This window comes from Nicotiana attenuata, chromosome 9 (genome assembly GCF_001879085.1).
Source record: "Nicotiana attenuata strain UT chromosome 9, NIATTr2, whole genome shotgun sequence".
NCBI classification, from domain to species: Eukaryota; Viridiplantae; Streptophyta; class Magnoliopsida; order Solanales; family Solanaceae; genus Nicotiana; species Nicotiana attenuata.
This window is the reverse complement of record NC_031997.1, coordinates 4,241,730-4,313,818: the sequence shown is the minus strand read 5'-3', so window position 1 is coordinate 4,313,818 and position 72,089 is coordinate 4,241,730. Positions and strand designations below refer to the sequence as shown.

Below are 72,089 nucleotides of genomic sequence, written 5' to 3'. Positions count from 1 at the left end.
CGAAAGTTTTTAGAGTTCTTAGGCTTGAATCCATGGTTAATTCGTGTTTCGATGTTGTTTTAGGTGTTTTGAGGATTGGTACAAGTTTGGAAGGTGGTATATGACTTGTTCGTGCCTTTGGTTGAGGTCCCGGGGGCCTCGGGGTGATTTCGGGTGGTTAACGGGTGATTTTGAGTTGAGTTTGGTAGCTGAAGGAGTTCTGTTGCTGTCATAATCGCACCTGTGGCTAGGGGACCGCAGGTGCGGGACCGCAGAAGCGGAAGGCTAGCCGCAGATGCGGAAGTTGGCGTGAAGGGCTAAAGCGCAGGTGCGGATGATTGGTCGCACCTGCGGAACCGCAAGTGCGGAAGGTGAGGCGCAAGTGCGGAATTTTGGTTTTAAGTGAAAACCGCAGATGCGGTGCTTGGGTCGCAGATGCGGTATCAGAGGTGTGTTGTAGGGACCGCAGGTGCGAAAAGCCTGGGTCAGAAAATACAAAAGGTTTCCTTCGCGAATCTTTGGTTATTTCACCATTTTAAGACGACTTTGGAGCTTTTTGGGAGATTTTGAAGAGAGAATTCAAGGGAACTTCATTGAGGTAAGATTTTTGAACATAAAACTCGATTCCTATGGTGTTATTTCACGGATTAGACTCATAATTGATGGAAAATTAGTGGTTGAAATTGAAGAGCTAGGGCTTGTAATTGGAGACCAAAAATTTGGGGTTTGAGGGGTCATTTGCGGTTGGATTTCGGTAAATTTGATATACATGAACTCGTGGGAGGATAAGGATTCCATTGATGTAAATTTTACCCGATTCCGAGACGTGGGCCCTGGGGGCATTTTGGTCATTTTTTCCTAATTTCGCGTATTAGCTTAGAATTAATTAGTTGAATTAGTTACTTGAAGTGCTATTTAACTTATGCAATTACTTTGAATAGATTTGGGCCATTTGGAGTCGGATACTCGTGGCAAGAACGTCGTATAGAATTGATTGAGCTGGTTCGAGGTAAGTGGCTTGTCTAACCTTGTGTGGGGAACTCCCCTTAGGATTTGGTACTGTGATATCTGAAATGCCTTGTACGTGAGGCGATGAGCGCGTACTTGTGCTAATTGTTGAAAATCCTGTTTTCCATTTAAGTATCTATATTTCGTATATTACTTCACTGTTTATACTACTTGAACTTTGAGCTTACTGTTAGCTTAGGAAAGCATGCCTAAATGACTAAATTGCCTACTTGCTCACACTGCCTTATCTGAACTCTGTACAGCATGCTAGGTTAGAGTTACCTGTCTATTTGATATGAAATTCAATTGAGTTGATTATTCTTGTGTTGTTGCTGCGTGTTTACATTGGGACTACGGGCGGTTCCCGGTAGATCCCCCTTATCTGTTTATTTGGGACTACGGATGTGGTATTTCGGTAGATCCCCCTGCACAGTGATATGGACTACGGGACGGCACCCGGGAGATCCACTGATATTTACTTTTGGGACTACGGATGTGGTATTCCGGTAGATCCCCCTGTACAGTGATATGGACTACGGGACAGCACCCGGGAGATCCACTGATTATTTACTTTTGGGGCTACAGGACGGGATCCTGGTAGACCCCCGGTTGTTATCTCTAAGTTGAGTTGTATACCTTCTGTGATTATTTGCCTTGGTTGTAGTTGTTGTTTCTCTTATTATCTGTATTTCTTTACTAATGCTCATCTTCCTTATATATTATTGTATATGACCGGTAGGGCCCTGACCTTCCTCGTCACTACTCGACCGAGGTTAGGCTTGGCACTTACTGGGTACCGCTGTGGTGTATTCATGCCCTTTCCTGCACATGTTTTTGCGTGTGCAGATCCAGGTACTTCTACTCAGTCTTATCATCCTTGAGGCGAGGCGCTTCTGTAGAGACTTCGAGGTATATCTACCGCTTTCGCTGACCGAGGAGTCCCTTTCTATTCTATGTACTAGTATAGTCCTTCTGTATCTTCCCTTTTGATAGACATTCTGGAGTTAGAACCTTTTATGTACTCTTAGGTTGTGATTCATGGGATTCCGGATTTTGGGAGTGTTCAGTTGGAAATCTTGCATTATTATATGCCGGGCGGCATCTTAAACACTGTTATACTTTGTTATCTCGGTTTTTGTTAGTTTCTTTTCCGCAATTATTTCTTTTCCGTATTTGTTAGGCTTACCTAGTCGTAGAGACTAGGTGCCGTCACGACTGTTCACGGAGGGCGAACTTGGGTCGTGACACAATACAAGGAATATTTTTGAATAACTTTTCAGTAAGGAAACGTGGTTGTGTATCGGAAATTTGAAAGGTATCATTGGAAGGATGTATTGAGTTATAATAGGAAAAGGATCAAGGAAGATATATAGTATTGCCTACACTCAGAAGGAAAGAATATTTTGTGGCATGTGTCAAAGCTCCATAAATCTTGTAAAGTTTGAATCTTATGGAAAGTGATAATATTTCCTTAACTTATGGAAGATCTAAATTTCTCCAGTAGACACAAAGGCGTCTAAGTTCAAAAGTTTATATTAAGAGTTCCAGGGAATCAATAATGTTGATTCATGAAGATTTCAAATCTAGTTTGAAAATATGCAGCCATTAAGGAAGATGATTTTAGAAGATTGAGCCAATAATAGAAGAACCAGTATCATGAATCAAGAGGAAGGAAGTGTCTAAGTTCGAAGACAACCAGATTCAAGGTTCTGCTTCAAGGATCAAGAATTCAAGGAAGAGATTGTCCAGATTTCAAGGAGACGTATATCTCAAAGAAGTAGCATACGAAGCAACGGTCATAAATTCAAGCACTCTATAAAAGGAGGTTTTCGACAATGAAGAAAGTACCAGCTTCGTAGACAACTTTCCTACTCTTTCTACACCTTAGTCAAGCACTGTATTCTTAAGTTTACTAGTGTCATAAAAGATAGAGAGAAAGGGAAAAATACTGAGAGGTTGTGTCATTGTTCGTTTCTTTGGTGAGCGAGTGGAAACCAAAGTGTCGTTGTTGGTGAGCGAGTGAAAACCAACCCTTTATTTGTTGTTGCTGAGCGAGTGAAAACCAACCTTGTCAACGTTGGTGGTGATCGCTGAAAACCACAATAGCTGTACTCAATTCAATTTACAAAGAGATCTAAAGACAACACTCTTGCAACCCAAGAGGACTAGATTATGATACCACATTGGTTCCGAACCAGTAAAAAAAAATCTAGTGTCATTTACTTTATTGCTCTCATATTATATCTGTTCCTTTACTGTTTGTTGTGATTTACACTTGTTTAAATCAAAAGCACTAACAATTCTGTGTAGGCTGTCTCCGCATCAGTCAACTAAGTCTAAGTATAGTCGACCAATTTTTAATTGGTGTACAATTCACCCCTCCCCTCTTGTACTTTCAATTTGTATTAGAGCAGGTCTCACATCTATATTTTTTTTGGCTTAACAACAAGTGAGTAAAGATCCATGGCAGGTCATCAAATTATTGGAACCGTACTTCAAGAGGGATACTCAACAAGAAGGCCTCCGTACTTCAATAGTCAATACTATAGCCATTGGAAAGAAAGAATGAAGGTTTATGTTCAATCAATAGATTATCAAGCTTGGCTAGTTATTCAGAATGGACCAAGACCTATTCCGAACAACAATGATGGAAAGAAACCTGTAAAAGGGGCATCCATATTTGATTATACAAAAGAACTGTTGGATATTATGCAAACAAATGCTAGAGCAATCAACATGCTCTATTGTGCGATTAGTGAATAAGAATATGAGGAAATATCCACCTGTGAGACTGCTAAAGCTATATAGGACAGATTGGAAAATATCCATCGGGACACTAACAAACTTAAGAAAATTGAATCCAAGTCAAATCTTGAAGAATCTGAAAATGGTGAAGATCGAGAAGACTTGTCAGTGATACCCAGGGCGAGAAAAAAGAAGAATAGAAAGAAGCTGAATAGAAAATCTCAATCCATCCAGAATCATCAAAAGAACCACAAGAATGAGTTTCAACAACAAGAGAACATTTGCTGATATAAATGTGGTAAACCTGGACATATGAAATCAAAATGTCCCAGCCTCAAGAAAAAAAATCATAGAATCTCAACTTGGAGCGACGAGGATGATCAAGAAGAAATGACAAACATATCTCTCAAGGAAAGAGGAGAAACTGATGAGGTGTGCCTTAATGCTATTATGGATCGTGATCTAAAAAGCGACGAGGACGAATCTGAAGAAGAACACGATCACGAAAGAATGGAGAACCTATGTTTCATGGCAATGGGAGAAATTGACAAGGTATGTCCTACTCATATTACGTATTGCGATAAATGTGATGAATTGCAGGAAAATATTGAATTGGTTTTCAACGACCTTGAGAAAGTTCTCAATGAATATAATTAGTTGAGGAAAGAGAAGAAGAATTGGGAGATCCATCTTGAAGAATATAACAAGTTGATACATGAGAAGAAAGATTGGGAGATCCAACTTGAAGAATATAACAAGTTGAGAAATAAAAAGAAAGATTGGGATATTCAGCTTGAAGAATATCTGGTGGAGAACAACTTACTTCAAGAAGAAAATTTTGAGCTTCGTAAACAAATAAGCAGCTTGCACAAATCCCCCAGCCACTACTTTGATCGATCAAAGTCGTCTCCTTGGCTTAACAGCTACAAGTCGACTGAAAAGGGATTTACTGGTAAACGTCCTACCTTAAACAAGTTGACTCAAGGAAGTTCCAAGTCAACTAATAAGGCAGCTGCAGGTAAACACTCTTCTTCTTATATTACATGCCATTATTGTGGTAATTTTGGACATAAAGTATTTGCATGCAATTATGAGAAAAGTTATATTAGATCAAAACATATTTGAAGACCTAAACAAATACATGCATCTCCAATTACACTGGCTACTAACCATGAAGGACCCAAAAAGATTTGGGTACCGAAAATAAATTAATTTGTTTTGCAGGAATTCTGAGTCCAGCCATAAAAAGGGATAAATGATATTTACATAACGACTGGTCAAGGCACAAGCTTAAAGATGCTTCAAAGTTTACACATACTCTATAGAGGATGAAGGAACTATTACACGTGCTGGTAAAACTTGAGTGACTGGAATCTTTAAAGTTTATCCAAGTTTCCTTTGATGCTTTATAAGGTGATACATATCTAATAATATTTTTCTTTGGTTAACCATTATATACACAACTACATATTGCTTGAGTCGACTAGCTGCATTATACTTCTATTCTATTTGATGTGTAATCTTATTCTTGACTTAGATTTATATCTTGCATGAACCATGTTATTTGTGTAAGCACCAAGATAAGCAAGCATGCATGCATTCCTTTTCTTAAGACTCAAAAGTTTAGAAGGTACATGTATATGTTTCCATTGATGTTTATCCATATTTTTGCTTAGGTTATATTTCTTATTAAAAAAATGATGCATTTGAAATGATCATGAATATGAGTTATAGCATTTGTTCGACATTTTTTGCGACAAACATGATTTCTCACATATTTAGTTTGGCGCCTGAATTGAATGCAGAATTGAAAAGAAAGCATCATTTTTGCATAAATTGTCATTATTGGTTTATATGTACCTTAATATTTTTTTATTAGATTTTATCTTGAATAAAATTCTGTCTAAGCTATGGGAAAGAAGAAAAATCAATTTTTGATTTATCTTATTTCCTTTGGTTGCAACCGTCTTGGTAAGACTCTTGACATATTCCTTACTCATTACTACTTACGATTTTATGAAATTCAGAATATTAGTTGTAGAGAAATCTCAACATGCACATTGTTCTGTATACTAATATTTTTCTTAGCAAATTGTGAATAAGGATGGAGAATTTACAGTGGATAGCTTGCAATAATTTGCTAATGACACATCACTAGTTGAACTAGACATTCATGAAGACGCATTAAACGATGAATGCTGGATTCTAGCAATGCAAGATTTGTTGATTGAAGCTGAAAGGATCAAAAGTATGGAAATCCAGTTTCAAGCAAAGGAGCTAAAATCATGGATATCTGAAGCTTGATAAGATTGGTAAGGTTGTGTGTAAACTTGTAGCCCAAGGTTTCACAACAAGAAGGTTTGTTTCTTCCTAGAGAGTTTTGTTAGAACATCATTTTTTATGTGCATATTACAAACTTTATAAACTATTTTTGTATGGATTTTGAAATATTTTTAAATGGTTTGAAAATTGCATAACATTATTCTCTAGCCTCTCTCTGGAATTGAAGGTTTTCTAACCCATACTATGTGACTAATATTTGCTATATTTTTAAACATCTCTAGATTATTGTATGACTACTGTTTTCTTTAATCATGATTTTACTAGAGGCAAGTAGAACTACATAATATTTTGAAAGGCATGATCTGGACTCGCAAGTGCATTAACCTATGTTGATGATCATAGCATTATTGATAATTCTAATAAAAAGTGTGCCAAGCATTTCTTAAGCTTATGGAATGTGATTGTTTCTGAGATGAGCACGTAAGGAGAAAATTAATAAGTCCACCGATCGAATAAAGTATCAAGGTATGATCGACTCTCTATTGCGTATTTATAACAGATATTTTGTATACCTGATCCGATGAAATTTCTTTATAGCTCCACAAAATATTTTTGATTGACATTCTAGTTATGGCTTATTGTATGCAAGAACTAATTGCTTTGATCTAGTACGATATTCTCAGATGCAAACTTTGCAGGCAACAAAGTAGACTGAAATGGAAAAATTGATGTCTTGCGGCAAAAGATGATGTAAAATATGCCTTGAGGACGATGAATATCAGCTATCGGATATTTTCTCACATTGAGAAAAGGAATTAGTATGGTAATGAGATAGAATCGTGTATGCTTTCATGGTGAAAATGACATGTTACTCTCTTCACTCTGTTATGTCTATCACATATGTTTCCAATATATGGTAGTATATGTGAGAATCTTGTCAAAATATTTCAAAATGCTTTCAACCTCTAATATTTTTAGTTTGAAATTTTTTCTCAAATATATTGTTGAAATTATCATTTGGCCAACTCAAAGTAACTGAGCATCTGTGTGTACTTTGAATGATTTATTGAGTTAAACTTATCTTCCCCCTTATGTTTTTAAAGGTGATTATTATTACATGAGTCCTTGTATAACTCGTTGAATGATTAGAAGTAAGTAGTCTGGATTGTCTATATGCATCTAAACTTTCTCTGTGAAAACTTGTATACATATCTCCTATATGTTCGTTCACCCTTTTGATGATGACAAAAGGGGGAGAAAATAGATGGTACAAAACTTTTCTTGCAAATGTTAAAGATAAGATGCATGAAGGTAAGGGGAGCATACTTGAGGAACGCTTAAAGTGAGGGGGAGCCTTTACTTGTTCCATCATCTATATATTGAAGAGATAACTTTAAGGAAGTAACTAGTTTATCTTACTTATCTCTTTAATGTGTTTCATTTGATCTTATTTGATTAAAATTTTCATGTTTTGTACTCAATGGTTTGCCATCATAAAAAAGGGGGGAGATTGTTAGCCCCGAGGTTTCATAGACTAATTTTGATGATACCAAACCAACATAAGGTTTAATCAAAGAATATTTACTTGTGGTATACTTATTTTATTGGTACAAGTTTATTATGAAAAACAGATGAAAGAATGATGGTCGATTTACTACAAAGTTGAGGAAGGAAATATCTACAATGCTTACTACTTTTATGAAAAATATTATTGAAATTTATTGGGATGATTTACCTTGCTGGAGGAAAGCTTCAAAATGTATCAAAAAAGATATGGAAAAGAACGAAAATCCAGCAGCAAATCTAGCAAGAATAAATGAAAGCATCAGTCAAAGAAATTAAGGAGTATCAGCCATGATGGAATCGGAAAAGCAAGAAAGGAAAGTGAATTGTGAAAATATTCTCAAAATAGACAGAAGTATCTGACGTAGAATACTAGTACTACTTTCCTATCATAGAGCACTAAAGTTTTGAGATACCATAGAAGGAAAAGTATTTCACAATAAAAGGAATATTTTTGAATAACTTTTCAATAAGGAAACGTGGTTGTGTATTGGAAATTTGGAAGCTTTCATTGGAAGGATGTATTGAGTTATAAAAGGAAAAAGGATCAAGGAAGATATATAGTATTGCCTACACTCAGAAGGAAAGAATATTTTGTGGCATGTGTCAAAGCTCCATAAATCTTGTAAAGTTTGAATCTTATGGAAAGTGATAATATTTCCTTAACTTATGGAAGATATAAATTCCTCCAGTAGACACAAAGGCGTTCAAGTTCAAAAGTTTTATATTTAGAGTTCCTGGGAATCAATAATGCTGATTCATGAAGATTTCAAATCTAGTTTGAAAATATGCAGCCATTAAGGTAGATGATTTCAGAAGATTGAGCCAATAATAGAAGAACCGGTATCATGAATCAAGAGGAAGGAAGTGTCTAAGTTCGAAGACAACCAGATTCAAGGTTCTGCTTCATGGATCAAGAATTCAAGGAAGAGATTGTCCAGACTTCAAGGAGACGTATATCTCAGAGAAGTAGCATACGAAGCAACGGTCATAAATTCAAGCACTCTATAAAAGGAGGTTTTCAACAATGAAGAAAGTACCATCTTCGCAGACAACTTTCCTACTCTTTCTGCACCTTAGTCAAGCACTGTATTCTTAAGTTTACTAGTGTCATAAAAGATAGAGAGAAAGAGAAAAATACTAAGAGGTTGTGTCATTGTTTGTTTCTTTGGTGAGCGAGTGAAAATCAAAGTGTCGTTGTTGGTGAGCAAGTGAAAACCAACCCTTTATTCGTTGTTGGTGAGCGAGTGAAAACTAACCTTGTCAACATTGGTGGTGATCGCTGAAAATAACAAAGGCTATACTCAATTCAATTTATAAAGAGATCTAAAGACAGCACTCTTGCAACCCAAGAGGACAGGATTAGGATACCACATTGGTTCCGAACCAGTATAAAAATTTATGGTATCATTTTGTCTATTGCTCTCATATTATTTCTGTTCCTTTATTGTTGGTTGTGATTTGCACTTGTTTAAATCAAAAGCACTAACAATTCTATGCAGGCTGTCTCCGCATCTGTCGACTAAGTCTAAATATAGTCGACAATTTTTAATAGGCGTACAATTACCCCTCCCCTCTTGTACTTTCATCTTGTTGAACCAGCATCTTGTAACGACCCGGCCGGTCGTTTCATGAGTTTCAGCCCCGTTTGCCCCATTCCTGCTTCTTTATGTGTTGTTCAGCTGTACTTCATCATATCGTGTTGGTTATGTTGTGTTCGAAGTGGTCTTAGGGTGGAATGAGACACTTAGTCTCTAATTTAGGAGTTTAAGTTGGAAAAGTTAATCGGATGTTGACTTATGAGTAGAAGGTCTCGGATGTGAATTTTGATGGTTCAAATAGCTTCGTTAGGTGATTTGGGGCCCCTAGGGCCTCGGGACTAATTCGGAAGGTTGTCGGCAAGATTGGACTTGAATTTGAGCAGCTGAAGCTGCTGTTTTTGTCATAACTGCACCTGCGGATAGGGAAACGTAGGTGCGAGGCTGCTGGTGCGTGAGCAAGGCCGCATATGCGGAGAATTAGGGAGCTGAGGAAAACCGCAGGTGCATACAAGGGCCGCACCTGCGAGGCCGCAGGAGCGAGAGGCTGACTGCAGAAGCGGGATTTCCAGGGTTAAGTGAAAACCGCACCTGCGATGGTTTTTTCGCAAGTGCGGCGTCGCAAAAGCGACTGTGGGACCGCAGATGCGGAAATCACTGGGCAGAAGGTATAAAAAGGTCTTCTTCGCGAATTTTGCTTAATTTCTCCATTTTTGAAGGCGGGTGTTGAGCTTGGGCGGTGATTTCTCAAGAGGGATCAAGGATTATCAGTTGGGTAAGCTACTTAAGCTTTATTACTTGTGTTTATGACCATTTTTCCATTGTTAATTCATGATAATAGTGGAAATTAGGGAAGAAATTCGGGAGACTAGGGCTTGAGATTGGAGAGTTTAAATTGGGGATTTGAGGGGCCATTTGAAGTCCTATTTTGATGATCTTGGTATGTGTAGACTCGTGGGAGGATAAGGATCCTAGTGTTGTTATTTTTATCGGATTTCGATACGTGAGCCCGGAGGTCGGGTTTGGTCAATTTCAGGAATTTTGATCTAATTTGATAATTTTCGCGTGGGCTTTGTTCCTTTGGCATGTATTGATGTTATGATTATGATTTTTGATAGATTCGGGGCGATTTGAGGCCGAGTTGAGAGGCAAGGACATTGCGGAGAAGATTTTTGTCCGGTTCGAGGTAAGTAACTTTTGTAAATCAAGACCTGAAGGTATGAAACCCCGGAATTTCCTACTATTTTGATTAATGAGGTGACGCACATGCTAGGTGACGGGCGTGTGGGCGTGCACCCATAGGGATTGTGACTTGGTCTGTCCCGAGGCAACTTTAGAGTTGCATATTTTGATAAACTCTATATGGTATTTATGTGTTTTAGAAATGATTTTGTTAACTTGGGCTAAATGCCATGTTTGGGGCCTTGTGCCGTACTGTTTGGACTTTTAGGGGTATTTTACTATTATCCTCACACTATGTTGATAGAAAGCTTTATCCTCAGTCATGGTTTATACCTGTTTATTGTTAAATCTTGTTCATCACTCTATTTTTAATATTTATGAACGTGTTTTGGGCTGAGTCCCCTGAGTTTGCACTGAGATGCCCGAGTGACTTGTGAGGCTGATGAGTGAGTGAGGTCAAGGGCCAGATTGTGAGGATAGTTATGGATCGGGCTGCAGCGTTATTTATATATACATATATGGATCGGGCTGCACGCGCAGCAATATGTTGGATCGGGCTGCACGCCGCAGCGATATAGCGCTTGGGCTGTAGGAGCCCCTCTGGAGTCTGTACACCCCTAATGAGCGCAGTCGACTATATTTATGGATCGGGCTGCACGCTGCAGCGGTTATTATGAGATACTTATTGAGCGTGAGTGTTAAGTGTGAGTGTTGGTCAATGGTAATTAAGTCACGAGTGACTGAGAGGCTTGCCCAAGGGGCTAGATACATATATGAGTGATACTTTGCCCGAGGAGCTTGTTTTTATGAAATTACTATTTTCACTCTTCTTTTGTACTGAGCCTCTATTGAAAATGTTGAAGAAAGGATTTTAACAACTTTCATTGAAACTGGAGTTTTTGCTAGATGTTCAAAATTTGATTACTGATTTATGTTATAATTTCCACTGAGGTTCTTAGGTTATGATATGTATATGATTTTAAATGCTCCTCACTGACTCAGACTTTATTTATAATTGTTACTTACTGAGTTGGCATACACACGTTACTCCCTACACCTTGTGTGCAGATCCAGGTGCCAGAGCATCCGAGTGAGAGCCGTCCTTTGCCTTCAGAGCATTTCGGAGATCACAAGGTAGCTGCAAGGCGTCCGTAGCCCTGTCCTTCTCCTTCCTATCTTCTAGTTTTTTTTTTTTTATCAGACTCATTTTGTATTGAGTAGACAGTGTTGGATTGTATTCTAGTGGCTCATGACTAGTGACACCGGGATCGGGCAGTGTTTGATGTTTTTGCTTATTTATTTCCGCTTCTTTTGATATATTAAACGATTGTTTTCTGATCATTTTTGATTAGTAAATGGATTAAGAAAAAGAGCTATATGTTAAAAGTGTTGAATCGGCTGGCTTAGTACTGCGATAGGCGCCATCACGACTGGGGTGGTTTGGGGGTCGTGACACATCTGTAATGCAAGGTAATTTCGTTATTGAAGCCTCTTGTTCTATGTCAAAAACATATTAGAATATTAAATTCACTAACTGCCTTTTCCCTTATATATATATATATACACACACGTATGAGTGCACATGCGAAACAGTTATGCCTATGTGATCCTGTTGGAAAACTAATTCAAAGTTGTAGTAGGATACCTTAATTGTTTAGGATTTGATTTATTTAATTCATGTCTTAATAGGATTTGTAGTTAGAATAATATAGGAATATGCTTTCCTGTTTCTAGGTTAAATAGGTTTCATACTATTATAAATAGAGGTATTGATAGCTTATTTTATGTGTAGAGGAAATAAAGAATTTCACAGGTTTATAAATAAAATTTTTTCTTTCAGATCCTTATGTTTATTAACAATTTTTTCTTGAAGCAGTCACTGAATGTGAAGTTTTTACGCCACGTGATGTGCTTCACAAGGAAAAAATTGTGGTTTATCCCTTTCATGTTTTTGGAAAAAGGTAATCCCGTCGGCCTTGATCGTTGACGTTTCTCCACATCTATGCTCAAATATTTAATTCATAATCGTGTTGCACCAGGTTCTACCTCAAATGACTCAGGTGCTACATCCTTTGACATGATTTTGGCTGACGGTTAGGAACATAACACATCATTTCAACTGTTCGCTATTCCATTATTTTTTCATTCCGTAAGTTTGTTTGGCGTATGCAGGTCATGTAAAGAATAAGAGAAATTTGACTAATATTGGTTATAAAAAAATGAAAAATATGCCTAATATTATCTGATTACGCTATGGCTCTGTTCTGTTAAAAAAAGTGCCAAACTGTGAATTCTGCTTGGCAAAAAAAAAATTTTCAGTATGAATCACCTAAATTTTGTTATGCTAATGGTACAGTTAAGTTGACTTATCATCGAATGCCACCTACACTTAGAAATTAATATCAAGGATCTTCTGCAAATTCCAATCACTTCCAGACATATATTAGAACGTTAATAAAATGTTAGCTTTTACCTCCCTTGTTAGTTTCGACAAAGAATTAGCCAAAAGATATATATATATATATATATATATATATATATATATATATATATATATANTGGTCTCTTTTCAGGTCAACATTGGTCAAAATTAAAAATCACTTTTGTATTTACTATCTAAATAATATAAATGTAATCCGTTAGCACTTTTGTAATACAAAGGATGAATAAACTAAAATATACTCTAACATGCTATATATGTAGTTAAAGTAGTACAACGAATATATATATATATATATATATATATATATATATATATATAACAAGAAAGAATGAAAGCATATAAAAGACTCACAAGGATCTTATACTGATATCACCCTCACCGCGGTACACAGCCCGGTCTCAACATATCAAATCACCTTAAATCACGAGGGTCCCGCCCTCAACACTGAATCACAAGTAGGGCACACATCAACCCATCTAGAGACTCTCGCTAGATCAATTCCGTCTACAAATTACAACACAGGCTGGCTCCCACACCGGTGGAGCATATAAATCACAGCTCGTAACCAAGAATACTCAGAAATCACATCAAACCTACCGAAACAGACAACATGAATTTACTACTAGCCTCATAACTCTCGACAACAACTAGAAACGGATGATAGACACGACTATCACTCATAAAACCTACCAACGGGATAATCACATAAACAGAGTGTAAATCATGAAATGCACCCATAACTGGAATTAACAAATGAGGGAACTCACCCCGATAAGCAGGACTGTGATGAACTACAGATAGTGCCTCCCTATAACAAACCGAATCCGTACCTGAATGACATACAACTGGCGCACTGGCCTCAAGCCTACTATATGAAACACATCAACGAGCCGGGCCTCCCCCTCTTGGGCACCCTCTACCTGCCTGAATACCTCACTGTGACACATCGATCCGAAGTCTGGAACAATCTCTCACCATGTGGCTAGTATCTCCACACTCAAAGCACCCTCTCTGCTGTCTAGGCGGTGGGAACTGTGCGATACGGGTACTCCGAGACCCATGAGCACCTGAGTCACCATGCAAAGTCTGGAGCGCGAACCGAACTGGCTGGCCCGCAAAACCTCTACCATGACGCACCCTGCCTCCAAAATAAGGACCAGTATATCTCCCCGGTCTACGAGGCCTCCTCGCCTTCTCAAACTCTCTCTCCGGATCTCGTCTGCTCTCTCTCTCGTGACCCTGTCTGCCCTCTTTCTCTCTAGCATGCATACCCTCTATCCTCCTAGCAATGTTCACCACCTGCTGATATGGAATATCCATCTCCAACTCACGAGCCATACTGGATCTGATGCTGGGAATAAGCCCCTCAATGAACTGGCGAACCTTCTCGCGAACAGTAGAAACCAAGGCTGGGGCATGTCTAGCCAAACTGGTGTAACGGACAGCATACTCCGAGATGGTCATAACACCCTGGCGCAAATGCTCAAACTCCGCGCGCCATGCATCCCTGAGGCTCTGAGGAACAAACTCTCTCAGGAACATGTCTGAAAACTGGGTCCAAGTCAGTGAAGCTACTTCGTCTGGGCTGTCTAACTCATAGGTGCGCCACCACTCATAGGCGGCTCCTCGAAGCTGGAAAGTAGTGAAAGAAACAACGCTCGATCCAGAGATACCCATAGTACGGAGAATGCGGTAACACTCATCAATAAATCCCAAGGCATCGTCCGATGCTAATCCACTGAATACCGGAGGATCATACTTCTTGAACCTCTCTAGTCTCATCTGCTCCTATTCGGAAGCCGCTGCCATGCCCTCGGGCTGAACTGGCACTGCAGGCGGCGCAGGAATAATCTCAGGGACCTGCTCGACATGCACTCGCTGCTCAGGAGCGCGGGCGGCGGGAGTCTGTGCTCCTCCCCCGGCCTAGGATGTGGCTGCAGCAAGGGGAAACAATCCTGCCTGAGCCAAAGTGGTGTACATACTCACGAACTGTGCCAAAGTCTCCTGAAAGGCTGGAGTGGTAGTAGCAGTAGGCGTGTCAGGTGCCTGGGCTCTGGCTGGATCTGCTGGTGGTACCTCGGCGGCAGCTCGCGCAGGTGCTCTCGCTGCACCACGTGCGCGTCCTCGAACTCTACCCCGGCCCCGACCTCCGACGGCTGCAGCAGGGGGCGCGGGTGCCTGATCACCTCGGGTAGTACGTGTCCTCACCATCTGTGAGAGAGTGGAAGACAGAGGTTCAGGATTGTGAATGTCAAAATCTCGCACGACAGGGGAATCAAATGAAGTGGAATTTTCCTAATGGTTACATAGCCTCTCGCAGATAAGTATAGACGTCTCCGTACCGATCCACGAGACTCTAATAAACCGACTTGTTATTCGTGACTCCTATGAACCTAGAGCTCTGATACCAACTTGTCACGACCCCAGTTCGCCCTCCGTGAAAATGTCGTGACGGCACCTAGTCCCTATGACTAGGTAAGCCTAACAATGCGGAAGATAAACCATAATTGCGGAAGAAAGTAAATAAAACTAAACTAGTAAAATAAAATGGTGTTTAAGGTGCCGCTCGGCACATACCACAACAATTCTCAAAGCTAACAAAATTCCCAAAACCCGAAAACTCACAAATCACAAGCTAAGGGATACATAAGAGGCTCTGACTCAAGAATGTCTATACAAAGGAGAAATACTGAAGGAGCTATACTTATTACAGAAAGCTGGAAAGGGACTCCTCGGTCTGCGGACGTAGCAGATATACCTTGAAGTCTCTACCGATACGCCTCCTTCCAAGGCTGACAGAACTGAGTGAGAGTACCTATATCTGCACAACAAAAATGTGCAGAAGAGTAGCATGAGCACACCACGGCGGTGCCCAGTAAGTATCAAGACTAACCTCGCTGGAGTAGTGTCGAGGAACAGTCAAGGCACCTACCGGTCAAATAAACAGTATAATCATAGGAATAATGGAACCGATATATAAATATGTAAAGACTGCATGAATGACCAAAAATGCTACAACTCACAATAAGGGAAAAGGACAACAAGTAACAACGAGAATATAATAAATGATGATACGAAAATGACGGCAGAATCACAATCCAAATCCTAAGGTCACAACACAGCAAGGGGAAAAAACAAGTCAATAACTCATATCCTACAATGATGTCCGCATAAGGTCTTATTCAACTCTTTCCACAATTTTTACCAAGTCTCAAACAAACCACAACTCATGAAGACCCGGCATCTGAAACCTAACACTTGGCATCCTGTGCCCCATCAATCTTATGGTCATGCTGACAACTAACTGGCTAACTAGGGCCACTCTCACATATATAATGGATAAACGAGGGTGTATCTCCACCCTTAGCAAAATCGGAAGGAATTCACCTCTAATGGGGTGTCCAACTACGTGTATGCTTGTGCAAGTGTTTTTAACAAGAATTCTACCAACTAGAAAACATGAAAAGGAGAACGGACCGCACGTACGAATGTTTCCTCACAACTTCCAAGCGGTAACGCTCATACAGGTAAGCAACCCACAATCACGATATGAAACAAATAGGAATGCCTCCACAGGCCGTCACAATTCTTTACAATCAACCCTGACATAGCCCATCTTATTTCGCCACGCGTGCAAATAATAATATAATAGGCACCGCCTTATTTCGCCACACGTGCATCACAATATTCCCACCTTATTCCGCCACATGCGCAACCCACATAAGCATATAACATGTCCCGCCTTATTACGCCGCATGTGCAAAACATCAATAGCAAGAATAGCACGGAAAATACCTCGTGCAACCCTTCAACAACAACCGCACGGCAGAGAGCTCGTGCATCACAGTACCAACAGCCGCACGGCAGAAACCTCGTGCATCACAGTATCAACAGCCGCACGGCAGAAACCTCATGCATCACAGTATCAACAACCGCACGGCAGAAACCTGGTGCATCATTGTCTCAAGTACCACACGACAAATGACAATATATACAGGAACAAAGCAAGAGAATCACAACTAACTCATAAGGAATAACCGTAACAGAGAAATACTAAGCGCAATAAGAACAACTCAACAAGGAGAAATAATACGAAACAACGATTCCAAAATACTCAGTTCAACAACACGGAAGTTAACATGAATCAAATAATTACAATTAAGGAAATATCAACTAAACATAAGATATCTAACTTCTTTCCAATTAAGACCAATTACTTACACGAGAGATAGAAATATTGCTTTCCAGGTAAAGGCAAGCAGTTAGGAATGATAATGTGACTATAGAAGGGTAAATGTCTACAGTTAAACAAGTAAAAGTCAATTAGGCAACAAGAACAACCAAAAAGGGCAGATAAATTCCAAGTAAGTCATGTAGAGGTGAAACAACTAACAGGGAACTCAATCGTATCAAGAACAACTTCATATTCGGGGATTACAAGGATCTAAGAGCCTAAAAGGGGCAATTTTCCACAGATAAATCCGAGCACGCACTCGTCACCTCGCGTACAAGGAATACAATCAACAAAGAAGACTCAAATCCTAAGGGGAAGTCCCCCAGACAAGGTTAGGCAAGATACTTACCTCGAACCGGCTAAAATCAACTAGCAACCACGTTCTTGCCACGAGTACTCGACTCCAAATGGCCCAAATCTATTCAATTCAATCATACATTGTAAATAACATCTCAGGCAACATCTCGGAATCGGATGAATTTAACATTTTCAGAACCCTCGTACTCTCACGAGTCTAACCATATAAAAATCTCTCAAATCGGAGGTCAAACACCCCCTCAAAACTCAATAATTTGGTCTATGAAGTTTTACCCATTTTTCATTCAAAATCTGAAATTAAAGGATGAAATTAAGAGGAGATTCATGAAAATTGGTCTAAATCGAGTGAGAAGCACTTACCCAAGACACCCAGGTGAAAATCCCTTCAAAAATCGCCAAGAACCGAGCTCTAGAAGTCAAAATATGATAAAAATGGTGAAACCCTCGAATTTGGGATTTAATCTGTCTGCCCAGTGATTTGTTCATCGCGATCGCGGAACAATGGTCGCGATCGCGTAGAGGAAATTTGAGGCTGCCCAAAAATACACATTGCGATCGCGTGAAAAGGGGTGCGAACGCGAAGAATAGTGGGTGGGGGCTTACGCGATCGCGTAGAGGCTTATACGAATGCGATGAAGAAATAAGCAGAGCTTCGCGAACGCGATGGGACAGGTGCGAACGCGAAGAAGGATTTCGAGGTGGTCTTCAACAATGCATCGTGATCGCGGGAGAATCTTCGCGATCGCGTAGAAGGATATCAGAAGCAGCAACAACAGCAGTTCAAAATAGGAGGAAAATGGTCGGTAGCCCATCTGAAACACACCCGAGGCTCCCGGGATCCCGTCTAATCACACACACAAGTCATATAACCTAACACGGACTCGCTCGAAGTTTCAAATCACATAAAACAACATCGAAACGGCGGATCAAACCAAAAATCAAGCTTATGAACTGTCAAATCTTCAAATATCGAATCTCATGCCGAAACCTATCAATTCAACCCAGAATGACGCCAAATTTTGCAGACAAGTCCAAAATAACATAACGGAGCTGCTCCAACTCTCGGAATCGCATTCCGACCCCGATATCACAAAAGTCAACTGTGGGTCAAACTTCTTCATTTTCTAACTTCAATTTTCGCCAAAATGCCTCAAATTCACTCTACGGACCTCCAAATCTGAATCCGGACGCGCGCCTAAGTCCAAAATCACCATATGTAGCTGTTGAGATCATCCACGATCCATTCCGCGGTCGTTTACCCAAAAATCCAATTCTGGTCAACTTTTCACCGTTCTAACTTCCAAAACTAGATTCCTTCTTCCAATTTGACTCTAAACTATCCGAAAACCGAATTCCACCATGCACGCAAGTCGATACTCATATTCCGAAGCTGTTCCAGACCTTATGCTGCTGAACGGAGCTTAATTTCTCAAAACGACCGGTCGGGTCGTTACATTACAATATCCCTTACTATTTTCATATGGCCAAAGTGAGTGGCATTGTGATATTAAAAAGTTTAACGGGACAGAAAATATGCCTAGAAATCATGCTTTATCTGATTTGGAACAATTACGAAATATAACTTTTTTTTACTTATATTGACAGATATCTTGATATAGAGATCAAGTTATGCAAAAGGGAAACGATATAGAGATAGAATTTCAGTTCGTGAATATTACAGTTATAAGCTGCAGATGAGAAATGATAACGAAGATAAACTTCTACATACATGGAGATTATTTTAACAGTATTCCGTTGATGAATATATAAAATTGGAGACTCAAAGATTGGATTTTGTTTTCTTCAATAAAGATTTGTTCAAAACGGATATGTTAAAAGGACTTTTTGACCTTTAAGACTTGGTGAACGAGATGCTTCTAATGTTGGAAAACAAACATTTCTGCTAAATTATTTTATAGGAGGGCCTAGAGATATACATCAGTATTATATGGACGTTATTGCGTTAGTACAATATTTTGAAAATCCTGATCTATTTATAACGATGACATGTAACTCACCTTGGCCAGAAACTGAGAAACATTTAGCACCAAACGATGAGGCACAAAATAGACTTGTTTTGATTAGTTGCATATTTAGAGCCTGAATAGAAGAGCTGAAGAAGGATATAGTGACAAGAAATATCTTTGAAAATATTGCTGCTTTTATGTACACCGTTGAGTTTTAGAAACGAGGTTACTTCATGCTCATTTTCTCATTATATTAGAGAATGATCAGAAACTATTAACAGTTGAAGCGTACGATGAAATAATTAGAGCAGAATTACCATACGCTAAGGCAGACTCAGATCTGCGTAAGCTTGTTCTTAAGCATATGATGCACGATCCTTATGGTAATTTAGACCCAACAAATTCCCGTATGAGAAAAAAAATGGGTTCTTGCAAGTTCAAATGTTCGAAAATGTTTGCCGATCAAACATCAAAAGGAAATGATTCCTATCTAGGTGAAATTGTGTAAGTAAGAGGTCATTATTTAAATAACTCCTGGATCGTTCCAATAACATTTGTGATTAACTACAAAGTTAAAATTCCAAAACTGAACCATAGCGGTAAAAACTTGAATTTCACTACTATTTGCTGTCAAATTAAACACTTTTTATATTTTAGAATCTTATTATATTAATAATATATTTAGAAAGGAGTATATTTTATATAAACTTTCAAGAAATTAAGAGTTATCTAATTATTGAAAGTTTTGATTGATGTTGTTCTTACCCGCTAATTTTTCAATTATCAGTTTATAGTATTTCTTTTCCCTACAAGTAATTAATAATACAATTTAAAAGTCAAATAAGCAATATAAACTTTTTTTGTTTGAATTCTAGACGTTGGCACTACATTTTAGTCAGCCTAATAGTGGCGAAATCTTTATAGGGGTTTTGACACAGTTACCCACAAAAACAAAACTATTTACCCTTGTCTATCCATTTGTTTTCTACCCATAAACTAATTACATTTCCTACCCATAGTAGGTTTTGTGGGGAATTTTTTCTTTATTTTCCAATTCTTTTTTATTTCTATGCTTCTTTTCTTTTCTTTTTTCTTTTTTTTCTTTTCTCTTTTTCTTTTTTTTTCGTTTTCTTCTTATTTTTTTCTTTTTTCCTATTCTAATTTCATTTAACTTCTTTTTTTTTTTTAATATTCTTTTTCTCTTCATAATCTAATTTCAATTACTATTTTCACTATTTTTTATTATTCTTTTTTTATATTATTACTAAAGAAAAATCAAATTGTGTACCAATTAAATGTAGCTAATACAACCAAAAAAATATTAACTAACATATGATACCAATATAGTATATAGCTATACCAACACGGTATACAATTATACGTAAAGAGGTAAAAAAAATTTAATTCAATTATTAAACTGAAACAACATCAGTTGTCAATAAAAATTTCAAAAAATTCTAAAAGGATCTAATTGTAAGAGTATACCGTTACATCATATAGCATACTACAATTTTTTTTTTNAAAGCAAATTAAAAGGGAAAAGGCAAGTGAATTTACGGTTAATAAGTGTACTACTATAGTATATTGTATACTATTACAGCATATTGTTATAGTATATTGCATATTATTACAGTATATGATGATAGGCTATAATTACGTATTTAGTCGCTTATTACACTCTAATTTACTGCACTTTAATTGAGTTTGAGCTTTAATCGCTAGTGTCTTGCGCTAACTGTGTTTTTTTTATGCCTTGTAGGAGTGATTCCGAGCTATGTAGATGTAATGGAATGAGCTCAAGTGATTTAGAGCTTTGAATTCTGAGTAAAAGTTCAAGGAATTAAGCCGGGATCGTGTTTGGGGGTCAACGGATGATAGTTAGAGCGAACGAAGAATCGAGTAGGCATATCGCGTACTGTCTAGTAAAATGGATATAACTTTTCGCTCAGAACTCCATTTGGGCTCCACAATATATGGTTGGAAAGCTAACTCAAGGGCTACAACTTTCATGTTTTATGTTTTTCCAAATTCCAAACGAACAGGGTCAAAAACGCGATTGAAACTGCGACTGCGGACCTGACGCGACAGAACACTGCTGCAGATTCTGAAGGCCACTCTGGCCGCGGTCCTGGCGTAACCGCGGTAGGACCGCGGAAGGACACGTAAACTTCAGGGACCAAACTGCAAAACACGGGATTTTAAGCCCTAAACCCTATATTAAACGAGGGAAGCCGGCCAAGAAAGGGGAGAATGATTTTTGGAAGTGAAAAACATCAGAAGGAAGGGCAAGAGGCAAGGAGGATCATTGGACATCAATCTTTAATCTCTTCTTTGTTCTTTTACCTTTGAATATGAATTCTTTTGTGATTTTTGTTATTTTCATGAGTAGCTAACTTTTCTAATCTAAGGTTTTGGTGAAACCCGTTGGGGATGAATTGGTTGTTATATTAATATAGTTTTGAGTTGGTTGTTAACCTCTATTTGTTCAACTACGTTTTGATTTTGGTTAATTGAAAGGATCCTCAATTAGCCGCTCCTATTTAGTATGTATCTGCTTGAGAGAGAGTGCATATTTAGGTAGTTGTTTGAACAACATCACTCCCGGAGTATAGGCGAGAGTCATAACCGAGGGTTTAGAGGTTGGATTAGAGATAACGATACCTCGGGTGCAATCTAAGTGAACTGTAATGTGAATCTAGCTAGACATTGAAATAAAGATTTTACTGTTTTCGTAAAGTGATGTAAATATTACGGCTTATAGTTCTGTTTTCTTTTTAGGATCATTAGTTTATGAATTCCATTTGAGATGTCTCTCTATACATTGTTGCATGACCGCAATCGATAAGCCAACTGCAAAATTGGCTTATGGGCTTATTGGTATCGATTTATCGGTTTAACGGTGGGTGAACGAATTAAAATTCTATAGTTAGCGGTTTAACAGTGCGGGATGAATTAATCAATTTTCTTATCGAATAAACCATTAACCAGTTAAGAATTACTATAATTTATATTTCTATCCCTATGTATATGAAGTATCCAATTATTAGAATTTAGAAACCCTAAAGGCTAAAGCCTCATTCACTTCTTAGGAAATGACGACCACTCAGTTCAAAGACGCATAGAAGGCAGATTTCCACTAGTGATCCCCAAAATCGTCTTTCTTTTGAGTTAGTCTCTCTTCCTTTCCTTGAATGATTTCTTTTTCCAATTATCAATTAGTATCACTTCGATTGAGATTCACTAACAATTGGAGTAATACAAAAATGTCCTACGAAAAGAACAATAATATGTTAATACTTTTCTTCTCATTTCTTGCAGCCGTCTTATCCAGACCTCCATACTAAGCGATAGCCAAAAGTATCTCAATGTTGTCGTCTTGTATTTGCGAAGTAACTGCATTGTCAGTTCTTTGTTTATTGTTGCTCCCAAACACATACGCAAGTATACGTGGTCGACAAGTAATATAGGATTGTAAGTCCAGGTATCGTATTCACAGAGACTTGTGATTAACTATCAACTAAATTAAATCAAACAATTAACCTCAAGCGAATCCTAACGTATGAATATTTAACTAATATTAATCTAGAGTAACAAATTAAGAGATTAACGAAAACAACGACAACCTTAAAGATGAATTCAATGTGAGTGAATATTCTAGAGCTATGGGTTAGCTAACAATCCCGTTGAGTTTTTCACTTAAATCGTCTAATTAATTTATGTGGTTTATTGAATGACATGGTTAATATTGTGTTGCGGAATATCGTGGGTTAACTAGCACACAATCACATACAAAGCAAATAGAGAAGAAAAATCAACACAAGGATTTAACGAGGTTCGGCTAAGCCTAATCCTCGGGGCAAAAGCAGAGAGAGTTTTGCACTATGAATGAGAAGAAAAGAACAGTACAATCTCTAGGATCCCCAACTACAATCCCTATATATAGATCCCAAAAGGTCCCAAACATATAAGAGAAAGGTTTCCCAATTTGACAAGGACTATAGGTTTTCTTTTCCCAAATCTATTAGGACAATGGGTTTTCCTAAACCTATAAGAATTATGGGGTTCCTAATAATACATGGAAATAATTCAAGCCACAAATAACAAATCTTCCCCTTGGCTTGAATTCTCTTCATCAACAAGAACAACGTCTCTCTACCTTGCCCTCAGCCCTCGCAAGGGCTCTATCCTTTGCCGCACACATCAACCAAGTCTAGGCAACGCCTAAACTTGTTAAGAGACTCAATCTATTTAGCCATAGCACTAATTTGTCGATTTGGTTCTGTACTCTAAATAGGTTCTGAGTAGCTATAACACTCAAATGCATCAACAGTCTCTGCAACTGCCAAAGCAAATCCCACTGGATTCGTATATCCAAGAAGATTACCATCAACAACGTTTGCAAATCTTTGCGGTCAGTTGATCACTCTCTTCTCTCTGCCTGTTGCAATGCTATATGGTTGTTGTTGCGTAGATGCATCAACATTATCATCTTGATCAATATTCTGCACCTCCTCCACTTCCTCTACTTTAGAACTACTGGGCTGAGCTAGTGGAGATTCAATTTCTAGCTCTATGCGGTCACTGACACCACGATCTTTTCTGCTATTTCCTTCTCCCTCTGACTGTCTAGTGAGGTAGATTCATTGAATGTTACATCCTACTGATAATTAGCCCTGGAGTCTTTTGATCTGTGCACCACAACCTATAACCTTTCACTCCAGTTGCATACCCTAGAAATATGCACTTCTTTGCCCTCGGCTCAAGTTTTCCATCCCTCACATGAACATAAGCAGGACAACCAAATATCCTTAAATTTGAATAATCAGCAGGCGAACCGGACCATACCTCAAGAAGTTTTGAACTCAATAGCTGTGGATGGAGATCTGTCGACCAAATAACAAGCTGTATTGATTGCTTCAGCCCAAAAATCTTTGATAAAACACATGAGTGTGAAAGTATGCTTCGTGCCCTATCACAAAGCGTTCTATTCATATGTTCTTCAATACCATTTTGTTTTGGTATTCCGACACAAGTGCGGTGTCTCACTATGCCCTCTCTGGTGCAGAAAATATCAAACTCAGAATTGCAAAATTTTAACCCATTGTCAGTTCGAAGACGCTTAACTTTTCTTTCTGTCTGCCTCTCAACCATCGTCTTTCATTTAACAAATGTCGGAAATGCCTCATCTTTTGTTTTCAGAAAATACACCCACACCATCCTTGAGTAATCATCAATCAAAGTCGTAAAATACGTGGTACCACTCTTGGAGGGAACTCTGTTTGGCCTCACAAGTCAGAGTGTATATAATCTAACTTGTCTCTGGTCTTGTGCTCGGCCTTCTTGCTGAAATTTATCCTTGTCTGTTTACCAAACACATAATGCTCACAAAAATTCAAAACTTGATTTTTGTACCCATTCAGCAAATTCTGCTTACTCAACAAAGACAATCCATTATCACTCACATGGCCAAGCCGCAAGTTCCAGAACTGAGACTGATTCAGATCACTTTTCCCAGAAGCTACAACAACTTCCCCCTCAACTACACTGGCCTGAAGATGATACAATTTTGAATATAGTTTACCCTTCATGAGTATCATGGAGCCTTTACACGCTTTAAGTATTCCATTCTCTGAGTGTAATTTATACCCCTGATCATCCAAAGTCGAAAGAGAAATCAAATTTCTCTTTATCCGAGGAACATGCCAACACTCAATGTTTCTGATAATTCCGTCGAACATTCTCAATTTGATGTTACCAACCCCCTCTACTGGTAATGGATTATCATCTCCCGTATAGACAGTCCCACTCATTTGCTTGTAAGTTGGAAACCAATTCTTGTGTGGACACATGTGGAATGTAGCGCTAGAATCAAGAACCCAAGAACTCTACCCATGACTAGAATTCACAGCACAGGCTTCCCTACATAGTCACTATCATCAGAATTATTGCTAGTGTCAACAATATTTGCCGAATTATCTATTTTCTGCTTCCCTCTTTTCTCCTTCAGCTTAGGACAATCTCTCTTGTAGTGACCTTGCTCCCCGCACTCATAACAGTGTTGCTTCCTTGCTCTAGACTTTGATTTGGCGGTTGACTTTTTCCTGTTAAAGTCCTTTAGTTGTGTTCTTCCTCTAATCACAAGACCCTCGCCCTCAATTCTGCTGTTTGGAAAGCTCTTTTTCAACTCTTTAGATTTTAGTGCATTACTAACATCTTCTAGTGAAATGCTGTCTTTCCCTTATATCTCAAATTTTGATATCCACATTCTTCAGGTCCGTTATAATTAAATTAAACTCATCAATGTGAGTTTTAACAGGTGTACCTTCATTCATACGGAGATTGTATAACCTCTTTTTTAGGTAGAGGCGGTTAGTTAGCGATTTTTTAGAATACAGATCTTCCAGCTTCTTCCATGCCGTTGCTGCAAAAGTTTCTTCAATAATTTCCCAAAGAACGCTATCTGTAGCGCTCATGAAGATCGCACTCAAAGCCCCCTCCTTCAGGTCTGCCTTCTCTGTCTCCTTCATCTCTTCAGGAAAATCCTCATCTTGCCTTCCATAACCCTTCTAACACCAGGAACGATTTCATTGTAATCTTTCATAGACTAAAATTAGAACCCCCGTAAAATTTCTCTATTTCGTACTTTGTTGAAGATGATGAAGACATCTTAACCCTAGATTATATGTAGAAACCCGAACCTTGCTCTGATACCAATTGTTGTGGAATATCGTGGGTTAACTAGCACACAATCACACACAAAGCAAATAGAGAAGAAAAATCAACACAAGGATTTAACGAGGTTCGGCTAAGCCTAATCCTCGGGGCAAAAGCAGAGAGAGTTTTTCACTATGAATGAGAAGAAAAGCACATTACAATCTCTAGGATCCCCAACTACAACCCCTATTTATAGTCCCAAAAGGTCCCAAACATATAAGAGAAAGGTTTCCCAATTTGACAAGGACTATAGGTTTTCCTTTCCCAAATCTATTAGGACAATGGGTTTTCCTAAACCTATAGGGATTATGGGTTTCCTAATAATACATGAAAATAATTCAAGCCACAAATAACATATTGCTCGTAGTCTTCTCCCGAAGTACTACTCACCTGTTCAAGCTAATCTAACGCCTATATTCCTATGGAATTAGAATTGACAAGAACCCATTAATAATTCCTATATAATAACCAAGCAAGGCGATTATGTATATTCCTGTCCTAACCGCAAATCCGCCCCCCTCAGAGTTAAGATCTTGCTCTACTCAACCTTATATGCAATCTAGAATTCCCTTTCCCGAGTTCAATCCTAGATTCATAGATAGTATTCAATTGATGATCAAGCAATCAAATAATTAAGCGCAAGATTGAATAAATAAACCAATATGATAAAATAATAAGAACAATTTAAGCTTCAAACTACAACGTTCATGCAGCACCCCACAACTTTAGAACTAATAAATTATGAAATTAATGGAGGAGAAGAGAAGAAAAACTAGTTGAAAGCCTCATCCCAGCGTGGTATGTGTTACTCCACGTGAATTCTCCTTCAATGTATGTTAGATATCCTTCAAATTAGGTTTAGAACCCCTTTTATACGAGTTGGGACCATGTAGGGTCGAAATAACCTTGTCCCGATCGAACTAGGATAAGTCCCCGCCCCGAGTGTCCAGACCAGCGCCTAGCGCTGGCGCTGGCGCTGGAGGCAAAATGTTTCAGGCCAATTCCTTCAAATTTTGCTTTGCTTTGCATATCTTCTTTTCTCTTGTCTTCCATTTGGGGGGACAAAACCCAAAGGGTGTTCCCTTCTTTTTTTGTTATTTTAATTTTCTTTTTTCTTTCTTTCGCGTTTTATTCAAATTTTGCTCCAAAAATCTCTTCATCTTCACACCACTTAATTCTACACCGTTAAAATATAATATTAAGCACAAAGTAATGTAATTAATACTCAAAAGATAATTAAAAGTGCTATAATGTGAGGCAATAATGGTTAAATATATGCATTTTTGGCCAAACATCAACACCCCACACTTAGGCTCTTGCTCGCCCTCAAGTAAGCATTAAATCCACTCTCAATAAATCAAGCCTAGAAACACCACCACTTCGGTTGATACTAACAATTAGGCCCTATAGTAACTCAAACCATCAGATATACACTTCCTAATCATCGTACAAGATATACAAGCCACAAACAAATAACAAACTTCTAACCTCCTAACCTCAGGGGGTAACTCTAACTCACCAAACTCGCTCACCAACTCTGTCAAATAAAGCTAATAACATCACTTATCTATCATGAAACATGTGCCCTCACAAGAAAAAATAGTCCACACTCTCAAATCAAAGAATGAATATAATTTAAGGACTTAGCATCAAAGAACAACTCTCGCACTCACAAACGAATTCACATGTATGCATAAAGAACCATAGGCTTGCCCATTATGTACATCTCTATTAATTAAGCATGCTCGAATAGAATCAAATAGGACTTTAACGGGTTGTAATGTTGGCTAGGGGACGGGTAGGAGAACTATATAATAGTGACTTACACTTCCCTAGGCACTTTGTATTTTTAGATTTCATCAACTATTATTTTCTATTCCTCACTTTATTTTTCAGTCCTCTCTTCACCAATTGTTTCACAAGTATTTTCCTCATATCAAGAACATTTCTATTTTTTTTTCCAAAGCAATTTTTTTCAGTCTCTTTTTGTTTTTTTTTTCTTGTAACATTCTTTTCAAGAGGGCTTTTTCATCACTTTTCAGCTATCGTCGGTCACCATTTTTCGCTTAATCATCCATTTCTTCAGTTTTATCACTTAATATCACAGTTTAAACAACAATGCTCAAGGAAGCAGGGTGAAAAAACTAGGGATTCAATAAGAGGATCAAGGCAAAATACAGCTTCCAAACAAAAGGCTACAGGTTCAGAGGGCTAACTAGTGGTACAATATCTGAAAAGGCTAAAATTCACAAGAGATATTAAAGAAAACCTATTATCATCTTCTACGCAGAGCAACACTTTTATTTCGCTTCAATAACATGCAGGGCAAGTTCTAGACTAAGATCCAAAACATGGAATATATGTACGAAATCCTCACCACACATGGCACAAGTATCAATCAAGATGGATGAATTCTACTCTAAGACAGACATGATCATTGCGAACAACAAAATAAGAATAAACTATATACAGAGTCACAACTCTGAGCCTAGGGGTCAGAAAGTCTGCTATTTTATTCATTACCCAAGCATTAGAGAAAGTATTACTCAAGCTCAGGCCTAAATATGCTAGTATTAATCAAGTCACAACAATTTTTCTTCTCCCTCTTTCACTACTTCTAACACAAAGAAAAAATAATCTAATCCTAAAAATAAAAAAGTTTACCCGGTTCAAGTTACATCCCCTGGAAAAGAACCGATGCACAAAGAAAAACCAAGGGAAATTATTACCTAACTAAAACTAACTAGAAAAGAAAAAAAAAGAAAATCTTTTTGTTTTTTTATTGGATCTTAATCCCTCAAGAAAGCTGTCCACAAAATCCATCGTCGAGAAAAGTCCAAAAATTCTGATTCTTTTTTTTTCTTATTTTTAACAAAAACTACTACACTAAGAACGAGTACTACAACTGAGCTAAGATAGCACAGGAAATCACCCAGACAATCTCCTCACCCCACACTTAACATTGTGCTTTGTCCTCAATGCACACTGAAAATAACAATAGGGTAAAAGAGACTCCGTGGTAGGCCAAAGGCCGAAGCATTAGCAACTCACGTGATACTCAAACTTCTCCCAGGTATGATCCCTTGTGCGGGTACCTCACACTTAGTTTCAACCAACTGCTCGCTTTTGCACACGCCTATTCACTTTGACTCCTTGCTCCTACTCCTACAAAATACAAAATAATACTACAAAAAAAAATAACAAATAAAATAAAAAATTTAAACAAAAAATGAAAAGAAAAATAAAATTGGGTTGCCTCCCAACAAGCGCTTGATTTAACTCGCGGCACGACGCCATCACTTTCACCACTTTTCCTTCCACTTTGAGGATATGAATTGCGCCCCAATTTTGCATAAGTTTTTCTGTCACGTTCATGAGGCGGTGGTGTGAAAATAGAGGAATCAAGCAATAGATATTGCATCTTGCACTTCTTGGCCCTTAAGTGAGGAATGGTGTTTTGTCTCTTTGGTGTGGAAAATTTTAGAATTTAAGGGTCTTGTTCTTTATCGATGCATCTCTCCAAGGGCTCAATCTCCATGTCTCCATCCAAACATAATATAAAAAAAATAATTAGAATAAGGACTAACACGCCCCTAATCAAAAACTGCATTTTTTGACATCCTCAATACTATATACTCCCTCAACCTCGGCATCATCAACAAGAACATGGTCTAATGATTGGTATTCTCGTTTTAGCTCTTCAATTTGGCATAGAAGATCTTTTTCAGCTTCACACAACTCATCACCAAATTGTTGGGCATTACCCGCATCAATCTTCGCACTCAATTGAGCCTCCAAGTCATGAATAGAACGACCAAATTTGTCGATCTCGTGTCCCAGTTTAGCTCTTCCTTCTATCATGTGTTGCATCTCATTTGTAATTTTCTCACAAAAATCTCCATATTCCTCTAATAATTTCCTGTGAATATCAAGAATGCGAACATCAAGAATGCGAACATCGTGCTCCCCATTATCCAATTCATTACTCCTGTTAAACTCACAATAATTATTAGAATCATCATAAGAAAGGATTAGAGTAGGATAACAAAACTTAGGACAACTATTCCAATTACCACCACAAATAGTACATGATTGAGATGGTGTACACAACTCGGTCCTGGGAATATTTTTACAATATTGCCACAAGTGGGGTCCTTCACAATTGTCACGACCCCAAATACCCCGGTTGTGATAGCGCCTATCACAGTACTAGGCCAGCCGAAACAACATGAACCACGTGGAAGATCTTTTGTAAACTTTATTCTTTTTCCAAACAGATTAAGTCTCAATTCTTTCATTTTAAAATATCAAGAGAAATACGCGGAAACAAGTACAAACATACAATCAACACAACCCGAATCTGGTGTCACTAGTCATGAGCCACTAAGTACAACTCAACATTGTCTGCTTAATACAAATTAAGTCTGAAATATAAAGTATTAGGATAGGAAAGAGAAGGGCAGGGCTGCGAACGCCGTGCAGCTACCTTGCTAACTCCGGAAAATACACAGAAGCTGCTGAAAGCTCAGAAACACCTGAATCTGCACACAAGGTGTAGGGAGTAATGTGAGTACGCCAGTAAGTAATAAAAGTAAATAAAGACTGAGCAGTAAGAAATCACGTAATCCATATCATAGCACCACAGCGGGTACAGTATGTTTCCAAAACTGGATACAAATCAAATAATCTCGTTAAACTCCAATTTCAGAAAAAAATCCCTTAAAAAATAACTTTCTAACAGTTTCAATAGAGGTTCGATGTAGTTTACAGTGAGGGTGATGAAAATCGTATTCGGCCCCTCGGGCAAAAAAATAAAACAAATCATAACAACCTCTTCTGGCAAACAGCTCGGTCATTCATATACATCATATAACATGAAAAATCTCAGTGGGAATAACAAAAAAACCAAATCAGTGATTTAATTCCAAATATCTCGTAAAAATTCCAATTTCAATGAAAGTTATTCAAAGCATTTGTTTAACATTCTCAGTAGAGGCTCAGTATAAAGATGAGTGAAAACAGTAGTTTCATAAAACAAGCCCCTCAGGCAAAGCATCACTCCTATACATGTATATATATAGCCCCTCGGGCAAGCCTCTCAGTCACTCATGACTCAACTCTCGTCAGTCAGCGCTCATACTCAGCACTCACGCTCATTAGGTACCATATAATAACTGCTGCGGCGTGCAGCCCGATCCATATATCGCTGCGGCGTGCAGCCCGATCCATATATATTTATATATAGTCGACTGCGCTCACTGGGGGTGTGCAGACTCTAGAGGGGCTCCTACAGCCCAAGTGCTATATCGCTGCGGTGCGCAGCCCGATTCAATATCTGTATAATATCACTGCGGCGTGCAGCCCGATCCATAAATATATATAATATTGCTGCGGTGTGCAGCCCGATCCATAAATATATATAATATCCTCACAACCAGGCCCTCGGCCTCTCTAAGCTATCAACCTCACAATCAAACCCTCGGTCCCTCTCAGTCATTGGCCTCACAAGCCACTCGGGCTATCACTAAAACAGGGTGCTCAGCCCAAAATATATGTATAAAAAGAGAGTAATAGAGACTGAGTTATCAAATCAGTAAAACATAGCATGACTGAGTGTAGATATTAAACCAACACAGTGAGGAAACAGTAGTAAAAAGCCCCTAAGGGTCCAAACAGTTGGCACAAGGCCCAAATATGGCATTCAGCCCAAAACATAGTAATATTTTCCAAAACACAATGATATCAAACAATTTTCAATCAAATACGCGACTTAACAGTCGCACGGGACGGACCAAGTCACAATCCCCAATAGTGCACGACCCCACGCTCGTCATCTAGCATGTGTGTCACCTCATAGTAGCACAACGATGTGAAATCCGGGGCTTCATACCCTCTCGACTCGGCCTCAAATCACCTTGAATCTATCCAAAATCAGAATCATATCATCAATACATGTCAAAGGGACAAAGCCCACGCGAAAATTGTCAAATTAAAATTCCGAAATTGGCCAAACCCGACCCCCGGGCCCACGTCTCGAAATCTGATAAAAGTCACATCAATAAAATCCTTATCCTCCCACGAGTCCATACATACCAAGAACATCAAAATCGGACCACAAATGGCCCCTCAAATCCCCAGTTTACACTCTCCAATTTCAAGCCCTAATTGCCCAATTTTAGGCTTTAAATCCCACTAATTTCATGTCTAATTAGTTAGAAATCATCATAGAATCGAGTATTGAGTTTAAAAATCTTACCTCCAAGTGTTTCCCTTTGAATCCCTCTTCAATCCCTCTCAAAAAGCTTCAAAACCACTCAACAATGGTGAAAAATGGCCTAAAAATCGCGAAGATGGCCTTATATACATTTTGCCCAGATAATTTTTCCTTAATTGCGATCGCGGAAATTACCTCGCGATCACGAAGCACAAAAAGGACTACCCCTCATATCAAAATCAACCTTACGCGATCGCGGAACAACACATGCGATCGCGAAGCATTGCCTAGCCAAGCCACGCGATCGCGACCATCCCCACGCGATCGCGAAGCATTGCCTAGCCAAGCCACGCGATCGCGACCATCCCCACGCGATCACATATAACAATACATCCCACTTCTCACCAGCTCACTTTCGTCTACGCGAACGCAGCCTTGCCCACGCGTTCGCGAAGCACAACATCACGAGCGTACGCGATCACGATCTCAACTCTGCGATCGCATAGAACAATTTCCACCTCTGCCCAACTAAGCCTACGCGATTGCGGACTCTTCCTTGCGATCGCGAAGAACAAATCTTCTGCAACAGAAAACCAGCAAAATCTGCTAACTCTTCAAGTGAAATATGTCCCGTTGAGCATCTGAAACACACCTGAGGCCCTCGGGGCCTCAACCAAACATGCCAACACATCCCATAACATCATTCAAACTTGTTCCAACCTTCGGAACGCTCAAAAAAACATCGAAACATCAAATCACCCTCGGATTCAAGCCTAAGGATTCCAAAAACTTCCTAATTCGGAATCGATCAAAAAGTCTATCAAACCTCGTCTGAATGACCTGAAATTTTGCACACACGTCACAAATGACACAACGGAGCTACTACAACTTCTGAAATTCCATTCCGACCCCGATATCGAATTCCACTACCAACCGGAAACGCCAAAATTCCAATTTCGCCAATTCAAGCCTATATCTACCACGGACCTCCAAAATACATTCCGAATGCGCTCCTAAGTCCAAATCACCCGATGGAGCTAACCAAATCATAAAAATCCAAATTTCGAGATCGAATACTAAGAAGTCAAAAACTTGGTCAAACCTTTCAAATTTAAAGCTTCAAACTGAGAATTGTTCTTCCAATTCTATTCCGATTATCCTGAAAACCAAAACCAACGATTTACATGAGTCATAACACATCACACGGGGTTAGCCATGCCCGAGAATTGGCGAGCAAAGTGCAAATGCTCAAATCGACCAGTCGGGTCGTTACATCCTCCCCCACTTAAACATACGTTCGTCCTCGAACGTGCCCAGAGTTGTTCCATAAGCCAACAAATCGCTGTATAACCTTACCATGCACATACCCGGGGGTGATCCCAAGTCACCCTATCTCATATTGGTCCGACCACACAACATCACTGAAATTTCACAATCCAACCTAGCCCATATACCTTAGAACAAAATTTCCACTTCCGAAATCATCTATAAGATCAGAATCTCACATCTATACTCTGAATACGTCCGAACAAGCTGCAACAAACCATACCCGCAGCCTCAGATGCAATTACATGATATATCACATAGCTCAAACACTCATAGCGACAACTTCTAATCACAGCAGTAGCTCAAAACAACCGAATATCGATAATAAACCTCTTATCAAGTAAGCCTCATTCCAACACTTTCGTGTACTGTCAATGATGAATGAAACACGCAGAAAGTCTTAACCATTCCTTAGATCAACCATTCGTGAAGCCACTTCTCCTTTCGCAAGGACCATAGCAAATTTTTAAGCCGAACATCGATATTATCCTTCCAACATGCTGAAATCGGATCCGTTAGTATCCATTCTAGGTCCAATGACCTCGTCTAATTCAACACGACTACTCTGGTGACATGACACATCAATACAAGTTGAAGCCATAACCCGTGCAATCCGTGCACCCATAAGCAACAGTCCGAAGGTACTCAAATCATGGGAAGTGAATCAAATGAGAGAGCTATACCGCAAGCTAACCAGTACTACCACAACACGATGCTAAGAACCCATCACACACCCTAGAACCAGAACACATGAATCTAACCCGAAAGATCATACCTCAAGATAACTTCGCTGCAATGCGCGACCTTATCCAAACACGGGTCCACATGAAACACCTCAAGTCACTATACTCAAAATCATCAACCACGCGCAATTTGATGTCTAGCGCCCAAAAGTGAATCACCATAACCACGGAGAAGTAAGTAACACAATGCATACCAGTCCGAAAGAACATATCCAATGCGCAACAAATCATGCAACACCCAAATACCAGTCTCATTCAATCCCCGCTATAAAGCCCAAGTGGAACCGCACCATATGTGCATATAACCAACAAATCACCACTCCTCGTAACACAGGGGAGTAACTCATAGATCACTCTAGAACACGAATAAGCTCAACAACAATCGAATGGCACATCTCTCAACAATAGCAATTCGGAGTCAACATATTCGACTCGGTACAGAACATCTCTATATAGTCCTACCAATGAACCCCAAATCAACTCTGGTCCATAATAGACAAATAACCCTCCGAAAGTTCACAGTGACTGAATCCTGGCACATACTATCATCTGACTAGCTTTGCCCACATCTTCACGGTCCACCACCACAAAATAACCTGTCTATGAGAATTCCCAATCTCCAAATACATCAGGCATACGAGCCACCCCATCCGATCTCAACTATACCGCCCGAGTATCTAACACACCTCTAATACTCGATCATTCCACGAGGGATACTCCTGTAATTCTTCTGTGCCACCAAGCAAACTTGAGTATCAGCAGTCGATCTGACAAGAGTGTGCCGCAATACCAAGGAAGTACCCTTAACTCAATCACATTGCCCTTTCTGAAAATGCGTACCCTCATCAAACCACACTAATTAGTAATATCTTTTACCTATTCATCTAAAAGTGCCCGTGCTGCCTAAGAATTTATGACCTTCCTTTCAGAACTGAACCGTGACCTCACACATGCAGATATCACCCTACGCAACATACCGCATATTCCATACCATCCTATGAAAATATGAGAACTTCGTAATCTATTCCAAGCCACAAGCAACTACATACTTCCCTAGTCCAGAACTTTCCATTTGATCCTATCTAGGAGAAAATCCCTATACATCACATGCTCCTCACGCCAGTAGAAAATATACATCTCTAATCGTGGCAGAACTCGTCAAGAACTCTCCGAATCCCATTTGCACAAAACCAAACCGTCAGGGATGAATTCCTCTAACTCAACCAAGATATGCAGGCCATCAAAACCTAAGAGCATTGCCACGATACACCTGAGGAAACTCATTACCTCTTAAGCATCCAAAGAACTAATCATATCCCTTACCATGCCGATCTGACCTACTACCAAGCTGTCCTAATTCTCTGAGTTCCTTTTGTATTACCCTCAAATTGATACATTTCCTTGCTAGTACATCACTATCCTTAACCAAAACTTACCCCGCGAACTTTAGCATAAGACCACACCGTTCTAAGGCTCATAAACCGTTGTATTATTCTAAAGCACCCCCAAAAGTACCACGACCGAGATACCCTCTCTAAAGAGACCCTCTGCCAATACAAAGCCATCACTGTCGCCTTCCTGATACTGGTATGTAGAATCCATAATGATGCAAAAATGCCACCAGTCTCGTCATCCTCCGATGTAAACCTCAGTTTCTTGGCAAATACACAACTTAAAAATCTCCAATTATTACATGCAAAATCTTGAACCCATTAGAACCATTCTCGAGAGTCATCAACTCTACTCAAACCTCAATTAGACTGACTAAACGGATCGGATGACCTGTGCTCCACTAGCACTCCGACACCGCAGAAAGTAACCCTACCTTAATGCAACCAAATAAATTCCTGCTCCATGTACATTACATCCTTCACCAATAACAACTCAAGTCATTCCATAAATTCTTATACGCCCATAAATCATAACACAACCCCTATCCAGAATTTCCTTTATTCGGGTCACCCTCGATCTCAACCTCTGTAAGCCATAACTGATTCACCAATATGCCCCAAACTGGAACCAACATAGCACATAACCGTGCAATCAGCTGATCAATATCAGACTCTCCCACTTGGCTCAAAGCCATAGATCAAAACACACAATAACTCATAATGTATATACTCTATTACTGCCGTGATACCATAGTGAGATTAAACTCAATCCTTCATAAGCTCGTACAACACAGACCATCTAGTACTTCAAATCTTCTGCAAATTCTCGCATTCACCCTCGTAACAGCCAATCCCACTCGTCTAAGTGACCCAGATTCAAATTGCAACATATATATTTCACTGGTAAAGGAGGACTTCCAACCAACAACATAGGGATCACACACCCTCAGGACACCCTGTAGGAGATAGCCCACCTACTTAGCCTCAAACTAACATCTCTTTATACCCTCCACCGTCATAAACATCACGCGATCACTTAATCTTCCTGAGTCTGAACTCATATCACAACATGAAATTTACTTCACTGCCCAACTAGACAACATGAAAAGACCCTTCAAACGCCCATAACTTGGGGCTACACATCAAATTATGATGGAAATCAAGCACCAAATAGTTCTCTCTACCCTCAAGCAGACCCCTCTCGTCACATTAAAATCATATGAACACACCTCGCAGTCACATCATACTCACCACATAGCTATCCAGTCATCACTTCCACTAATAGGGACATTACCGAGCATATAAATCCAGAAGCACGTGCTCACACAATCAACACCTCAGTGCTCAAGCTATAGGCAAAACCCGGCCTCAAGTTCTCCGGACTGGCCTAACATCAACACACAGAAACCACATCCCGCCCCTCAATCATAGAAATCACAAGCTGTCGATGCACAACTGATACCGAGTGCTCATGGAAGGAATTCAAAGAGTTACATTTTAGGCTGAATCAATGACACACAATAAGAATTCAAGAATGTGGAGTTTCCTAAAGGTTTTGCTGCCTCTCGAGGATAAATACAGACGTCTCTGTACCGATCCGCGAGACTCTACTAAACCTGCTCATGACTCGTGAGACCTATGTAACCTAGGCTCTGATACCAACTTGTCACGACCCCAAATACCCCGGTTGTGATGGCGCCTATCACAGTACTTGGCCAGCCGAAACAACACGAATCACGTGGAAGATCTTTTGTAACATTTATTCTTTTTCCAAACAGATTAAGTCTCAATTCTTTCATTTTAAAATATCAAGAGAAATACGCGGAAATAAGTACAAAAATACAATCAACACAGCCCGAATCTGGTGTCACTAGTCATGAGCCACTAAGTACAACTCAACACTGTCTGCGTAATACAAATTAAGTCTGAAATATAAAGTATTAGGATAGGAAGGAGAAGGGCAGGGCTGCGAACGCCGTGCGACTACCTTGCTAACTCCAGAAATTACACAGAAGCTGCTGAAAGCTAAGAAATACCTGAATCTGCACACAAGGTGCAGGGAGTAATGTGAGTACGCCAACTCAGTAAGTAATAAAAGTAAATAAAGACTGAGCAGTAAGAAATCACGTAATCCACGTCATAGTACCACAACGGGTACAGTATGTTTCCAAGACAGGATACAAATCAAATCATCTCGTTAAACTCCAATTTCAGAAAAAAATCCCTTGAAAAATAACTTTCTAACAGTTTCAATCGAGGTTCGATGTAGTTTACAGTGAGGGTGATGAAAAATCGTAATCGGCCCCTCGGGAAAACAAATAAAATAAATCATAACAGCCCCTTCTGGCAAACCCCTCGGTCATTCATATACATCATATAACATGAAAAATCTCAGTGGGAATAACAAAAAAACCAAATCAGTGATGTAATTCCAAATATCTCATAAAAATTCCAGTTTCAATGAAAGTTATTCAAAGCATTTGTTTAACATTCTCAATAGAGGCTCAATATAAAGATGAGTGAAAACAGTAGTTTCATAAAACAAGCCCCTCAGGCAAAGCATCACTCGTGTACATGTATATATATAGCCCCTCGGGCAAGCCTCTCAGTCACTCATGAATCAACTCTCATCAGTTAGCGCTCACACTCAGCACTCACGCTCAGCACTCACGCTCAATAGGTACCATATAATAACTGCTACGGCGTGCTGCCCGATCTATATATTGCTGCGGCATGCAGCCCGATCCATATATATATAGTCGACTGCGCTCGCTGGGGGTGTGCAGACTCCAGAGGGGCTCCTACGACTTCAAGGTCCAGCACCAGGCTTACCCTGTTTCCTTGGTCTATGGAGCCGAATACTTAATACTAGTCGATGTGAGAGAATCGAGCCTCAGGTTCCAGTATGCGACCGAAGAGCCAAATGGCGAGGCTATGATCACGACCCTGGAACTATTGGATGAAAGACGGGAGGCCACCTGGTCCGATTGGCCACCTAGAAACAGTGATTAGATATGTATTACAACCGAAGAGACAATATCTGACACTCTCAAGTCAGGGACTTGGTATTGAGAAAAGTAAAATTACACCCCTGGAACCCGAATGAAGGGAAGCTGGGAACAAAGTGGGAAGGACCGTATCGAGTTGTCGAAATAACCGGCAAAGGCTCGTATAAACCCGAAGCGAGAAACGACGTACAACTACCGAACACTTGGAACGTGACACACTTAAAGCAGCATAACTGCTAAGGTACGAATGCAATTACTTTTTATCCATGTTATAAATTGGACTAACGTATGCAGGTAATCGACCAAGGACCGAAGTGACTATTAGGTCCGAAAGCACGTGTTCCACTTTTTTTTTCCTTGAAACGATTTTGTGCCGAAGTGGGTTTTTCGGTGAGGTTTTTAACAAGGCAATAGTACAACGTGCTAACTTAGATTTGAAGACCGGTTTCAAACTGGAGTCAATGATCGTTTGCTTCAGGTGATGGGGTAAGCCTACAGTTAGTCTTTGAAATGTTGCAGACTCAACAAGCGGCAATAGCGCAACTATAAAACCAAAGCCACGCCCTCAGTAGGATTCAGCCCGAACAATCCTGGGAAATCCCAGAGCGAGTTCAAAAACCTCGAGGAATACGGTAAACGGTTACAAACACGGATAAAGGGCCGTGATATTCATACCCGACCGGATATCACGGCATGGATCTTGCTCAATGTTGGTTATGGATTAGTAATTAACGAGAAAGGAAGGATTTTACTTTTTTTAGACTTGTACTTGGATTGAAACTCTCATACTATATAAAGGGGAGGTTTTTTTCTTTTGAGAGACACATTGTAACACGCAAATAAAGGCAATACAAATTTATTTTTTTTCTTTCTAGCTATTACAAAAGTTCTTACTTAACTGTTTGTTCTTTATCCAATTTGGGTTCGAACCAAGGGTCCGATCGAGGGCGAAACTACTGTTCAACCTAGGCTCGAGCTAGGCCATAACATTACAACTGGTTTGAGCATTCATTTTATCTTTAACTCGTATATCTAATATTCTTGATTGTTTGTGTTGAGTCAATCCATATATCCTTCAAATCGCGTGAAAATCTAATTGTTATCCAATTTACAGGAAAACATACAAAACCGCCTGATATCTTATGGATTAGCTAGCGGATTAATACATCTAAAGGCGATCACCGATAATCGAAACTGTTAAGTATAAATATCCGTCTGATTCTCCCGATAAGCAGCCTAGCTTCATAGCTGTAGTTCTCAATAGAGTGCAAACCAAAATAGTAGAATTTTTAATGGCAGTATACAACTTAAAATGATCAAGATCGATAGGAACTAAACAAAGCTAGCTAGTAATAAGAGTTAATACTATAAAAACCCCTTGTTGGATTATTTGTGGTGTGTTTGGTAGACACTCTCAATAATAAAAAAATGCCATGTGGCATGACACGAGGTTATTTAACTCAGCCTAATATAAAAACTTATTTAAATATTTTTTCTTTTTCTAAGTATTCTTTTCTTTTTCCCTTTCTTTTTATATCTTCCTTTTTTTCTCTAACCTCACATTTTCCCACAAAAAAACATGAGTTTGCAAATAAATGTTTTTGAAAAACTTTTTTCTCCTTTCTTCCATTTTCTTTTCTTCTTCTCTTGCTCACCTTTCCTATCTGTCATACACACAAATTACTCTTTCAAGAAAAACTGAATCTTTTAAATAATAAATCAAGACCTACAATGAGAAAACAATCTTTTTTTTTTTTTTTTGTGAAATTTCATACGTCTCCAGCAAATTTGATAGCAAGATTGAAAGACAACTTTATTAAGTTTATTTCGAATACAACAATTATCTGGATTGTATCAAACCCAACTAGCGAATCACAAGGAGGTCGATTTAGAATTGCAACTAAAGAAAAAAAAAATTAAACCCAGATCCTCATTAAAGGCCAATATAAAAATAATCACAAAAATCATCTATGGGACATTGTGAAGGAGCATGACCAAAACCATCTAACAACCTAAGAGATTTAATCATAGGGACATGGGTAAGAAATAAAAAGAAGAGTAAAACAAGAAATAGGCTAGATACTTTTAGAAGAAACAAGAGATGGATAAAAAATTTCAAAGGAACCTAGCTGAAAAGGAATAAAGCCTACAATACAAAGAAAATAAATAGAAAATAAAGAATATAAATTTTCAAAAAGGATTAGGGTAATCAGCCGTTACTATGATCAGGAAAAGCCACTTTGATGGCTTTTGTCAGTAGTCATGTGCTCCTTTGCAAGTTTTTTCACGCATTACTCCAGATAATCACGGAGGGGGTTATATTATGAAGAAAAATATAATTTAAGGGGATTTTTGGAATACTGGTGTAACGACCTGGCCAATCGTTCTGAGAGTAATAATCTCGATCCCTTATTTACTGCTTTCCCCATATCTGTTTCTGCTTATATGACTTGCCGGGAGGTTTTGTTTTTGGTTTTGAAGAGTTTTGGGATACTTAGTCCCTAAAATGGAAGCTTAAGTCTTAGGATTTTGACTATAGTCGAAACTGTGTAAAGACGACTTCGAAATGGAGTTTTGTCGGTTCCGTTAGCTCCGTTGGGTGATTTTGGACTTAGGGGCATGTCCGGACTACGAATTTGAGGTCTGTAGTTGATTTAGGCTTGAAATGGCAAAACTCGAATTTTTGGAGACTTTGATCGGAAGTGGACTTTTTGATATCAGAGTCAGATTTTGATTTCGGAAGTGGGAGTAGGTCCGTAATATTGAATATGACTTGTGTGCAAAATTTGAGGTCAATCAGGCGTGGTTTGATAGGTTTCGGCATCGGGTGTAGAAATTTGAAGTTTCAAGTTCATTATGTTTGGATTGGGGGGTGATTCATGTTTTTGTTGTTGTTTGATCTGTTTCGAGGGCTCGACGAAGTTCGTATGGTGTTTGAGGACGGGAAGATATGTTTGGTTAAGGTCCGGGGAGCCTCGGGTGGGCTCTTGGTGGTTAACGGACTAGATTGGGACTTGTTGAAATTGCAGAAATTGCTAGAGTTCAGTTGCTGGTTTTCTCTTATGTGATCGCTGAGAGGAGATGCGATCGTGTAAGCTTATTTGGGGGCGGTGACATTTTAACCTATGCGTTCGCGAGAGAGGGTACGCGATCGCGTAAGTTGGTCAGGTTGTGCATCGTGAACGCTTGGGCTAGGCCGTATTCGTAAAGAGGAAGTGAAGCGGCAATAAAGTTCAAATTTTATTATTTGCGGTCGTGTGGGGATAAACGTGATCGCGTTGGTCTCAGCAGCCAGTGGTTTGCGGTCACGTGTGGGGTGACACATTTGCATAGCATGTTTTTAAACGGTTGGAATTTTTTTCTACGCGATCGCATGAGATGTTCCGCGATCGCGTAGTGTGAGCACCTGGGGAGATTATAAACTTTTCAAAAATGAGGGTTAGCCATTTTTATCAAAACTTGTGTTTGAGAGCTCGGATTTGGACGATATTTTGAGGGATTATCATATACATCGATTGGGTAAGGATTCTACACTTGATTTTGGTTGTATCCTACTAATCTATCATTAATTTCATCCCTTATTTGGGTTGAAAATTTGGGGAAAAATGGGAGAAGGTCTTCAACTAAGATTTGGGTTTTGATTGGGATTTTGACATCGTATTTGGATAATTTTTGTACGAGTGAACTCGTGAGTGAACGGGTGTTCATATTTTGTGACTTTTACCCGATTATGAGACGTGGGCCCGGGTCCACTTTTTGGGGCGTTTTTCTAATTTCCTATTAAAGTCTTGATTTCATTAATTAGATTAGTTTCTTATAGTAATATATATGGTATGTAATTGCTTTTGGCTAGATTTGGTCCAATCTGAGTCAGATATTCGTGGAAAAGGCATTGTTACTGATTGATCGAGCTTGGTTCGAGGTAAGTGGCGAACCTAACCTTGTGTGGGGGAACTCCCCTTAGGATTTGGTACTGTTGTGACATGTGAGCGCTGTGTACGTGAGGTGACGAGTGTGTACACGGGCTATTTGTGGTAAAATCCAATTTTTACTAAGTAGTAACCTATTCCTTCTTTTGAGTTGTACCAGCATATGTAGTTATCCTGTTTAGCCTAAAATAACATGTCTACGTGCCTTAAATGCTTATCTGAATTCTGTGCAGTATGCTTAGCTGATTTCCTGTTTTTCCTTGACTTGTACTTAGCAAACTGTAGGATTTCTTGTTGTAACTGTTACTTCCATTGTTCGAGCTGCGTATTTATTTTGGGACTACGGAACGGTATTCCGGAAGATCCCCCTGCATATTTACTTTGGGACTATGGGACCGTATCCCGGGAGATCTTCCTGCATATTTACTTTGGGACTACGGGACGGTATCCTGGGAGATCCCCCTGCACATTTACTTTTTGGACTACGAGACGGTATCTCGGGAGATCCCCTGTTGTTATTCCTGTGTATTGTATCGTTATTCTTTTGTGATTTTCCTTCTTGTTAAATTTTAGTCATTTATTATACTGCGATATTTCGTTCTGTCTTTTATATATATATATATATATATATATATATATATATATATATATATATATATATATATATATATATATATATATATATATATATACACACACACACACACACACACACACCAGTAGAGCCCTGACCTGACCTCGTCACTACTCAACTGAGGTTAGGCTTGGCACTTACTGGGTACCGTTATGGTGTACTTATGCTACTCTTCTGCACATGTTTTTCGTGTGCAGATCCAGGTACATCCTATCAGCCTCATTTTTAGTTGCATTGTTGCTGCTGGTGCTGCTCCGGAGACTTCAGGGTACATCTGCCAGCGTCCGCAGACCTCGGAGTCCCCCCTCTATCTCTTTTGTGTTGTTCTTAATTACTCCTTTAGATACTGATGTACAGAATAGTTAGACAAAAATCTTAGAAGATTGTGACCGATGGTGTTGCGGGTCTTGGGAGGATTTTGTGTATATCTGAGAGTTGATTACTGTATATGCCGAGCGACATCTCTATCGTTATTTAAAATTATCTGTTAATGTTAGTTGTTGTGGTTTTATTTCATTGTTGGTTATATCCGCAAATGTTAGGCTTACTTAGTCATAGAGACTAGGTGCCGTCACGATATCTTACGAAGGGAGATTAGTGTCATGACAAATTTGTATCAGAGCTCTAGGTTCATAGGTGTCATGAGTCACAATCAGGTTTAGTAGAGTCTCGTGGATCGGTGCGGAGACGTTCGTATTTATCTTCGGGAGGCTATGGAACTGTTAGAAAAAAAATCCCTTCTATTGATTCCTAGTCGTGCGAAATTGTTGACTTCGAAATTCTAAACTTCTGTCTTCTAATTCTCTCACAGATGGTGTGGACACGTACAGTCGGATCAGATGACCAGGCACTCGTGCCCCCTACTAGAGCCGCCAGAGGCCGGGGCTGGGGTAGACGTCGAGGACGTCCATGGGTACATCCAGAGCACCTGCACGAGCTGCCACTGAGGAACCACCAGTAGCACAGTTCATGAGCATGTTCAGTACTCTAGCTCAGGTAGGGTTGATTTCACCTTGCTCCTGCCACATCTCAGGCCGGTGGAGGAGCACAGACTCCCGCTGCCCGCACCCCAGAGCAGCGGGTCCACGTCGATCAGATTCCAGAGATTATACCGGTGCCACCTGTAGCCCCAGTTCCGCCCGAAGGTAGGGCAGCAGTTTCTCAGGAAGAGCAGCATAGGTCGTGTTGTTTGTTATTTAAGGGGATTCTTGGGATACCGGTGTAACGACCTGGCCGGTCAATTTGAGAGTAATAGCCCCGATCCCCTATTTACTTCTTCCCCCGTTTCTGTTTCTACTTATGTGACTTGCTGGGAGATTTTGTTTTTTGTTTCAGAGTATTTTGGGACACTTAGTCCCTAAAATGGAAGCTTAAGTCTTAGGAATTTGACCGTAGTCGGAACTGTGTGAAGACGACTCCAGAACTGAGTTCCGTCTGTTTGGTTAGCTCCGTTGGGTGATTTTTGACTTCGGAGCGTGTCCGCACTGCAAATTTGAGGTATGTAGCTGATTTAGGCTTGAATTGGCGAAAGTCAAATTTTTGGAGATTTTGACCGGAAGTGGACTTTTTGATATCGGGGTCGGATTTTGATTCCGGAAGTGGGAGTAGGTCTGTAATGTTGAATATGACTTGTGTTCAAAATTTGAGGTCATCGGGTGTGGTTTGATAGGTTTCGGCATCTGTTGTAGAAATTTGAAGTTTCAAGTTCATTAAGATTAAATTGGTGGGTGATTCGTGTTTTTGTTGTTGTTTGATGTGTTTTGAGGTCTCGACTAAGTTTGTATGGTGTTTTAGGACAAGTAGGTATGTTTGGTTAAGGTCCCGGGGGCAGCGGGTGGGTTCCCGGTGGTTAACGGACTAGGTTGGGACTTGTTGAAATTGCAAAGATTGCCGGTGTTCAGTTGCTGGTTTTCTCTTATGCGATCGCGTGAGAGGAGACGCGATCGTGTAAGCTTTTTTGGGGGAAGTGGCATTTTACCTTATGTGTTCGCGAGTTAAGGTACGCGATCGCGTAAGTTGTTAGGCTGCGCATCGCGAACGCTTGGTCTAGGCCGCGTTCGCAAAGAGGAAGTGAAGCGGCAGTGGAGTTCAAATTTTATTCTTTGCGATTGCGTGGGGATAAACGCGATCGCGTAGGTCTCGGCAGCCAGTGGTTCGCGGTCGTGTGTGAGGTGACGCATTCGCATAGCATGTTTTTAAACGGTTGGAATTTTGTTCTACGCAATCGCATGAGATGTTCCGCGATCGCGTAATGTGAGCACCTGGGCAGATTATAAACTTTTCAAAAACGAGGATTAGCCATTTATATCAAAACTTAAGTTTGAGAGCTCGGATTTGGACGAGATTTTGAGGGATTTTCAAAGACAACGATTGGGTAATGATTCTACACTTGATTTTGGTTATATCCCAATGATCTATCATTAATTTCATCCTTTAATTTTGGATTTGGGTTGAAAATTTGGGGAAAATGGGAGAAATTTTTCAACTAAGACTTTGGGTTTTTATTGGGATTTTGTCATCGGATTTGGATAATTTTGGTATGAGTGAACTCGTAAGTGAACGGGTGTTCATATATTACATTTACCAGATTTCGAGACAGGGCCCGGGTCGAGTTTTTGGGATGATTTTTTAATTTCTTGTTAAAGTCTTGATTTCATTAATTAGATTAGTTTCTTATAGTTATATTTATGGTATGTAATTGCTTTTAGCTAGATTTGGGCCATTCGGAGTCGGATATTCGTGGAAAAGGCATTATTACCGATTGATTGAGCTTGGTTCGAGGTAAGTGGCTTGCCTAACCTTTTGTGGGGGAACTCCCCTTAGGATTTGGTACTGTTGTGATATGTGAGCGCCGTGTACGTAAGGTGACGAGTGAGTACACGGGCTATTTGTTGTAAAATACAATTTTTACTGAGTAATAACCCGTTTCTTCTTTTGAGTTGTATCAGCATGTGTAGTTATCTTTTTTAGCCTAGAATAGCATGTCTACGTGCCTTAAATGCTTATCTAAATTTTGTGCAGCATGCTTAGTTGATCTCCTGCTTTTCCTTGACTTGTACTTAACCTAAACTAATGGATTTCTTGCTATAACTGTTACTTCCATTGTTCGAGCTGCGTATTTATTTTGGGACTACGGAACGATATTCTGGGAGATCTCCCTGCATATTTATTTTGGGACTACGGAACAGTATTCTGGGAGATCCCCCTGCATATTTACTTTTGGACTACGGGATAGTATCTCGAGAGATCCCCCTGCATATTTACTTTGGGACTACGGGACGGTATCCCGGGAGATCCACCTTCATACTTTGGGACTACGGGACGGTATCCCGGGAGATCCCCCTGCACATTTAATTTTGGGACTACGAGACGGTATCTCGGGAGATCCCCTGTTATTATTCTTGTGTATTGTATTGTTATTCTTCTGTGATTTTCCTTCTTGTTAAATTTTAGTCCTTTATTATACTGCGATATTCTGTTCTGTCTTATATATATATATATACACACCAGTAGGGCCCTGACCCGAACTCATCACTACTCGACCGAGGTTAGGCTTGGCACTTACTAGGGTACCGTTGTGGTGTACTTATGCTACTCTTCTGCACATGTTTTTCGTGTGCAGATCTAGGTACCTCCTACCAGCCTCACTTTTAGTTGTATTGTTTCTGTTGCTCCGGAGACTTCAAGGTACATCTGCCCGCGTCCGCGGACCTCGAAGTCCCCCTCTTTCTCTTTTGTGTTTTTGTTCATTACTTCTTTAGATACTGATGTACAGAATAGTTAGACAAAAATCTTAGAAGCATGTGACTTATGGTGTTCCGGGTCTTGGGAGGATTTTGTGATATCTGAGAGTTGATTATTGTATATGCTGAGCGGCATCTCTATCGTTATTTCAAATTATCTGTTGCTGTTACTCGTTGAGGTTTTATTTCATTGTTGGTTATTTCAGCAAATGTTAGGCTTACCTAATCGTAGAGACAAGGTGCCCTCACGACATCTTACGGAGGGAGATTTGGGTCGTGACAACCGGTTAGTTAAAGAAGGAAAATGATAAAAGCAATATAGTCTAAGGGAGTTTTAAAATATTAACCCTACTAACAAAGATGGTCGGGGAGTCTTGGTTCCATTATCATTGATATTAGTTTCTTAGATCGTATAGTCAATCCTTAGATTTCCTCCATGCTTATATCTTCAGGCTTCATGCCTGCAGCTAATTTCCAGTTGAATCCATGTAACAAGTTAGCCAGCGTTGTTCGAACAATCTTAATCCTGAGGTTATAACCTAGACACATTCTTTTTCCAGAACCAAATGGCAACAGTTCAAAGTTTCGTCCCTTTATGTTAATGTCATTTTCTAAGAACCTTTTCGGAATGAATTCTTCTGGATTATCCCAATACATAGGATTTCTACCTAAAGACCATGTATTTAAAAAATCCATTGTCCCTTTTGGTATGTCATAACCAGCAACATTGCAGTCCTTCATAGATCGATTGAGTAATACGGAGGAAGTAATGTAGTTAAGGGATGCAGTCTAAATGTCTCCTTTATTATCGCATCTATATAAGGTAGTTGAGAAAAGTATTCTTCTTCTACCCATCTTTCTTTTCCTATAGTTCTGTTAAGCTCTTGGCTTGCCTTCTCTATGATCTGTGGTTTCCTCATTAGTTCATGAAATGCCCATTCTGCTGTTGTTGCTGTAGTATCCGTTTCATCGGCCAGCAAATCCTGGGATTTATACCAAAAATAACATGCAAGTGCTAAAACAAACTGATTGAAGGTTTTGTAAGCTATAACTGAAAGTTTTAGATGTTAAATTGAGAAAATAAAACTGGAATTGTCCCTATATCAAATATGCACGGCTTAAGTGACAGGGGGAGTTACCTTTGCATTAATACAAGTTTAAGGAAAGAGAAGCACTTACTAAATTACTCTGAATACTCCTATATGTAGTTGTGGGTACAAGCCTTAAAAAGATGGTCAATCATTGTGGGCTCTAGTTGTCGCACCATACTAATAAGAGTGGCCATTTTGAAGAGTTATTGGGTGTAATTTTCTGTACTGGGTGATTTACAGAAATAGGACATTTCTGGTGCCACTATTGGTTTTTTGACCCTGCTTCTACACTTCAAATCTAACAAATTTTATCCCTCGCTTGCCCATGGGCAATACTTTTGACTTTTGACCTTACAAGTTTGTCAATAGGCAAGCGAGAGTCAAAAAGTCAAGAATGGTCATTTTGTTGTACTGACAATTAGTCTAAAAGAAAATAAGATAAAAGGAGAAAACTTACATGGATTAAACCCATTAAGTTATCAGTGGTGAGCTTAACTTCAAGATTAGTGTCATCAGCTAGTTGTAACAAGACATCAACCATGTCCTCGAACAAAATTCTCCTTTCCTAATTTAGTCTTGTAATCTTCTAGCACATATTCGTAAAATTTTACCATGTTCTTTTCTGTAACGATCCGGCCGGTTGTTTCGAGAGTTATAGCCTCGTTTCCCCATTTCTGTTTCTTTTGTGTTCTTCAGCTATATTATGATATGTTGGGTCAGTTGGTTCAGGTCCGGAGTGGTTTCGGAGAGGATTTGAGACACTTAGTCTCTATTATGAAGGCTTAAGTTAGGAAAATTGACCGGATTTGACTTATGTGTAAACGATCTCGGATGTGAATTCTGATGGTTCTGTTAGCCCGGTTAGGTGTTTGGAATTAGGAGTGCATCCGAAATGGGATTTGGAGGCCCGTGGTAGAATTAGGCATGAATTGGCGAAAGTTGGAATTTTGGCGATTTTGGTCGGCAGTGGAAATTTTGATATCAGGGTCATAACGGAATTCCGGAAGTTGGAGTAGGTTCGTCGTGTCATTTCGAACTTGTGTGCAAAATTTGGGGTCATTCGGACGTGATTGATAGGTTTTGACGTCATTTATAAAATTTGGAAGTTTAGGAGTTCTTAGGCTTGAATCCGAGGGTAATTCGATGTTGTTTTGGGTGTTACGAAGGTTCAAACAAGTTTATATATTGATATATGACTTGTTGGTATGTTTGGTAGAGGTCTCAAGGGCCTCGGGTTGATTTCGGGTGATTAACGGAAAGAGTTTGGAAATTGGAGGAATGCTGAAATTGAACTCAGCTGTTATAACCTCACCTACGGAGTGGGAACCGCAGGTACGAGCCCGCAGAAGCAGAGAAGGAGACGCAGATGCGGCCAAGGCTGAGGTAGGCAGGAGCCGTAGGTGCGATGGACGGGTCGCATCTGCGAGCCTGCAAGTGCGAGACCTGGGGCGCAGATGCGGAAGAGGAGAATATGGCCAGTACCGCAGAAGCGGGAAAGGCCCGCAGGTGCGATATTTTGACCGGATTCTGAGGGAATAAGTGGGAACTGCACCTGTGATGGATTTTCCGTAGGTGCGGCATCGCAGAAGCGACATTTTGACCGAAGATGCAGTATCTCTGGCCAGAAAGTATAAATTGTGGACTTCGCGAATTTTGGTCTATTCTTCACCATATTCAGTCGGTTTTGAAGCTTTTGGGGGAGATTTTGAGGAGGGAATCAAGGGATTATCACTTAGGTAAGTTGCTTGATCCCTAATACTCGTGTATGTGGTGATTTCCCGTTGTTTAATTATGTAATCAGTGAAGATTAGGGGTGAAAATGAGGGGTTAGGGCTTAGGATTTTGGAGAGTTTGACTTGAGGATTTGAGGGACCAAACGCAGTCGGATTTCGATGAATTTGGTATGGGTAGACTCGTGAGTGAATGGGCTTTCTAGTTTTATGACTTTTGTCGGATTTCGAGACGTGGGCCCGAGGGCCGAGTTTGAGTGGATTTCGGGATTTGTGTCCAAATAAGTAATTTTTCTTGTGGAATTGGTTCCTTGGCCTATATTGATTGCATTGTATTGCCTTTGACTAGATTCGGGACATTTGGAGGCCGATTCGAGAGGCAAGGGCATCGCGGAGTAGGATTTTGGCTTGATTGAGGTAAGTAACGTTTCCAAACTTGGTTTTCTAAGGGTTCAAAACCCCAAACTATGTGTTATGTGTTTAGTATTGCGGTGATGCACATGCCAAGTGACGGGCGTGCGGGCGTGCACCGTGAGAATTGGGACCTGGTTCATTCCATGGCACCGTTTAGTGACTCTTTCTTGCCGATATCCGTGTTTCTATCATATGATTAAGTAAATGAGCTGTAAATCATGTGTGATATTATGTTAGGGCTTTACGCCAAAACTGTTGGGACCTGAGTGGTCGTTTCTTGCTGTCATCTCGCTAGTTTCATCAATATTCTGTACTCAGTCTTATTCATGCATTTCATATCATGTCTCAATCTCAGTTGTTAGTTATTGGCACATCAAATGAGCCCGTGTGTGATACTGGAGAGTGATGACTGAGTGAGGCTGAGAGCCTGATTATGAGTGACAGTTATGGGATCAGGCTGCACGCCGCAGCGGTTATGTTGATGATTATGATAGCACTTGGGCTGTAGGAGCCCCTCCGGAGTCTGTAACACATCCCCAGTGAGCGATTTATATTATTGAGGGATGGGTCTTCCCTGGACATGGATCTTGTCCGAAGCATTTATACCTGGAGATGGATCTTCTCCACGAGGCTGATATAGCCTTCCTCGGTACGAGTGACTGTTGATAGAGATGTGTATATATTCCGGGATGGATTTTTCCAGGGCCGGATGACCATATACAGTACCGAGTGGTTGAGCACTTGAGGGTGGAGGTACATGGTACATTTTCATACATTCTGTGCATTGGCACGTAGAGATTAGCTGAGCTTTACAGTTCACATTGTCCAGATCTGTATTTACTTTACCGTTTGAGTTGAATACTTGAATTGAAAGCATACCTACTTTTCTGCACAGTTTAATTCTATTTACCTGTTGAGGATTAGTTCGTCACTACCTATCAGTCCGTAGTTTGGACTTGTTACTTACTGAGTTGGTATACTAACATTACCCCCTGCACCTTGTGTGCAGATCCAGGTATCTCTGGCCACGGTAGCGGCTGTTGACTATTCCAGTTGCAAACTTTCATCGGAGATAGCGAGGTAGCTGCCTAGCTATCGCAGTTGTGCTTTTCTCCTTCTTTATCTTCCCTTTAGTGTTTATTTTTGACATTCTCAGACTATGTTAGTCTTGCTATATTTCAGAACAGTTGTACTAGTTGCTCATGACTTAGTGATACCCCGATGTTGGGCTATTTATTTCCGTATTTTGTTTTGAACTCTTTAATGAAATTTTAGTATAAAAAAGGCTTTTACTTATCTTTTATTGAAATATCAAATTATTTTGGGAGTGTGTCGGCTTACCTAGTTCCATGATAGGAGCCATCACGATCGGGCTTAGTTTTGGATCGTGACATTTTTCAAAGCCTTCATTTGCTTTACATATCCTTGCAAGTCAAGCCAATTAAGCCAAGGTATCCAATCCCCAATATTAACCACCCCACCAAGGATAAACCATTCATCTAGCATCCATTTCAATCTTTCAAGTGTCACTATTAAATCATTCGATTTTGACTCATTAATGTAGTGCTTGCTGCTCAAATCCATCCTACTTACAGTGCAAAGTGTAAATTTATCACGACCCAAAATTTAACTAGTCGTGATAGAGCCTAACGCAGCTCACTAGGTAAGCCAATTAACACTGTCCAATTTAATGAGATTTGTTGAGACAAGTGAATGATAAAATAACTGAACCTTTATACATTTTCCAATGACTGGTAGTACAAATCATGAGCTTCTAAGATTTAGAATTTACAAAGCTAGTATGAAATAAATACATCATCTGCCCGAAATGTACAAAAACAGATTTTTCATAAGTCTAAAGCTACCATGAACAAGAGGCAGCTATAACCGGAATGCAGGTGCGTCTTCAATGCTAGCTCCCGTCGTACACAACAACATTAGCATCCAAAATCTGCACGCAAGGTGTAGAAGCGTAGTATGAGTACAAGCGACTCCATGTACTCAATAAGTAACAAACCTAACCTTAGGTTGAAAGTAGTGACGAGCTGAGACAAAGGTCAAAGTCCAATTCCAATAACCAACAACAGTTCATAACAATATAATAAAATGGTACTAAAAATAACTCAGAGATATGATGCTCAACACGTTAACAGTGACGGGAAAATAGGCACGCTTTTCACGTATAACAGTAAATCCCAAATCTTTCACCAAAAACACCCAAAGTATGAGTAAGTTTGAAAACTGTGATTTTTCCCAAAAACTTCCAACAACAGGTAAGATGTTTCATTATCAAATGACATGAGTAAAGTACATCTCTATGCCTACACGCCAATGTGTATGAGATGTCATGAATGACGTGATACCGTACAACATGAGGAAATTGCATCTCTGTGCCTGTATGTCAAGTGTGCATATCGAATGTGATGCAACTCAATGATAAAACAATATGCATACTCTTAGGGTATCAATTCACTTAGTCCTCCCAGTCACTCAGTCCTCACAGTCACTCAGTCCTCACAATAACTCTGTCCTCACAGTCGCTCAGTCCACACAGTCACTCGGCACTCGCTCTCAGCACTCGCACTCGCACTCAGTAGGTAGATGCGCTCACTGTGGGTGTGCAGACTCCGGAGGGGCTCCCTCATCCCAAGCGCTATAATAACCCAATTACGGTGTAAATCAATATCATCTGCTTTGGCGTGTAGCCTGCTCCCATCATAAATTAATAATAATTGCTGCGGCATTCAGCCCGATCCCATCAATATCCTCACAATCTGGCCCTCCGCCTCGCTCAGTCATCAATCTCTCCAGTCTCTCGGGCTCGCAATGTCATGAAAACTCAGCCCAAAAATAATGATGTCATATATCAATAAATGGTAACAGAGACTGAGATATGATATGCATATGAATAGGTACGACTGATTTTGTAATTGTAATATAAGCAAATAACTCAACAGCTAAAATAACCTCAATAGGTCCCAACAGAATAAACATGTAGCCAATATGTGGTCTCTAACATGGATCACAACTCAATAGCTCTAGCACGTAGAGATTTCATGGTTACAGATACAATTAGATAACTACACAGTACCACAGAATCAACCAAAATTAAAACCCGGGCCCGCACCTCGGAAGCTAACAAAACTCACAAAATCTGACAAACCATTCAATTACGAGTCCAACCATACTACTTTCACTCAAATCTGATTCCGAATGGATGTTCAAAACTCGAAAATTCGCTCTATGAAGTTTTAGACAAAAACCCCCAATTTCTCTCTTGAAACCCTCGGTCAAATGCCAAAAACGAAGATAGATTCATGATATAAAATCAAAAATAAGGAGAGAACACTTACCCCAATCCACATGGTTAAAATTACTTCAAGAATCGCCTCAATCCGTGCTCCATAGCTCCAAATATGTAAAAATGGCCAAAACCCCAGAAATAGAGTACTTTATAATCACTGGACGAATTAATGAATCGTGGTCGCGATAGAAGAAAAATCACTACCTCAGAAATACCATATGCGAGCGCGGACAACGCTAGGCAATCGCGAAGAACATGTAACATTGCCTCCAACAAAAGCACTACGCGGTCGCGTTATAACTCATGCGAACGCGAACAACACTGTCTCACACCTTTGCGAACACGTCCATTATTACGCGAACGCATTGAAGAAATTCTCTAGCCCCAGCTTCTCAACTCATAACTACGTGAACGCGATCTGACTCATGCGAATGCGATGTCCAATCTCCAGAAAGCTTCGCGATCAAAGGATACTTGCGAACGCAAGGAAGGAACTATTCAACTCCAGATCTTTACCTACGCGATCGCGTCTCTAGCTTCGCCATCGCGAAGAAGACTTGGTGCTCAGACACCAGCAGGAACCAGCAAGGCCAAAATGAAGGAAAATGATCTGAAACACGTCCGCAACTCATCCGAGCCCCTCGGGACCCCGTCCGAACATACTAACAAGTCTCATAACCTAACACGGACCTACTCGAGACCTCAATTCACGCATAACAACATCAAAACGATGAATCGCACCTCAAATCAAACCTAACGGAATTTGAATTTTCAACTTTCAAAACCCGCGCCGAATCACATCAAATCAACCCAGAATGAACTCAAATTTTGCACACAAGTCCAAAATGACATAACGAAGCTATTAAAATTCCTAGAACCACAATCTGAACCCGATATTATCAAATTCAACTCTCGGTCAAACTTATGAACATTCCAAACCTTCAAATTTCCAACTTTTGCCAATTAGTGCCGAATCCTTCTAGGAATATCCAAATGCAAATCCGAGCATATGCCTGAGTCCAAAATCGCTATCCGGACCTAACAGAACCATCAAAACTCTGTTCCGAGGTCAAATTCACAAAAGTCAGACTTGGTCAACTCTTCTAACTTTAAGCTTCAACAATGAAATTCATTCTTTCAAATCCATTCTGAATAACCTGAAAACGAAACCGACAATTCACATAAGTCATAATACATCATACGGAACTACTCATGATCTCAAACTACCAAGTGCAGTACAAATGTACAAAACGACTGGTCGGGTCGTTACAAAATTGAGGTAAATGTTCGTTGAGAAAAATTGGCTTTCCTGATAGAGCAAAAAGACGTCAAATTTTGCCTTTCCTCAACACGAATGTACTCGAAAGAATCAAGGCTTCTGTGATTAAATATCTCGGTTAGGTAGATTTTTCGAGCTTGGTGCTAGTGTACACCATAAGGTGGCCATGAGATGTCTGAGCAGTTAAAGCTAGTGTACTTACCGGCAGCCAATATAGGGCGAAAATCAAAGATGGTATCATGTGTTTTCGAGAACTCTTTCGTCATTTCCGGGATGGGGTATCAGAACAGGCTTGGAACCGAACTTCAGGAGCATTAAATCTCCATACTTTTGTTAAAAATGGTGCAAAGACTCATGTGGGAGTGAACCAATGAGGTTTAAATTGCCCAAAACTGGCGATGGCCTTGGACCTGGTGGTAGTTTCCTTTTGGGATGGTTGATAAAATTTGACAGAAAAGCTAATGCTAGTAGCAATGCCAAGGCTATGAAAGCCCAAGATATCTCCATTATTGATAATCGATGATTGTAGTTAAATAGGAAATAATTCAAGAAAGCTTGAGAATTTATAGGCAACAATGCCAATGGCAGAATATAGTTTAAATTGTTTGGACTCATTCTACTCAATTTTGAAAAGTTGTCATACTTTGGAAAAACAATAAAACAAATTGAGTTTAACTTTTATGCATTGACAATGCAAAATCAAACTTTTTTATAACAACAATGTTTGTTCCAATATTCTTAGACTTTATTAATGAATGACTATTACACATCTATAACAGCATTTGAGTTTTTAATATTTTCTGGCTGTTATAGATAAAAATTATGAAAAATTATTTTTTCCGTTTTTTAATGTTAAATATAAAAGATAAGAAATTATTCAAATTTAAAATCTCAAAAGATATGCATATTTTATTAATTAAATACTAAAAAAAGCTAATATATTATACATGCACAATGATTTAAATTCCAAGACACACATTTTAAAGCTACTATAAAATTAATTCTTTGAATCTTAAGCATTATACAAGATGAAAACTTTGTTCAACGAAAAAGATTGTACGACTGTACATGCAGATCTACAAATATCAAACATTGTGCATGATAAAACCTTTTGCGCAATAAAATAAAAATATACAAGCATATTTTTTAATCAGATTAAATGAAATTTTTTATTATGAAAGTATGTACTAACACAATATTATTTATTATCAGTGGAGCACTAAAGTTTTATAAAAATTGATCAAATTAAAATCTGTAAGCTTATTATTGGCAGTCTTAAAATTCTACATAGCAGTTATGAAGGCGTAATTTTACAAAGAGCGTACCACTAAAAAGACGGTTATTATTGTTATAGGTAAAAAGCTATCATAGAGAGGTAAAATATAACATAATTGGTTCTAAGAAAAATATGACTTTTATAATGAATGGCTATTATATAGAGATGTTGTTATAGAGAAATTTGACTGTATAATTTATTTACTCCATCAAGTTAATGTTACCTCCAACATTAGTAATTTTGATTTGGGAATCTGAAGAATCTAATGAATAACGTATTATAGCCCGTAAATATTTACTAGTAGTATGAAAATTAAGTTAGTGTATATTAGTTACTCCCTCCGATTTATAATTGTTACGAACCCAATTTTCCCTCAGTAGGACGTCGTGATTGCACCTAGTCTTTAAGATTTGGTAAGCCTAATAAACATGCATAATATATCTGAAATAACAAATAAACTCTCAAATACTCAACAATTTTAATAAAGAAAGCTCTACAACTCAGCATATGCAATGTTTTCCAAAAACCTGGTAATATCTAGTCACAAGTTCTACAACTGTGTCATAATCATCCTTACACAACTGTATCTAACAAAAGAAGGTAGACATAGAACTAGATAGAGGGTGACTCCGAGGCCTGCAGACGTCGGCAGGTGTACCTTGAAGTCTCAAAGCACGAACTCAACTCACTGATGCCTGGACTGGTAAGAGGTACTTGGATCTGCACAAAAGATGTGCAAAAGCATAGCATGAGTACACCATAATAGTACCTAATAAGTGCCAAGCCTAATCTCGGTAGAGTAGTGACGAGGTCAGGTCAAGGCCCTACTAGAATAAATAAAAAAAGGATGAATAATTTAACGATGCTATAATAATAACAATGGAAATGAAAAAGGTAAGGAATATGCCTAATTAACTACGCAGAATCAAGGCAAATAATGCATTACGGAAGAAAACACGAGATGTTAAGCCAAGAAAGCAAAACAATCAAACACAAGTAAAGTAATAGAGAAGTACCAACAAGAGTCACTATCGAGGTACCGCTTCATAGACTCAAATCACAAGAATAATTTCACAACTTTTCCTTATATCTTCGCGGGAGTCTTGCATTTAGTTTTTTTGAAAATCCTGAAATAGCATCCCGCGTTTAGCCCACCTTATCACACCGCATGATTTCTAGTAGTTCCCCTACTAGCCACGCGTATCAAGCCCACCATATCTCACCGTATGGGTTTCAACTCCAAAACCTTATACCACCGCATGCATATCAATATCACAACGTATCACAATCACACCTCAAGTGCCCAATATCACAACTTGCCAAATAAATCAACAATAACAGTACTTTCATAATAAAGAGCCCATGGCTCAACCAGAATGTGCACAAGAGTATCAACAATGACAATCGGAAGTGAATAACCCAACAAGAATAGTATTTCACAATTTAACACTTTTCCCCAATGTGAATTACGACCTTCATATATCAATACCATTTCCAACAATAAGATATTCCAAGAATAACAACTTCAAGTAAAGAATTCTATGGTTAGATAATGAATAGGGAATAAAGGAAACAAGAATTTCAACTAAACATGTCAAGAAATTAACAAGTAAGAGATAAGACAAGTACAACATGTGAAAATAGACTAATGATGATGAATACAACATGATAACATAACCCAATTAAGGCACAAAAGGGGTCTACATAGCCAAAATCGGAAAATTTCCACATTTAGCTCGTGTACACACTCGTCACCTAGCGTACACGGCTTCCACACATCATAATTATCACAAAATAACACCAATCCAAAGGGGTAATTTTCTCACACAAGGTTAGGCAAGACACTTACCTTAAAACACGCTAACTCAATCCACTAGTGGGCCTTTTCCTCTATTATTCAACTCCGAACAGCTCGAATCTAGCCAAAACAACTTCATACCATAAATATAAACTATAGGAAACTATTTCGAATCATAAAGTTACGATCTTTGCAAAGAAATAAAAAGTCAACCAAAAAGTCAACCCGGGCCCGTATTTCGGAACCCGACCAAAATTACAAATTCGAATACTCATTCAATAACGAGTCCAACCATACAAGAAATGCTCAAATTCGACCTCAAATCGCCTTTCAAAACCTCAAAATTTAGTCTAGGAAGTTTTCACAATTTTCCCCCAAATTTCCAACTCAAATCACTAATTAGATGATGAAAATAGCAATAGATTCAAGAAATATAGTCCAATCCGGATTAGAATCACTTACCCCAACGATTTCTTTGAAAAACTCTTAAAAGTTCGCCTCATATCGAGCTCTCTAGGTCCAAATTATGAAAAATGAGATGAAAGCCACATTTTAAAACTTAAATTTTGCTGCATTGTGATTCCTCTTCACGATCGCGGGAAGCCCTCGCGATCGCGAAGAACAAAAATGCTGCCCTCACAAAATGGCCTACGTGAACACACTCCACAGGTTGCGAACGCGATGAGCAATCTGCCTCCTCCTACGCGACCGCATCCTAGGTCACGCGAACACGTAGCACACACCTGTCTTAGCCCCCAGCCTCGCCTTTCTTATATGCGAACGTGATTAACCTTATGCGTTCGCGATAACCAAACTTAGTGAGCATCGCCATCGCATCGTCACCTTCACGAATGCGAAGGGTAAAATTCTAGCAACCCCTGAAGACTCGATGGGATCGCGGGATAGCCTTCGTGAATGCGTAGAAGGAAACCAAACCTGTAGAAAACTAGTAGCTTCAGCAGTTCTTCAAGGTTCCGAAATGCGCCGAACATGGTCCGAATTACACTCGAGGCCCCCGGAACCTCAACCAAGCATACCAATAAGTCCTAAAACATTATATGAACACGCTCGAAGCATCAAATCACATCAAACAATAATAGAACCATGAATCACGCATCGATTCAAGCCTAATGAATTTATGAACTTCCGAATTTCAAAACTAATGCCGATTCATACCAAAACAGCTCCGATTGACTTCAATTTTTGCACACAAGTCATAAATGATATGACGGAACTATTCCAACTTGTGCAATCGAAGTCCGACCCCGATATTAATAAAATCAACTCCCGGTCAAACTCTCCAATCCTCCAAACCTTAAATTTTCTAGCTTTCGCCAATTCACGCCGAAACGACCTACGGATCTCCAAATCAACATCCACACACGCTGCTAAGTCTAAAATAACCATACGGAACTATTGGAACCATCATAAATCCATTCTGGAGTCGTCTATACAAAAGTCAAACTATGGTCAACTCTTTCAACTTAAACCTCCAACTTAGGGACTATGTGTCCCATTTCATCCTGAAATTCACCCGAAACCAAAATCAAACACCCTGTCAAGCCACATAACCACAATATAACATAGAGGAGGGAATATCGGGGCTAAAATACTCAAAACGACCGAGCGGGTCGTTATATCCTCCCCCTCTTAAAACAAATATCGTCCTCGAACGAGTATAGAGACATACCTGAAGTGGTGAAAAGATGAGGATAATGGCTACGCATATCATGCTCGGTCTTCCAAGTCTCCTACTCGACTGGTTGATCCCTCCACCGAACCTTCACTGAATCAATGTTCTTTGACCTCAACTTTCGAACCTGCCTGTCCAAAATGGCTACCGGCTCCTCAACATAAGACAAATCCTTGTCCAACTGGACTGAGCTGAAATCGAACACATGAGACAGATCACCGTGATACTTCCTGAGCATAGAAACATGGAATACTGGATGAACTGCAGCTAGACTAGGTGGTAGTGCAACCGTGTAGTCCACCTCTCCAATCCTCTCAAGAATTTCAAAAGGTCCGATATGCCCAGGGCTCAACTTACCCTTCTTTTCGAACATCATAACACCCTCCATGGGCGAAACATGGAGGAAGACCCACTCCCCAACCATGAATGCAACGTCGCAAACCTTCTGATCCGCATAAGTCTTCTGTCTAGATTGGTCTGTGTGAAGCCAATCTTGAATCAATTTAACCTTTTTTAAAGCATCCTGAACCATGTCTGTACCTAACAGCCTAGCCTCACCCGGCTCAAACCAACCTACCGATACCGCCTCTCATATAAGGCCTCATATGGAGCCATCTGAATACTCAACCGGTAGCTCTTGTTTTAGGCAAACTCCGCAAGTGGCAAGAACTGATTCCAAGAACCCCCAAACCCCATCACTTATGCACGAAGCATATCCTCCAATATCTGAATAGTGCGCTCGGACTGTCCGTTCTTCTGAGGTGAAATGTTGTACTCAACTCAACCAGCGTGTCTTATTCACGCTGTACGGACTTCTAGAACCGCGATGTAAACTGCGTACCCCGATCAGAGATGATGGTTACCGGTACGCTATGAAGTTTGACAATTTCGCGAATATAAACCCGATCCAGCTACTCTGAAGAATAAGTAGTCACCACTGGAATGAAATGAAACGACTTGGTCAACCTATCCACAGTCACCCATATTGCATCGAACTTCCTCTGAGTCCGTCGGAGCCCAACAAAAAAATCCATAGCAACCCGCTCCCAATTTTATTCTGGAATCTCTATCCTTTGAAGCAATCCACCCGGTCGCAGATGCTCATACTTCACCCTACCGATAATTTAGGCACCAAGCTACATACTCCATTATGTCTTTCTTCATTCTCCTCCACCAATAGTGTTGCCTCAAGTCCTGATACATCTTAGCGGCGCTCGAATGAATGGAGTACCGCAAACTGTGAGCCTCTTGAAGAATCAACTTAGGTAAACTATCTACATTGGGCACACATAGCCTTCCCTGCATCCGTAACATACCGTCATCCCCAATAGTGACCTCCTTGGAATCGCCGTGATGAATTGTGTCCTTGAGGACAAGCAAATGGGGCTCGTCATACTGACGCTCCCTGGTACGATCATATAGAGAAGACGGAGAAACCACACATGCCAAAACTCGACTGGCTCTGAAACATTCAATCTAACCAACCGGCTGGCCAAGTCCTGAACATTCAATGCTAATAGCCTCTCTACTGCCGGTGGATATGCTAAAATGCCCAAACTCTCTGCCTCACAACTCAAGGCATCGGCCACCACATTGGGCTTCCCGGGATGATACAGAATGGCGATATCATAGTCCTTAAGAAACTCTAACCATCTCCAGTGACGCAAGTTAAGATCCTTGTGTTTGAACAGATACTGTAGACTCCTACGGTCGGTATAGACCTCACAAGGGACACCGTACAATTAGTGCCGCAAATCTTCAAGGCATGAACAATAACACTCAAGATTGTGGACATGATAGTTCTTCTCATGCACCTTCAGTTATCTAGACGCGCAGGCAATCTGCCTAACGTCTTGCATCAATACCGCACAGAGGCCAACATGCTATGCATCAAAGTACATAGTGTAAGACCCTGAACCCGTAGGCAACACCAACACTAGAGCTGTAGTCAAAGCAGACTTGAGCTTTTGAAAGCCCTCCTCACACTCCTCGGTCCACCTGAAGGAGCACCTTTCTAGGTCAATCGGGTCATAGGTGCAGTAATAGATGAGAAACCCTCTACGAATCGATGGTAATACTTTGCCAAACCATGAAAACTCTGGATCTCAGTAGCTGAAGATGGTCAGGGCCAACTTTGCACTGCTTCAATCTTCTTCAGATCTACCTTGATCCCCTCACTCGACACTACATGATCCAAATATGCCACCGAATCAAGCCGGAATTCACACTTCAAAATTTTTGCATACAACTTCTTTTCTCTCAAGGTCTGAAGCACGGTCCTCAGGTGCTGCTCATGATCCTCCTAGATCTGGGAGTACACCAAGATGTCATCAATAAACACAATGGCGAATGAGTCGAGATAGGACTAGAATACACTGTTCACCAAGTGCATGAATGCTGGTGGGGCATTGGTCATCCCAAATAACATCACAAGGAAATCGTAATGACCATATCGAGTCCTAAAGGCAGTCTTCGGAATATCCGACTCCCAAATCTTCAACAGATGATAGCCTGACTGCAATTCAAACTTTGAGAACACTCTGGCACCCTGTAGCTAATCAAATAGGTCATCAATGCGTGGCAATAGATACATGTTCTTTACTGTAACCTTGTTCAACTGTTGATAATCAATACACATGTGCATAGAACCATCCTTCTTCTTTTCAAACAAGACCGGAGCACCGCAAGGTGACACACTGGACCGAATGAAGCCCTTATCAAGCAACTCTTGCAACTTCTCCTTTCACTCCTTCAGCTCCGCTGGGGCCATACGATATGGTAGAATAGAAATAGGATGAGTGCCCGGCAATAGATTAATACCAAAATCGATATCCCTATCGGGCGGTATGCCGGAAGATCCACTAGAAATACATCTGGATAGTCCTTCACTATCGGAATTGACTAAACGCTAGGAGTATCAATACTAACATCTCTCTCAAAGGCTAGGTATGCCTCACATCCCTTTCCAACCATCCGATGTGCCTTAAGGAAGGATACCACCTTGCAAGGAACATAATCCAAAGTACCCCTCCACTCTAACCGCGGCAAACCTGGCATATCCAATATCAGCGTCTTGGTGTGACAATCAAGAATAGAATGATAGGGCTACAACCAATCCATACCCAAGATAACATCAAAATCCACCTTCTGAGAAACAATAGGTCGGCCCTGGTCTCAAAACCACCAAGAACAACTAAACACGACCGATACACACGGTCAACAACAATGGAATCTCCCGTTGGCGTGGACACATAGACATGACAACTCAAGGAATCACGGGGTATACCAAAATATGGAGCAAAATAAGATGATACATAGGAGTAAGTGGAGCCTGGATCAAATAAGACTGATGCATCTGTTACACCCTACAATATTACGATGATGTTACGCCTTGCAGTATTATATTACGATGATGTTACGGCCTGCAGTATTATATTACGATGAAGTTACGCTTCGCAGTAATAAGTTACGACAATGTTGCACCCTGCAGTATTGTACGTTGAATTTGTCGTAAGGTAATTGACACCAGTCTAAGTAAAAGATTATTTGGAGATTATAAGGATTATGTTATTTCACAAGTGATGAGTAAATTCGTGAAGATGAAGGGGGAAGCAAGTCAAAGAAGATGAATTTTCGTCCAAGTTTGGCATTTGGGGATAAAATACGGGTCGAGCGTTAATACCCGATATTTACGGTCTAGTACCATACAAGGTACCATATGACCATGATAGTGGTATATATATAGTATATTAAAAATAAATAGAATTTTAAGTAATTTGGGATAATTTTAAAATTATGCGATAATTGGTTAATTACAGAATAAAGGGACATTACCCAGTTAATTAATAAGTGGGTAAAGATTAATAATCTTCACCCACCCTCCCACGTGGCATAAAGCCACAATGGCAAAAGATGACTCTTATTCACTTTTGCCAGATGGCTACTATGTAAAATAACCAAGTCATGACTTAAGTTAAGCCTTAATAAGACTTGTAATATTTGTAAATCTTATCCATGAGATTTAGTAGGAATTCCTTGTAAAAGCTTCAAACAACAATCTGCCTTTGGCCTAAAACCAAGGACGTTAAAGCAGAAGCATTTCAAAGCTTCATCAGAAGCCATTTTATTCAAATTTCAAAGAAATCCAAGCCAATTTCGTTTATAAATTTCAAGAAAGCAAGATTTCGTTCCTCAATTTCAAAGCGCAGAAGATTAATCCGATTTTTGGGTTCTAAATTCAATCCACGAAGGTTTCAAACGGAATAATTATATGGAGTTTTTCCTACTCCAGGTATGTTAAGGCTATCCCTTCTTTCTTTTGGCATGATCCATATGATAGGAACGAAACGAGCAAATGCACAAATTTCACAAATGACTCTATTCATAGAAGTATTAGAGATATCTATGTTCTTGAATTTTCATGTGTAGTAATACTCTATCATTTGTTCATGGGTCTCAGAAAAATACGAAAGTTGAAAAGAGTTTACTTTATGATATTACTCAAAGGCAAAATGATCTTATGACATTCCGAAAGGTTTTATTAACGTACTTTTCATGCATCGCATTCATGTACATTGACCCATGACCAGATGGCGTTATATACGCGTATATATGTATGTATATATATGTATGTGGGATATGGGAAAGGTTATGGTGTTATATACGCACCACAACCTGATCAGCTGGTATACGTTAATGATTTTGCCCACAGTGGCCGAGATGATACGATGGGATGCCCTCAGAGGCCGATGATGTTATGAAACATGTACCTATGCACGACATGACATTCATACGCATATGCATGACACTATAAGTATTTTATGATTTACAAAGTTTTCCAGACTTACAGGTTGAGTCAATTATTCTATATTTCTTCCATGTTTGTTATGTACTTATTTATATGCCTTACATACTCGGTACATTATTCGTACTGACGTTTCTTTTGCCTGGGGACGCTGTGTTTCATGCCCGCAGGTCCCGAAACACAGGTCTAGAGTCCTCCAAGTAGGCTATCAACTCAGCGAAAGATGTTGGTGCGCTCCATTTGCTTCGGAGTTGCTTGTTTGGTTAGTATGAGTTAGAGGTGTATTATTTGGTATGGCGGGACTCTGTCTGACCTTTATGAAAATTATGTATTCTTGTCGGCCTATGCTCAGTGTTCAAGTGGTTATTTTGTTTTTAGAGACCCATGTGTCTTATGTATAAGCCGGCATTACCTATTGTATTCTACCTATTTCATGGAAGCCTCTCTGGCTCAGTTATTTATGATAATATGACATGAAAAGATACGTTATGTTGTTACTCGGTTGAGTAAGGTACCGGGTACCCGTAGCGGCCCATCGGTTTGGGTCGTGACAAAAGTGGTATCAGAGCAGTTCTGTCCTTGGGAGTCTACAAGCCGTGCCTAGTAGAGTCTTGTTTATGGGTGTGTTGTGCACCACACTTATAAGCAGGAGGCTACAGGGCATTTAGGATTGTCACTCTTTGTTCTTACTCTAGATCGTGTGGTAGAGCTCACTTATAAGAATCAAATTCCGAAATTTTATTTTATTCGTAATAAGACGATACCTACATCCGGAAAGGCGGTTGGAAAGAGAGATAGATGTGGAAGAGTTGAGTTAGAGGAATTCGATTTTTGTATGATGCCTATGATAAGTAAATGTGAGGTCTTTAGCAGATCATGGGTGTACTGAAAGGTGTAAGCTTCTTGATAAGAAGCCTTAAGGCAAGAATACCTATCCACCTTTATGGTGAAAGACAATGAGAGATTCAGAAGATAAATACAAGTTTCAGCAAGCAAAAGAAGCAAGATAAAGAAGGGTACGCGGCGCCCAGTTAATGAAGGTTAACAGTGTTTATAATTCAGGAAGAGGTATATATTTTTGAGTTATATTCAGCAGTAACAGAGGTATGTACAATTGGTCACACCCATTTCAGTTATGCCATGTAGGGGCTAATAGGTATAGTTAAGAGAAGGACATGATATCATGATCCGGCTGGGGTTAGGGTAACCCAAATTGATGAATGAATTGCTTGCGTTAGTTGACATTTCCGAAGGATATTGCAAATGTACTAGTAGATCTCCCTGTGAGACACCCATATGGTGCACCCTAAAATAGTACAGCTGGATATGGGTACTACAAAGGTAGGCACTGGAATCCTGGAAGGGATAAAATTATCTTAGTATGGCTCTCGTCCCTAGTAGAGAGACAATGTTAACACGAAAAGCCAATGGATGGAGCAAAGGGGAGCTAAAAGCAAAGGAATATCTTGTTAAAGTTTACAGAAGCAAGTGATAGACATGAATGTTAGCAAGAATAAAGAAAAGAGTTATTGAAGCATTATGAGTAAGACGTGACACATGGATGATAACGGTAGATAAAAAAATGCAGTATTATAGAGTCTATAGTCAAGTGAAGGAAAAGACGAGAAGCACAGGCCTTGAGAAAATAAGAAAATATAGGCCATAAAGTCATATCCTCATTTCAAAAAAAAAAAAGTTCGTGACTCTAACATGATTACCAGAAGTAAAAGTTAGACCCCAGAATAATAGAAATCAGAATGGGCTGGTGAACAAGATAAACTAAACGTGAATTAGGGACTGAATGATTTGATAATAGTCGGCATCATGAGAATTTCAGATTTTGTTCCGGTGATAGTAGAATGGACAACAGAAGAAGATTCAGGAGAAATTCAGAGAATGGTCATTCAGGAAGACGCTTCCCTAAAGCAAGCAATGTGAGCAAAGTTAAACTTAAGGGACTATGTGTGCCAGTTACACTAAGTGCCACCCTCGCGAGTAAGAAATTTTATTTTCTTGGTACAGAAGGATTACCGCAAGGCGAGTAAGGGTCATGAATAATGTGAAAAGACACCAAGGCTGAAGAGGTAAAAACATCTACATGTAGATCGTCGTAGTGCTAAATCTTAGTACTCCCTAAAAGGGGGGAATATGGAGTGATGTGGCGTTAAGTCAGAATTAAGTGGTTCTAGTAACAATGGAATGGTAAAGGAAGAATGCGATAAAAAATGAGAAAGGGATGAGATTACACTTATTCAAATCCTACAGATATGCTACGATTCCAGAACATTATGCAAACGCGACGTCAAGGAGAAGAAGTAAGGGTTCCTGCCCGAGATGTTATTGATAATTAAGGAGCCAGTGCGAGACGTAAGTTAAGACCAAGAAAATAAACCAAGAAAGATTTTGCGGAATATTGACATGAGAATGGGCCAACGAATATTTAGCAGTTGATTCAGGACGAGCCTAGTTATGACTAGACAAGAGGGTACAGACAAATGAACTGATCGCGCAAGACTAACATAGTCAACCCCAACATGGAAAATTCAGTCTCGCCGATATGACATCGGGACCCTTGAGATATTCAGATAGGAGTTATGGTAGTCAAAGGTATCGTATGGATGTTATGGAAATAAAAGAAAGTGCCACTGGAAAGGCAGTCAAAATATCAGTTCAGAAGCAACCCTAGAAGCACAAGGGCACAGAGGTAAACAACTACGGATGATTATAGGCAAGGAAGGGCATCAAAAAGGTCCATAATAAGCACATAGCTTTACGAGATCAAGAGTTCTCCCTAAGTACTATAACGAAAGACTAGATGAGGAGATAAGGAAGAAGGCTTCAACCTAAGCACAACGACCCAGAGAGGAAATGGTCATGCAACAACAGTCTCGCAATAACATTGTAAGCACTCCAAAGGAAAGTGACACCTACCGTGGCTAATGAACGGGAAGTAAAGTCAAAGGTAGTATTCGAGATTATATGAGTTGCGCAAAAATTTCACCATGCGTGGGAACTAAGATAAGCTAAGTAGGTACGCAACAAGGGACAAAAAGACCAGGAAAAGCAATTGCTTACATTTGAAGAAAGCTGAAATGGAACGAAAGGAATTATTCGATTAATGATCAGCCGAGAAGACTCCGGAATAAGTTAAAAGAAAGAATTGAGTCCAAGTCATAGACAAAGGATTGAATTATTAGAAGATTGTATCCTGGATATTCCACAGCGTCCATGAAGGGTTAAAGTAATAACTAATACCATGATCCGTAGATTGGAAGATAGCTTAAGCCTACACAAGGGTTGATCAAAGGGAAGAGTAAATTAAAGAGTTACATCAACTAAGTAAATCAGGAGTATGATTATTGGACCTAGAAAATTATAGAAATCGTGATCAAGAACATTGCAGGATCACTCTTAATATCATAGGTACAAGAGGGATAGTACAACCATAATCTATAATGGCTCTACAAGAAAGCCTGTTAGAAGAAGTACCGGCCTTATAGGAAGTCAGTATGAAGCTCTCACCGAATTGTGTATACACCAGAGGTGGAAGTATTATAATAGAGCTTCAAGTTGTGAATATGAATTACACCTATGTGGGAAGGAGGTCATGAAAGAGATAAAAAGATACGATGCGAGATTTTAAGGTAAGTAAGGTAAAGGTGAACAATGTACAAGATACTCAAAGGCAGAAGATCGTGAATAGTCCATGCTTCAGACAGAAGGCTAGAAGCACTATGGTTCAATATCCAGGAATGATAGCAGCATCGTCAGTGATTTTTAAGTACCGAAAGGTCTAATTAGAGAATAAAAGAAGAGTTAGAACTGATGTGATGTCTCCCTTGATATTCCAGAATAACATATGGAAATCTACTTGCTAGCGAACAAGTATGAATAGATATGTGTAGGTTGCAAGCTAAAGAATGGTAGAGCAACAAGGTTTTAGGAAGAAGGGAGTAAGGGTAAAAGAAAAAGGGTGAGTGAAAGGTGACAAAAGTGACAAGAATGGACAAGTTCTTGGGATTAAACTCATGAACATAAGAGAGCTGATGGATTCTCTAAGTTATAGATGGATCAGTATAGCCAGAATGAATTCAAAGGAGTCTAAGATTAATAGCGTTTAGAAAGAATAAAATGCTGAATTGGTAATAAAATGAGGGTGTAATTGTGACAGATAAAAGATGACGTTTGGGCCTTCGTTTGAATGATGATTTGAAAAAAAAAAGAGAAAGAGAAAAGATTTCGCTGGCGGCACGAAATTAGGATACCCCCATAAGGTGAATCACATTGAGACACTATGAAATACGATTATGGAAATCACTTCAAATATTTCTCGATGCAACGTAAGCCCTAGTGGCAAGGTATTGCGTAAGAAGTTTCAAGATATCAGTGGTACATTGTGGATCAATATTGAGGTGAATCGACAATGGATGGATAAAAGTTACAAAGTACGAGATAAAAATAGGCCATCATTCCTAACATGAACAGTAATGAGGAAGCATTAAAGGACTTAGACTTATACATATATGAAAAGCAGCGAAAGAGTAACCTAGAGTTTGGTCGTAGACCTAGTAACTATAAATCGAAGTATGAGTCATGGAATAGTATGACCTAGCTAGATGCAGTAAAGTCATACGGATGGATAAACGGATCTATGAAATAAGATATAGCAATATTCTTAAGTTAAACAAAGTATCGAGCAAAGAACTTCAAGTATACCTATAAATGCCCAGAGGGACATCTTGTCAAGCTCTGTATATATTTACAAAGTGAGGCCTAGAGATTGGCTAAAAGCTGGAGGGAAAAGGAAAGAAGTCGCATAAGGCGCACTTACAAAGTCAAAAGTCATACAGGCTGCATGACAGGAGGTAGCAACAGTTACGAGATTGGAAAGATTTCGACCACAAGTCGTGGTATGAGAAAGAGGACTAAAGGAGGGAATACCGTACACTTTGGATTTATTCACAGAACAACTGCTTAAATGGCAAGGAGAGTATTAAGATATTCACAAGAGCTATAAGTTATGAAAATAATAAGAGATTAGTCAACATTCGAGGACGAATGTTCCAAAGGGGGGAATGATATTACACCTCGCAATATTACGATGATGTTACGCCTTGCAATATTATATTACGATGATGTTACGCCCTGCAGTATTACATTATGATGATGTTACGCTTCGCAGTAATAGGTTACGACAATGTTGCACCTTGCAGTATTGTACGTTGAATTTGTCGTAAGGTAATTGACACCAGTTCAAGTAAAAGATTATTTGGAGATTATAAAGATTATGTTATTTCACAAGTGATAAGTAAATTCGTGAAGATGAAAGGGGAAGCAAGTCAAAGAAGATGAATTTTCGTCCAAGTTTGGCATTTGGGGATAAAATACGGGTCGAGCGTTAATACCTGATATTTACGGTCTAGTACCATACAAGGTACCATATGACCATGATAGTGGTATATATATATATATATATACTATATTAAAAATAAATAGAATTTTAAGTAATTTATGGTAAATTTTAAATTATGCGGATAAATAATTAATTACCGGACAACGGGACATTACCCAATTAACTAATAAGAGGGTAAAGATTAATAATCTTCACCCACCCTCCCACGTGGCATAAAGCCACAATGGCAAAAGATGACTCTTATTCACTTTTGCCAGATGGCTACTATGTAAAATAACCAAGTCATGACTTAAGTTAAGCCTTATTAAGACTTGTAATATTTGTAAATCTTATCCATGAGATTTAGTAGGAATTCCTTGTAAAAGCTTCAAACAACAATCTGCCTTTGGCCTAAAACCAAGGACGTTGAAGCAGAAGCATTTCAAAGCTTCATCAGAAGCCATTTTATTCAAATTTTAAAGAAATCCAAGCCAATTTCGTTTATAAATTTCAAGAAAGCAAGATTTCGTTCCTCAATTTCAAAGCGCAGAAGCTTAATCCGATTTTTGGTTCTAAGTTCAATCCACGAAGGTTTCCAACGGAATAATTATACGGAGTTTTTCCTACTCCAGGTATGTTAAGGCTATCCCTTCTTTCTTTTGGCACGATCCATACGATACGAACGAAACGAGCAAATGCACAAATTTCATAAATGACTCTATTCATAGAAGTATTAGAGATATCTATGTTCTTGAATTTCCATGTGTCATAATACTCTATCATCTGTTCATGAGTCTCAAAAAAATACGAAAGTTGAAAAGAGTTTACTTTATGATATTACTCAAAGGCAAAATGGTCTTATGACATTCCGAAAGGTTTTATTAACGTACTTTTCATGCATTGCATTCATGTACATTAACCCTTGACCAGATGGCGTTATATACGCGTATATATGTATGTATATATATGTATGTGGGATATGGGAAAGGTTATGGCGTTATATACGCACCACCACCTGATCAGCTGGTATACTTTGATGATTTCGCCCACACTGGCCGAGATGATATGATAGGATGCCCTCAGAGGCTGATGATGTTATGAAACATGTACCTATGCACGACATGACATTCATACGCATATGCATGACACTATAAGTATTTTATGATTTACAAAGTTTTCTAGACTTACAGGTTGAGTCAATTACTCTATATTTCTTCCATGTCTGTTATGTACTTATTTATGTGCCTTACATACTCGGTATATTAATCGTACTGACGCCCCTTTTGCCTGGGGACGCTGCGTTTCATGCCCGCAGGTCCCGATAGACAGGTCGAGAGTCCTCCAAGTATGCTATCAGCTTAGCGGAAGATGTTGGTGCGCTCCATTTGCTTCGGAGTTGCTTGTTTGGTTAGTATGAGTTAGAGGTGTATTATTTGGTATGGCGGGACTCTGTCCCGACCTTTATGAAAATTATGTATTCTTAAAGACTTGTAGACAGATGTCATATACGTAAAAGATTGTATTGCCTTGTCGGCCTATGTTCAGTGTTCAAGTGGTTATTTTGATTTTTGAGACCCATGTGTCTTATGTATAAGCCGGCATTACCTATTGTATTCTACCTATTTCATGGAAGCCTCTCCGACTCAGTTATTTATGATAATATCACATGAAAAGATACGTTATGTTGCTACTCGGTTGAGTAAGGTACCGGGTGCCCGTCGCGGCCCATCGGTTTGGGTCGTGACAGCATCTCTATGACAAATCGGAACAATACCTGTGATAACTGAGTCGGATGCAACCGCCTCTGTCCTAGTAAAAAGAGCATAACATTTGGCCTAGACTCCCCTTCTAGGGGGACACCTCCCCGCCCGACCTCCACCTCTAGCTAGCTGTGAAGGTGGAGTTGCAATTGGTGCGGTAACCATGACCTGAGAAGCCTGAGGACCCTGTGCAATATGTGGGGCCTGGGTAGTCTTTGGAGGTGCACCCCTCCTGAGTCTGGGGCAGTCCGTCACCATATGACGAGTGTCACCACAATCAAAACAAGCTCTCAGAGGACGTGGATGCTGGAACTGGCTCGGGCCTGGTCGGCTAGACTGGCCGCTGAAAGCACCCCGTGTAGGAGGTGCACTAAACAATGGTGGTGCATAATGGGTGTAACCTGCGACCTGGGAGTGGTCGGAATACCGCTGGAAGCTGGAAGTGCTGAATGAATAAGACGGCTCACATAGCCTCTACCATGAAGGGCTGGAATTGGGCTTGGGCACCACTATATGTGCCAGAATCTCGAGGCCTCTTGACCTCCCTCTCCTCTCTCTCCCAAGATCACATACCCTCCAATCTCGG

The 72,089-nt window shown here is 39.6% G+C and overlaps 1 pseudogene; it reads right to left on the bottom strand.

The window, feature by feature from the left end:
* Positions 47,314-55,287, bottom strand: LOC109232490 (annotated as a pseudogene).